The 72,089-nt window shown below is 41.9% G+C and overlaps 1 protein-coding gene across 1 annotated transcript; it reads left to right on the top strand.

The window, feature by feature from the left end:
• Positions 1–31,748: 31,748 nt before the first annotated feature.
• lingo3a (leucine rich repeat and Ig domain containing 3a) lies at positions 31,749–65,099 on the top strand. Its single transcript, XM_061683526.1, has 2 exons — positions 31,749–32,132; positions 63,201–65,099. The coding sequence occupies exon 2, from the start codon at positions 63,264–63,266 to the stop codon at positions 65,094–65,096; it is 1,833 nt and encodes a 610-aa protein (XP_061539510.1). The 5' UTR covers positions 31,749–32,132; positions 63,201–63,263; the 3' UTR covers positions 65,097–65,099.
• Positions 65,100–72,089: the final 6,990 nt, after the last annotated feature.

Raw genomic sequence — 72,089 nt, 5'->3', positions numbered from 1 at the left:
CTTTAACATGAAATGTCTGCCTTTGAGTGCCACAGCCAATTAGACGGCAGTTAAAGTGGAGAGGACTTTTCCCTAAGTAGGAAAAGCGAACTCTCAAATTGGCGCGAGATTGCTTTGATGTAGCAACAATTACGCTGTAAAAGTGCAATCCACGCAGCGCCATTCCAGTTTGAAATGTGAAAAAACATAAATATTTACTAAGTGGTGCATTGCTGCTCGAAATAAAGTCTGAAGTTTATTGCAGCATCCTGGATTCCTACAAGGAAAAGTCCAGAATTAGGGATCCAAATTTGAGTTTTGCAGAAACTTACCGCGTTTTGTAAATGAGGCGGCCAAAGTGCTCATTCTCTGTACTTAAATACTTAAATAGAAGTACAGATACTTGTTTAAAATTACTCGGATAAAAGTAGAAGTACTCATTTAACCCTTTCACTCAAGTAAAAGTAAAAAAAAAACGACAGACTCTGTGCATTCGCCACGACAATAGCCAACATCATCCAAAAAATATTTGAAAAAATGCCACGGGCCTCATCAGAAAAATAAATAGTCAAGTTTAGAGGCCTGAAAAATCGACTTAAATATTGTTACTTCCCTCCAATGACGATTTTACACGTACATTCAAGATTTCTACGCAAAACAGCGCCTACTGAAGCATGTAAATAAATGGAATAGAAATGTAGATGATCTTAGTTTATGTGGAAACGTCTTGAACGACGATTCCATTGGACTCTCGCGCGTGGTCGCTCCGCAATGTTGTCCGCGTCCATGTTTATGTTCCAGAGAGTGACATACAAAAACATCCATTTATTCTTAATCCGCACACTCGTGTGCTTCTCCTCGTTTTCAAAGACATCCTATATTTTTGCACTCTTCATCACACCGGAGTGTTTTTAGGCTAATTTGATATGATTAGCCGCCTTCCTAAAAATTCTCCCCAGGTTCCCGCAGCTGTCTTCCCGCTCTAATTACCAGCTGTCCAATTAACCCGCATGTTGTGGTTGTTTATTGCTCCGGAGACTGTTGATGATGATGTTGCACATTGTAGGCCAGAGACATGAAAGGATCGGAGGATGCGATGTTTAAGACTCGCCACCCACCACTCACAAGACGACTGGCGCATCCGCCGGATGTTTTTGGGCTCTTTTGGGATGTCGTGCTGTTGTTTTCTTTGCTCCTGCTTTGTTTTTCATTCTGTTTGGTTCCCCCGCAGCTCTGCGGCATCCGAGTCGGCTTTCTGACAATGTGCCAGCTACGGAACGAGTGTCAGCAGCAGAGGAATTGTTAGTTCTTTCAATTGTAATGTTGCATTTCCAACCTTTGGAAAGTGCTTAAACGTTAGATAAAAGCGTGGGAAGTTTGAAGAATTGTATACTTGTATTAGATCTTACACTGGATGAGAACCTTCAAAATGGAGCACAATGATGCTGGCTGACTTCCAAGTTGTTTTACTTTCAAAATTTCTGTGATTGGTCTATCATTAGTCATACGTAGTGCTTGGAGGGGATTGATGTGGCCAGCAGTTGGAGAACTCCTACTGTCAGAGCTCACTCACAAGAAGGTCAAAATTCAATTTGCAACAGTTTGGATTTTGGACCACCAAATGCAGTGAGACACGTACTGTACAACCACTGGTATGCATGTATGTCGAATCCCAAACTTGCATATTTCATGTGCCCAGTGGCAATACTAATATCCTTTCAGACTGCAGTGCTTGTTCAGCAATAATCTAAGTTGCATTTCACTCGAAGCGAACCAATTGATTCTTATTTATAAAGCGCCAGCTCACACCTAAGGAATAAACTGTCACCATCATACAAGTCAAGACAAGACAATTTAACTTGTATAGCTCCAATTTACAACAGAAGTTACCTCAAGGCATTTTACATATTGAGCATGTCAAGAACCGCACTCCTCATAAATGTAAGAAAACCAACCGAACTGCACATGAGCCAAGCGCTTGGCAATGGAGGCAAGGAAAAACAAAACAAAACAAAGAAATCTTCAAGGAATCAGAATCATCTTGATTTTCCAAGTATGTCAAAAACACACAAGGAATTTGTCTTTGGTAGTCGGAGCTGCTTTAGTACGACAACAGACGGCAAGTAATGTACTGAATAATGGACCCGATAGAGATGTGACTACAATCTGAAGACGAGACAGGAAACCTCGACCAGAACCAAGGCTCTGTAGGGTGACCGTGTGTCTCAACGGTTGGGTTGAGATGGAAAGACAGAGCGGAGTGACAGGAACTGGAGAGAGAGAGAAAAACTGATAGACAAACCGATGTAACGCCATGTGAACATGTCCCTGTCACAGCTTTTTATGGAACATTTTGCGCGCATCAAATTCAAACTGAGTGGATATTTTTTTGTCAGTTTGAACATTAAATATCTTGTATTTGTAGTGCATTCAATTAAATATAGGTTGAACATGATTTGCAAATCATTGTATTCTGTTTTCTTTTTTTTACGTTTTGTACAATGTCCCAAGTTCATTGGAATTGGGGTTTGTAGTTGGGTTCCCACTTCAGTCATGTCCCTGTGCTCAACATATGCGCAATATTTAACAGCGCAAAATGTGACTTGCTCAAACGTTACCGAATATTGCTCAAGTGATGTTGCAAGCAGTGACAAAGATATAATATTGAACAATACAACATGACATATACAAATACAGTTGCTTGAGATGGGCCAGTACTGAACACACTTTGAGTGATCAAATACGTGTATGTATTATCAGATTTAGTGTTAAAAAATGAGAAATGTAAGTTTATTTAGAGAGAATTACAACAAGCAAATGGCAGCAATTTAGTAGAATGGCCATGAGCATTTTTAGATGGTGGCGGAATGATTCAGGGCAATCCATAACTGTTGTTCAGCTCATTTCCTGCAATGTCCAATGTCGATGGCGTCTGAGGTTGGCAGGCAAACAGGAAATGAAACGAGAGAGAGGGCGTACCTCGCGGCTTGGTCGTCGTTTCCCGACGGCGGCGAGACCAATTCCGCCGTCGTCACATTTCCTACGGGTGTCTCGAGACATTTAATAGCTTTTCATTTTGTCCCGCCTCGGCCACGCGGACTGTGTACTCTCGCTTTTTCACCGGCAGTGTGATTGATTCGAGCGTGCGGGGCCGCAGAGGGCAGACGCTTTATTGAGCGACCACGTTGTCTGTGCGGGTCTGCAAAAGAAGAGCTTCAGCCGGGCCTTGTTGTGTTTATTATTTGGAGTTGACTCAGGAAAAAGATTTCAGTGGGCAGAAGCTTATTTGGAGCCGGCGACGTCGTCTTGAAACCGCGGTGAGCGAGGGAGGGCTTTGCAGCTTTGACTGAGCCTGGCTGACTGAGGCACAGCTTTATCCCAGCGTCCTTACATTACATTACATAACAAAGAGCACTGACCTCTGTCACGACTAACTTGTGTAAGTTGCTAAATCGATCAGGGGACGGATTCAATGTTAGATCTGAATAGCTGAATGGAGATAAAGTTTCATTCGAATTCAGAATTGTCTTACAAGCCAAGCAGCCGTGACATTAGTTGCTTGATGAGCAGCAACCCAGAAGGTTTAGCAGTCAGTATTCTTTCCAATGTGGATCTAATATTTGATGCAGAATAGAGATTCAACTGTGGAAATATCTGCAATAATTCCCCCGCTATTTGCATGGGATAGGGACCGAGCCCTACAGCGAAGTTCAAAACCACGAGTAAGTGACGACCCCCAAGAAATGAAGAGATCAAATGCAAAAGCAGACATATAAAGAAAATATAAATGCATATATATATCAAATAAAATTACATTTACTCAATCCACCAAAAAAATATTTTCAATTGAAAGGCGTTATTATGAGTCATAATTTTGTCCATGCCATTCATAACATTGCCGGTTGAAATGGTGTTAAAGACTAATGTGTTTGCCTGGTTTGTAGCCGACGTAAGTGGTCGGCACCCCACTATATTTTTGGTGACCGCCACTGGATTGAAGGCATGGAAATGTAAAGTATAATGTACAAAATTGCAAGCTGATCTGATTAGTTGTGACACAAATTTAAGCATCTGAAAGAAAATGTGAAATTCCATTTTCCATGTTAATATTAAAAGCCTGTCAAATATGGCAGGTCCTTGCTTTCATGTAACCGCGTCTGCGTACACAGCCGGCTTGATTAAAAACTGATTTGACAGACATGTGCGATAACATAATGTTTGACCCGTTATGAAAGCAAATAATGGTTGTCATTTTTGCTGGATTTTCACCATAATCCATGGAATGAAGAGCTACATAAAACATTCAAGGAGGAAATATCACTGGCTCAGACAGGAAGTTGTGCACAACAAAGGAAAACGAGCAAACCTATGCAGAAGACGAGGTAAAAATAGTAAGGAGAGTAGAGTAAGGAGAAGTGCTGCGAGAGGGAGGGCAATAGAAATTTGTCTTCATGCTCCAAATAATACTTGCTCCCACTAAATGTGCAGTGTGGTGTGGATAAATGAAGAGAATTAAGTATTCCAATGGCCATAATCAGTGTTTTAAAATAAATAAATAAATATATATATATATATATATATATGATGCAACATTCCAACAAATGTTGATCATATTCCAGGTGAGAAAATAACAAGACTAGCAGCCACACTCATGACTTCATGCCAATTAGCTTAGTAGTTTCTGTCATAGTGTTGTGCCGCTATTCTGCGCTCATGTTGTTCTCTTCTCCATGAGCCTCTTGGAGAAGTTGGAGACACTCGGTTGGAACCTTCCACATTTTAAGCAGGAATCTCAAATGGATTGCTTGCGCCGTGTTCGTGCCACCTCCAGTTGTGTGGCAAAGTGTAAAGTGCAAAGTGCAGCATCAGGTCATTCAAATTTCTGAAAGGTTATCTACGTCACTAGCGAAGATTTCCGCCTTCCCTTTCCGCTCCTGAGCCAGCGCTGTCAATATAACAAACACGTGCGCTCTCACAAGTCGGTCTTCTACATGGGGGCAACCAATCAGAGGGAAGGTCTTAGCCAAATATGGAAAAAGCGGATACAAAACTGGGTCAAACAGAACAAACTGACAGAGGGGCCTTTTCTGGACACTCTTGACAAAACCAAGGTGTTTTCATCCATCCATTTTCTGAGCCGCTTCTCCTCACTAGGGTCGCGGGCGTGCTGGAGCCTATCCCAGCTGTCATCGGGCAGGAGGCGGGGTACACCCTGAACTGGTTGCCAGCCAATCGCAGGGCACATACAAATAGACAACCATTCGCACTCACAGTCATGCCTACGGGCAATTTAGAGTCTCCAATTAATGCATGTTTTCGGGATGTGGGAGGAAACCGGAGTGCCTGGAGAAAACCCACGCAGGCACGGGGAGAACATGCAAACTCCACACAGTCGGGGCCGGGGATTGAACCCGGGTCCTCAGAACTGTGAGGCTGACGCTCTAACCAGTCGGCCACCGTGCCGCCCCAAGGTGTTTTTTGAAATGAAAAAAAAAAAAAAGACACTTTTATACTAAGTTCATGTGAGAGAGTCACTCTAAGGTCTAAATAGCCAAAATATGGCACCTTTAAAGGCATACACCACCAATCCTTTTCCACTCTGCCACCCCCCCCACCCCCTCTCCCCCCTCTCAGCCAGTCTCCCTTGGGCCTCCTGACATTTGCTCGGGATGTTTGTGTGCATCGCAGGCCACGCTCAGCTTAACTGGAGCGGCCACCCATCCAAATCGGCTCTCCTGGCCTGCGCTGTTAACGAGCTTACAGCAAAGTGGAGCATTGGTCAGCACCCCCCCCCCAAAAAAAAAAAAATATATTTTTAGGGATTCGTACTTTGTGTTACGTATATGCGGGGATGAACTGAATAGTTTCCTAATCTGCATATAAATAAAGCAGCCCCGCATGATACGCAGTTGTGCATTGTGCTGTGGAAGAACTTGAGCAGAGCCGTTCCAATTTCTCAGTGTGGCTCGGGCCACATAAAATGTCTTTGCTTTTGTGTGCAAGTTATTGCTTTTTATTGTACAGTGCTACCTCCCAGGTCTAACGCCTTATATCTCCTAAAAAAAAAAAAAAAGTTTATTTCAATAAAATTATTTTTTGCTGTTTATAATTATCTAACATTTACAAAACAAAAGATTAAATTAAATTTTTTTTACAGTTTTTTTTTTTTTTTGCTTATTTAAAAGAAACACAAAAACTAATGTTTAAGAAAAATAATAAAATATACAAAAATGAATGCATACATTTTAATTGACCAGTTTTAAGAGAAAATGGCTCAATTAATGCAACAAATCTTACAGGTTTTGTTGATAATGTGATGTAATGATACTGGATTTAAGAACAGAGTGGTTCATGTGTAGCACGTGCGCCGTACTTTGGCCACCCCTGCACTAAAACTTGTTTCTGCAGCATCATGGGATTAATTGCATGTGTTTTGTTTTTTTCATTTGCCTTTTGGTGACATGTTTGATTCTGTTTTGAGTGTCCAGGTACTTTTGTCCAGCATTAACGAGGTGATGTCGGACTTGTCGCAGTCGAAATCTGACAGGTTTTCGTGAAAAATATGAGGTGAGTCAGAAACGCTCCAGGACTGGTGTCACAAGAGATACACAGCGAGCATATCTTAAAAAATAAATACAAATAAATAAATAATATAAAGCGCCTTCAAGCTGTTTGTTGCTACTCCCAGTTGAGGTTTCATGTCAAACTAAATGTAAAACAAAGAAAATAATACATAATGTATTTAAAACAAACACAGCTTTGCTTTAGCTAAGTCCATTTAGTTAATGCTAATGCTAACAACAATGTGAAACCCCATTCACAGGCTAATCAATCGCATCAGTGTTGAAGGGTTATAGATGTATAACCCTTTAAGCTGCGGATATTTGAACACAAAACAGTAGAGCACCACATGAAGACAGATAATATAACAGTACTCACACGCATATAGTATATTCTTTACCCATTGTGAAACATGACTAATATTACAGCGTCTTACTGAGCAGTTTTGACTGTCTACATATATATCAGTACAGTATAACGGAATTATACTGCCCCCGCATGGCCAAGGTGCACGCAGCAAGGAGTAGCACAATGCCCATTGAATTGAACCAAAACATTTCAAAAACTGTTTACAATCTCTTTACAATCTATTTAGTTATGGCATTACAGTATGTTTTTATGAAGTACAATATTATGAACAAACATATTACTAGCATTTCGATTCATTTCAACTGGGAAAGATGATTTGAGAGGCAAGTGTTTTGAGTTACTGAAATACACTTGTATCTCAAGGCACCTATGCATGTTCCCTGCGATTGCTTGGCAGCCATTCCAGGGTGCGCCCCGTCCCAATGCCAGCTGGGTCGACCGTAGAAGTATCGCTGAATTTCCAATATTTGCTATGTAAAATCTCGCAGCAGTCTTATGGATTTTGCTAGTTTTTCTTTTTTTTTTATATATATATATATATAAAGTGAACACTAAAAAAGCGCTTCCTAATCCACCCACAGTGCTCTGCTCAGCCTCCGTCTGCATTCGACGTGGGAGGCTATTATGTGCACTCTCATCTGATAACACACAAGCACTTATCATTGAATAAAAGTAACCCCGAAGTGCTGTCAAAGCCTGGAATGAAGTGTGCAGGCAAAATGTTTTATCTACTTGCTGCATGCTAGCCTGCAGCATATCGTTCCCTCTGACAAAGAAGGAGGAGGGGGGGGGGGGGATTTTTTTTTTTTTTGATCAAAGCGTATGTTGTCTCCAATATAAACAAAAGCTGGGATGACACATGGAAGGGAAGCGTGCGATCCTTTATTTTGCGCATCATATTTTCTTTTGGGCGATCTTTTATTCCGACTTATCTGGAATGGGCCTGAATGGCAAATAGGAGTCCCGCTGAGCAGTTCGCAGCCTCCATCTGCGTGCTTGCATGCAAGCGCGCAAACGAACGGCCAATTTAATGTGTGCGCGTGCGGCACGCTTGACCTCACCCGCTCACATCGCCCCATAATAAAACCACTGAGAGGAAATTTGTGCTTCCTCTCCTCGAACTTTAAGCCCTCTGAAGCTTTCTGCGGCTGTATATGCACTGCAGGTCCAAGTCGCAAATTTCGATTGAATTGAAATCGCATGTAAATATCTACAAAAGCGTCCACACCCAGTAGTGAAGAATAATCTATAAATAAAACAAATTACAAAGGTTAAATTCAGTTTAGTTGGCCTGGGTTCACTCTTCCACCCCATTGATTTAAATGAGGGTAACCTCAGATTTCTTTAGTAAGTATTTGAGTGATTCAGTGGTGGACTCATCTCAAATGTAGCAAATTTAGATCATATATTCAGAAACAAATTTCAATGACATCAAGCTGGCATTGCCGATATCCGATCTGCACGTCTACGATTTTTATCCACGTTTGGAAGGGGCTTGATTGCAATATATTTGATCATTAGGGCCTCTTTTTCCTTACGCTGTCATAATTCACATGCCAATTGTCCCACTTGAGCGCCGAAAAAAGAAATTATTTTTGTCTCGACTCAGAAGTTGGAGAAAATGACATCACTGTGAGCTGCTGGAATCAGAACAACTCGCACCTCAGCCTTCCAAAAATAGCGTAAGTCTCTTCATAAGCCATATCTAGCTTTATTTTTAGACATGAAATTATATGGCATTGAACAACTGATTCTTTGAACTTCTTTTGTCTGAAGAGCTGTATGACATAAGACCGCTGACTGTCCATTTAACAATATGGTTACCTACGTTTCTAACTTGAGTCAAAAGTATTAGATATTAGACAAAATATTAGAAATAGCTTTCAGTGTGATGCGGTGTAGTTCCCACAGCACTGCAAACAACAACCGCAAAAATAAACTACAAATGCACTGTCAACTGCAGTGTATCCCGCCAGGCATAATGTCAGCTCAAGTATGCAACTGTTTTTAAAGCAATCAGTGTGTTTGGGGGGATATTAGAACGGCCTTTTCTTTCTTCCCTCCACTTCACTTATCAATGATCATCAAAGGATGTGAAGTTTTAATCAAGTTTTATTACATGGTAGTTATCTTCTTTTTCCACTTGTTGCCGTTCATCTGAGATCCAAATTTGGAATCGCAGCAAAACTAGTGGTTGACGGTCTGGCACTCATGAAAACTGGCAGAACCCTGCACGCTGTGTGACACTTCAGTCGCGTTCGGCCATGTTGCTCAGTATATGGCAGGCCTTTTTTAAAAAAAGTTTTTATTTTTTTTTAATTGAAGTGGCATGTGATTTATTTATTTTAAAATTTTTTTAGAGCCGCAGATAAAAACAGCAGCAGACAAAAACAGACATTGAGTCCACGGCAAAATGAGTTATACTGAGCAAAACCGATGGGCGGGTGGAACATACAAACGTTTAAAATATGTATAAATAATCCCCAAAATATGTGGTCGGTGGTCGCTACTTCGTGGATTTCAACTATGGCGGGGGTGGTCCTGAACCTAGCCCCTATGATAAACGAGGGATTTCTGTCCAATTTTCAAATGAAGAATTTTATGAAACAGCTCATGTATTGGATGTTTTCGGATTGCACAGGTGTGCCTAATGAAGTGTCCAGAGAGTTTATGTGTGTATTTGCGGGCTTAGCCTGACATTAAGCAGTTTAAAGTCACTCGCTCGTTGTGGTTGTGGTGCACGAAGGTGGAACTGAGCAGCCGAGCAGCATCAGCATCAGCATCAGCGGAGCTCGCTAATCCTCCCTCAATGCCTCGTGGCCGCGTCGTCTATATTTACTCCTGACGGCTTTCAAATTGAAACTGTGATCACGTTATCCACACCGTTCCTCATGCATGCTTGCTCAGTCAAGTGAGTGCTTCACCCCCCCCCCCCCCCCCCCCCGCCCACGCTGATGCTCACCATTGCTCAGTATCATCCCCCACTCACTCGCCTCGCCTTCAGAGAGTCATCAATAGCTAACCCCGCCGTTGTTTTGTTTTCTCTGTGGAGCCAACCGTCTATTTGTTGAGACGGAGGGCGCATTGAGAGATGGAGTGGATTTGAGATTGGATTAGGACAAGAGGTGGATTCATCAAAGCCACTGCTGGGTGACACACGGACAACTTGGCCATTCCCCTCTGATTCGTGCCCGGCAGATCAATATGACGTCTTTGTTCTCCCAAAGTTTGTAGTCTGAAACTAAAGCACGACTACAGAGGGAGTAGAAAGCTTACACACTTAAGAGTCAGTATGAATGGGTAAACCATTTTACTTATTTGGAAATAAAATCATAAGTCTACCGGTTAATGTAAAGTGCCTTAGGTGTCCATATCAGAATCACAGAGTCATCATGAAGATGTAGCAGAATGAAACTCTGAGCTTGTATTGTACTGTAAGTGGCACACATATCAGTACAATGATAAATCTCTTCCTTTAAGAAACCTTTTCTTTGTTTTCAGTTAAGTTACAACCAGTATTTTGTCTTTTTGAATGGAGGTTGAAACTGTGGTTTGTAGCAGAGAAAATATTTGCACTTTTTACACAACTTTCATTACGTTAAATTGGATGTTGTCAAGATTAAAATGTCCACTCTGGCATAGTGACATATCAATTGACATAAAAACCTTTCATGAATTTGAAATATATTCGTCAAACAGTGCGCATTCATCTTGTTAACTAAAGCATGTTGTTGTCCACTTGCTCATTAAATGCTAAAATGAGGCCAAATCTGTCATTGTCCACCCTGTCACCAAGCTCACATATTTTGTTGTTCTCTGTTTGCTGTTCATTTAAAAAAAAAAATAAAATAAAAAAAGGGTGAGAGCTTGACTAATGTGCATTCCTTAAAGCATAACTTCAACTTAATACAATACATATGAAGTTCAATCAAAAATTTCTACTTTTTGGGGGGGTAAAATGGAGATGTTACAAAAGGCACCTTATGGTGATATTGACTGCGATAATCGACGATAACAAGACAGTCTTAATTTTAACCCTCAAAATTAAACAAAAAAAATGTTTAAACTAGAATGACTATATATATACCTGAGAATAACGTGACACGAGAACATATAAATCTTAAAATGAAAAAGTCACAAAACTATGACTAAGTTGTAACTACACTAGAAAGCAAATAAAGGAGTCGTTTTTATAAAATAAAATGCAATAGAAAAAAAATACAAAGAAATTATGAAGTACAGATCGGTGCAAAGTCCATCATTTGATTTGATATTTTAGCAATGCTGTAATGACTTTATTCAGTAGAACTCCAGTGGCACTCATTAGATCAAATACCTTCGACAATGATAATAAAAGTGGAAAAAAAAAATTGTTTGTTTCTCCCAATATTGATTACAGCGGGCTACTTCCTGGTTTATGGAGCATTATGAACAGATGGGAAGCGTTATTATAACTCTGGGAGGTGGATGGGGTGCAATTGAGGCCATAGTGACAAAGTGTAATGCTATGAAAAAGGTACCTAATAAAAAAACAAAGTTACTTGTGGTCTAAGACGTTTGTACAGTGTACTGTATATTAGGAGTATTGTAATTATACTAACAAACATGGCAGTGAGAATATCATCATTTTGCAAGAAAAGGTAATGTAAAGAAAGGTATAATTATACTCGAAAGTGTTGCATACAGGTTTATGAAAACAAAGTCAGAATTTTCAAATAATCTTTCGAAAAAAATCCATTTTAAAATTGTGTAGTAGACGATATGATAATGAAATTTGAGAAGCCATTCCTGGAAAGTATCACAATGTACTAGAGAAAGTAGTTCTATTGTGGAAAAGTTTTATTTTGTTGGACAAATTCTAATATAATAACAAGTCATATCAATTGTATTTATATTACTATTCATTATTATTTTAAGATACAGCACGCCCGCGACCCTTGTGAGGATAAAGCGGTACGGAAAATGGATGAATGGATGAATGGATGGATTATGAGAATGATGTATTATGAGCAGCAATTACTAGAAAGTATCACAAGTGTGAGAATGTAATTTTACTCCAAAAAGTAATCCTATTGTGGAAAAAAATATATTTTGTAGGACAAGTTGTAATATAACACGTCATTAATTTTTATTAATATGACTATTAATTGTTATGGTTATTAAGTACAAGAGAACGATGTAGTATGAGCAGCAATTACTAGTATTACAATGTCATTTTTACTCGGAAGAATAATCATGTGGTTAAGGACAAGTTGTAGTAACAACAATGAAAATGATTTTGATTACTATTAAGTATCACAATATGAGAATGCAGAAATTTGGCAAAAGTTGCAATATTACAATAAGAGGCTGTCATATGGGAAGATTATTTCTCTGCTTTAGCGTAACGACTTATTCACTATTTTTAATATGATCGAATAATTATATTGTTTATATAGGCCTAAATTAGTGGGGTTTTTGCACATAAGTTAACTTTTCCGAAGCAGACACGCATGCCTTGCCAGTGAGAGGTAGTTCACAGAGAGGAACAGATGGATTCTTCTCAACGTGCACACATTTAAAGGTCACAGAGACCTAAATCCCAAAAATGAGGCCAAAATAAAATCAATACTTCCTGTAAATGCAGTAGTTAAATATACATCTGCTTCATTCCTTACAAAGACCGGCTTAGAGTGGAACATGTGCCAAATGTGCACGAGGGCATTCTTAAGGGGATAACACAAAGCCCACCTAAAGCCCACCGCAGCCAGGCGGAGTCACGGGGCGCGTGCCCGCTATGGCTTTGCGCTGCCGCTGTGGGCAGCACATCCAACGCTTGGCTGCACTTGCAAACGCTCATTAGCTGGCCCAGTTGTACACGGGGCGCCAAGCAGAGAGGATCATGGGAACCTAAACGGAAGCCAACGCGTACGACCACGCCAGCTCGGCCGCCGCATCCTTGGACCTTGTGTCCTTGGACCAAGTGTCCTTGACAAACAAGAACATGAGCAAAAAAAGGAGAGGACGCAGTGGCGGTTTTTGATATGGGCGATGCCATACAACACAGGTGTCAAACTCAAGGCCGGGGGCCAGATCTGTCCCGCCACCTCATTTTATGTGGACGTTGTCAAAAGTCAATAGTGCGCATTATACATAGGTATTGGGGAAAATGAAAACGCTTTCACATTTTATAAATGTATGCCGCCATCTAGTGGTTATGAGAAAGCTCCACACTTTCAATTCCAATGTCACCGCCACCTAGCGGTTATGAAAAAGGTGGAGCCTACACTTTCATTCCAATATGGCAGGGGTACGTATGACTATACTGTATGTACAATTGTGCTCATAAGTTTACATACCCTGGGAGAATTTGTGAAATATTGTTTTTTTTTTTTTTTTTTTTTTTAAATATGACTGAACAACAACCATTAATTGATTTATAGTTATGTTTTGTTTAATGATAATGCTTTTCTGAATGCTTACCAGTTTAATTTGAATCCTATTAAAATAAAATTAATTGTGTTTCGCCTATCCCTTCATGTTTTCTTTAAATAATTGTATTCATCTTACAAATTCTGCCTGGGTAATCAAACATATGAGCACAACTGTGTGTTTTCTCATTTACTAAATAAAAGTAAGGCTGTGAATTTCAAAATAAGGGCAAGTAAATAAAGTACTTAACTTCAGAATATTTCTTTGAAAAAAATACTTCATGTTTTGATCACAAAATCATGCATTGTAAAAATGCATTATACATAGGTAGAAGGGTTTTCCAGATTTTTGAGGTATATTTTGGGGGTGCGCATTATATGTGGGTGCGCATTATACACAATAAATTACGGTAATTACTTTAGGATATTTTTTTAAAAATTTTGTGACCAAAACCCTTTTTACAGTAACTTGAACAATAGTTGAACAAACTATTACCCTTGACTTCTGATTTCAAAACTAGTCATCCATCATGTATATGATGAGACCATCAAATAATTATATGGTTTTACAGTCACAACGGCCCTCTGAGGGTAACCGTAACTCGAATGTGGCCCGTGACAAAATGAATTTGACCTCCCTGAAAATGAATAAATTTTAATAAATAAAGCATTTATTTTACGCAAAAAAGTTTTTTAAAAAAATGCAGCGTACACTGAAATTCTCACTATAGGGCGAATTATGCGTGAAAAAAAAAAAAAATCTGCAATGCACTGAATCCGCAACAGGTATAGCGAGGGAACGCTATTCTCTTTGCTCAGTGAAATAATTACGACTGCTGTAGTTTACTGACCGTCTACCTCTTAACATCATCGAACAACTCTACCTGTGTTCCACGACTGCCACCAGCCGATTATGTATAATATGTGTGGCTTGCACACAAATGTTTAATTTAGTGAGTGCACAACCTCTGTAGACCACATTTTACAGTATTTATTTTTGGCTTCATTGACAACTGGTGGATTTCTGGTGGACTGGATGGTGGTTGTCCTTTTGATTGATTTCTAACAGTAAAGCAACAAACAAAGCTTCAAGTAATCCCTCATATACTGTATATATCTCTGCAGTATATTGTCGCGGTGCTCTTGTGAACTTTGAGTTTCTTTTGTTTTGATTGGAAGACCTCGGTGTGTCTCTTTGGACATACGTGTACTCCGAGTCTCCTTGGGGGGGTGAGAGGGTGGTGGAGAAGTGTAATCGTAGCGCGTCTCGGCCTTTGATGCGGTGTACATCCCCACGGAAGTCTTGTATGTTTCGTACACGGGCAAGAGCAGATGGTGCAAACAGCGATAGAGTGATGAGTTGTTGTAAGCGGGCAAGCTTTGCAGTTTCAGGTCATATGAAAAAATACATATTCACACTATATCCCACTTGAGGCCAGATTTTAAACTAAGTTGCAATGAGCAGAATACTAAACACGACAACAGGCTCGGGCCCAAAAAAATCATTGTGCATTCACAGCAAAATGCGCATGCCAATTGAGATATCATCTTAATTTAAATCCAATAAACTTCAGATTGTCTTTTTGCTCTTCGAGGAGAACGAGCCTCCTCGTGTTCGTGTGACAATCTCTAAAGATGGACGCTCCAACCTTGTGATTTTCAAGGCCTCAGGCTAGTCAACGTCGCTGGCCATGCTTTCTTTCACCGTGAAAAAAAGTAATGAAATGAGGAATATTTTACTTAATTTAAACAAAAAATGGATCTGCCAGTAGAACAGCACAATTTGGCCCGCCCTCTCTCCGTGTCTTACAACTAGTGTATTTATAATACCGACAAGATTTTATTGTTTGTTTGCCGACTTGCCAGACCGGTCGTCGCCAAGCTCAGCATTCCGATGCAGCAGAAAGAGTGTCCTTGGAGACCCGCTGGCGGAGTGACAATTTGGTGGCAGAAAGTCGATCTAAACTTACGCCTGCTTAGACCTCGTCCAGATCTTGGCGCAAGGTTGCTGGTCTCACGCGATTTTGGTGAATTTGATCGGGGCACAGGCAGATGGATTTCAAGCTCTGCCGACACATTTAAGCCGCTGGCGGTTGCCACCGCTATTTCATAACTAACTAATAGTACCCACTCACATTGTTTGTTTTGACAGTGCTGTGACAATGGTCCACTCACGCACAGATCGCTGCGATTACGCATCGTCATCTTATGCACAGAAAATGGTTAATGAGTCTCCTCTCTATATGCACTGGCTCAGTTTTTGTGTAATCAAATAATATGAAAACAGGCTAATATTAATACTATCAAATTTTTAAGTGTGATCATGAGGAGGATTCCGATGAATTCGGAGATATGCCGGCCTCCACGCTGCTAAATCCCTCTCGTTTTACGGTTGGGGATGGTAGAAGCCACTAGCGCGCTGCATTTAAAGGGAATGAGTGAAGTCGCTTTGATTGGCGGTGACTGAAGTCGTCCGTAAACACTCCCACAGCGGCGCTCTCAGATTCGCCGGCCTGCGCTCCTCCACGAAATTGCCAACAGTCTAACCCTCCTCTGGCGCAGAGTTGCGCCGCCCGCCCCTTGATTTGAAAAGCAACGTTGTCTTATGGAATGCGATTTAATTAGTACAGACGGACTCTTCTGAGATCCACAAGCTCACTTTGTGACGCGTCTCCCTCCCACACTTCCTCCCCTTCTGCCATCATGACGGATCTTTCACATTCCTCCTCGTGGGCCTGCCGGCTGTTTTTCTTCATGATGTGTGAGAGCCTTTTCATTTATAGTCACGCCGCCCACAGCCGCACCTTTTGTCAGGTCATTTCTTCTCGTTCTGGTTTTCATGTCGCTCCACTTCATCTTTCTGTAACACTTTCTCCTCTCTCACCATCTTGCATATGTGCTTCCCAAATAAAGCATAGTAAAATCCTCGGATGTGTAGACAGAGTTTTTGGGAGGGTGTTTGGCATAAGTAAAAAGTAAGGTGTAGTGGGGCGGCCTGCTATCTCGTTAAAGTGAACGTGTGGTGACCTCATATCTCTTAACTGTATTTAGTTCATGTAAAAGTGCAGTGACCTTGTGATTGGTGCTTCAAGATTCAAGATTAATTTGAAATTTCCATTGAAATGAATGGAAATGCCATTAATCCGTTCCAGCCTGCCCCAAAAAACAACCGAAATCTTTTTAATGTGATTATTTATTTATTTATTATTTTTTTTTAAGGAAAATATTACACCTTAACATTGTAGATTTCTAAAACAAATATTAATAACATAATTCAATATAATGTGAGTAATTTAATAGTTGCATCATGATTATTAATTCATTCCAATTGTTACTCCTCTTCTGGTGTTTTTAACTTGGCCACCTGGGGGCAGTGTCATAAAAATAATCACTATAATAATAATAATGCCACTTTTCAAGGCACTCAAAGAATTAATATACATGAAGATGGTCACAACTCCAGTAAACTGCAGTAATAATAGCCTTTTTTTTCCTTTTTTTTTTTTACAGACGATAAAGAATAAATGCTGGTTAGTATAGTCTACTTGTGTTGCTCCATACTGTTTGTGTTCAAATAGCCGTTGCTTAAAGGTTTATAATGCTGCGATTCCAATTCCCTTTGTTTGTTAGCATTAAGATAAGTGGACTTTTAAGCTACATATGTGTTTTTTTAAATACACAACTTTTAATTCTATTTGTTTGACCTATGCTTAATTTGACAGTAACTTTCAATTGGGAGTTGCAAATAACAGCTTGAACCATCGTTTTGAAGATTTTTTTATTTTTTTTTGTCATTATCTACCAAACTGCTGCTTGTTGTGAAGTGAGTTGAATTTACAGCCACCATAAAGGATTTATATTTCAAATGTTTGCTCGCATGTCAAAGCAAAAAAAAAAAAAAAAAAAAAAAAAATGGACTGAATGACAGCTTGTATCGCTTTCCAGATACTTTATTATTACACTCCATGAAGTGAAGTGGCGAAACTTTGCGGTTTGCTTATTATGTACAGTAAATGTGCCCCAGTGTTATGTAATAGTGGGAAGGGCGTGAAGCACGGCTCACTCACATTTTAAGAGCTGGGCAGGTAGTAAAGGTTTTACATGGTTGTTTAATTTCACACTTGATGGCTGGGCAGGCACTCCACAGTCTCAAATATTTGTATACAGGCGATTACAAAGTCAAATTTCCATAATATATCCCCTTGACTGTAAAAGTGCAATGGCCAAGTTGATATTAAATACAAAAGTGTGGCCAGTAGCTACCTAATACAGTTTTAGTTCATGTAAAAGTGTGCCAAGAGAATATCTCGTTAACATACAATGTAAAAGCATGCTGATATGTCACTGAGGGATTATCGTGGTGTTTTTAATTTTGTGCAACCATCTTGAATACGTCCATCATCAAATATAGTTTTGTAGTATCGACCGTGTTTCTAACATTTGGACTCTCTCATGTAGCATAATAAACTCCGTAAAATATTAGCACCTGCTTTCATCAAGCTACAACCGCAGTAATAAACGTTATTGACAATGTGAAAAAAGTAAGCATTATCATTGTATAGCCACAATTTTTGATTCAGCTCTTGTATTGACTCTAAGTAGATGGTGCGAGTGTACATTGCGTTGTGCCCTGTGTATTTATACTAAATATGGCAAAATATTAAAGCAGATGCAAAGCTTGTTTTCAAACCTCCTGCCATGACCAGGTATATTATTTCCTCGCCCACCCTTTTCTTCCAGTCTGCATGTCAACAATCAATTATTGATCATTTCATTGAAGTGCCGCGCCATCCGTCAAGCTCTCATCACCGCTGCGCTGTCGTCAAGGCAAGACGTTAAACGCAAAATTAGTCAGCCTTAATGGCAGACGTGTCCCGAGCGTGAGTGTTATGCCCGATCTGTGTGGCACTCCTGACATTGGCGGGACGCCACCGGGGGGTTTTGTTCTCGTTGACCTGCTGACGTGCCCCAAAAGACCCCCGGCCGTCTCTCGAGTGTCTCGGAGCTGGCGCTGACCCAGAAACATGCCGCTCGAGGTCACTTTTGTTCCACTCCTTTGTGCCTCGACAATGTTTGAGTCGTTTTTCACCCTACGTTGTTTATTACGTCGCTCTTGCATTCTGCGGCTATTCAGAAGTGCATGGACACGTCAAACACTACATTGCCTTGTTTGCGTTAGTACTGTACGCATTTCCTACATTACTGTAATGAACACTGGGAATTTAAAAGACACAATACAACTGTATATCAGTTTTCTTCTGCTTCTCCGGGGTCACGGCAGCAGTAGCTTAAATAGTGAAGCTCAGACTTCCCTCTCCCCAGCCTCTTCGTGCAGCTCTTCCGGGGGGGGTCCCCAAGGAAGATGTATAGTCTCTCCAGCGTGTCCTGGGTAGTCTGCAGGGCCTCCTCCTGGTGGGAAGACCTCACCAGGGAAGTGTCACCTCATCTGGCTCCTCTCGATGTGGAGGAGCAGCGGCACTACTCGGAGCCCCCTCCCGAACGATTGTATCTGCGACCTTGTTCTTTCGATCACAAACCATAGCTCGTGACCATAGGTGAGGGTCGGAACATACCGTAGATCAACCAGTAAATTGTGAGCATTGCCTTTCGACTCAGCTTCTTCTTCACCATGACAAACCGTTTCAGAATCCTGATCATTGCAGACCCTGCCCCAATCCACCTGTCGATCTCCCGCTCCATTCTCCCCTCACTCGTGAACAAGACCCCAAGATACTTGAACTCCTCTGCTGGGGGCAGGATCTCTTCCTCAACCCAGAGAGGGCAGTCCACCCTTTTCCAACTAAGGACCATTTCATCAGATTTGGAGATACTGAATCTCATCCCAACAGCTTCAGACTTGGCTGCGAACCGCTACAAGGAGAGTTGATCCCATCCCATTGAAACCCATTGAAATGAACTGACCATGAAATGCTATGTGTTCCTCTGCTATTCGCGGGGATGGCGACTGAGCCCTCAGCCCTGCTGCGAATAGAGAAAATCCCTGAGTAATTGGTGTAGTAATTAGAGATGTCACAAGATGACAGCAAGCACTATAATGAAGCTCCTCAACTTAATTCAACATAGTTCATGGGCACCAACTTGCCACAAGATGGCGCCAAAGCAAAAGAAACTCCAAATAGGCAAGTTTGTCCTGCCAAAAATGGCAAATAGGGGGAAAAAAATACTCACCGAATCACTGAGTGGCAAATATGCAGGGGGGAAACACTCCAATTATTCGTATTTTTTAAGTCCACTCCGGCGGTGGCATATGTGAAGCGACACCTCGTAACTTCAAAAACTAGTTAGAGCACTCATACGTTAAGGGACAAATGTACTTTATTCATCCAGTGAGGGAAATTTAATTGTCACAGCAGCAATATTTACACATAAACACTTGTATTCATACTACACAGCTAGTACAACAAAAATAGTACTACTAAAAACAAAAAGTAGCATTGAGGAGTTTTATTGTCATGAAAACAAGAAAAAATAAGATTAGGACATTGCATGTTTGTATACAGCGAACCCCAATTATTTGCAGTTTGCAATTTACAAATTTGTTGAAAGAAAAAGCAGAGAGGTCCGAATAATAAAACCTCCTAAGTCCTAATAAGACCGCTGCTGTTGCATGTTGAGTGACTTTTGATCATAAATATAACATTTATTTTTTTTACAGTTACCATAACGAGGTAGCACTGGGGCTAGTGGTACTGTATATTTAGCTTCTTTTTTTTTTCTACTATTATTTTTTTGAAAGGCAACTAGCAACAAATTTAGTGACTTTCTGTGTTATTATTGGACACTTCTGAAGACTCCGCGCCTCTCTGGAGAGCTGGAGATGTTCACCACTCTGCATCCAGTCTGCAAATGAGCGGTGCTTGCACAAATCCATAACTGGCTAAGTTGGTCATATTATATCATATCATTTATCACCTTTTCTTTTAACAACATTCAATAAACATTTGGGAACTGAGGACACTAATTGTTGAAGCTTTGTAGGTGGAGTTCTTTCCGATTCTTGCTTGATGTACAGCTTCAGCTGTTCAACAGTCCGGGGTCTCCGTTGTCGTATTTTACGCTTCCTAATGTGCCACACATTTTCAATGGGAGCCAGGTCTGGACTGCAGGCAGGCCAGTCTAGTACCCACACTGTTTTACTACGAAGCCATGCTGTTGTAACACAACTGCTGAAATAAGCAGCGGCGTCCATAAAAATGACGTTGCTTGGATGGCAGCATATGTTTCTCCAAAACCTGTATGTACCTTTCAGCATTAATGGTGCCTTCACAGATATGTAAGTTACCCATGCCATTGGCACTAACGCAGCCCCATACCATCACATATGCTGGCTTTTGAAATAATAATAATAATAATAATATGATTATTTGCTAAAAACAATGCAGTTGATCAGTTTGAACATTAAATATATTGTCTTTGTAGTGTATTCAATTAAATATAGCTTGAACATGATTTGCAAATCATTGTATTCTGTTTTTATTTATGTTTAACACAATGTCCCAACTTCATTGGAATTGGGGTTGTATATCATATCATATCATATATCTAGTTGCTGTTGCACCTATAGTATAATAATATTGACCAGCCTCATAGATCATAGCATCTGATTGATTGCTTACAATTACAATGGATGGATGGATGGAACACGTGTACAAGAATATACTTGTGTAATGAGCCACATGCTGCTCAAGTCTCAAGACAAATACATAATTATTTTTGCTCACAAGCTCGCTTCCTCTACTTCTAAGAGGAAAAGGTAAAAGTAAATAATGATGACAGAAAGTTGAGATGTGGGAGTCAGCTGGTATCGTGTGGTCGGGTTACGACAGCTTGTTGCTGATTGCCATAGCTTGTAACAGAATCCTCGTAAAAGTTGTTCAAGCAATTTATTGCCTCTCCCACTTGAAGTTACAGTCACTGCAAAACACGAAAGAAAGACAATTACACTAAAACACATGAGCTTTGTCTTGCAAAAGCTCGCTAGCTTAATGCTTACACACAATGCAAAACGCTAACGAAGCTAGCATCGGTTTCACTGCAATTATAAAATGAGCGGGAGCAACACATGAAGACAGAAAACATACAACAATACTCACATGCATATATTCTTTATCCTTTGCAAAAAAAACGACTGTTATTATTGCAGCTTTGTTGCGGTGGTCTTCTGTTTCATCATCAAATCTACGTGTAGAATGTCCGTGTGTACATCGTACCCCTGGTGGCCAAGGTGTGCACACCAGAAGGAGCAGCGCAATGCCCAATGAAATATCAAGAAGCACAAACTGTTTTGCTCTCTACATTCTCATAAATAGACATGCTTTTATTAAGTGTAATACTGTAGAATGCTATTTGTCTTATTAAAAAAAAAAAATTTGCGTTGGTGTTTTTGTGTTGCTGGAACAGATTAAAGGCCCTTCTATCCATTTCAAAGGGGCGTTTTGAGTAACGGGCGGTTACGGCAAGAATTAAACTCGTAAGTCAAGGCACATGTGGCCGGTTAGCTCAGTTGGACTGGAGCGTGGTGCTAATAACGCCAAGGTCACGGATTCGACCCCTGTAAGAGGCCATTTCTTTCAGTTTTCTCCGGGCACTCCGGTTTCCTCCCACATCCCCAAAAACATGCATTAATTGGAGACTCTAAATTGCCCGTAGGCATGACTGTGAGTGCGAATGGTTGTTTGTTCCTATGTGCCCTGCGATTGGCTGGCAACCAGTTCAGGGTGTACCCCGCCTCCTGCCCGGTGACAGCTGGGATAGGCTCCAGCACCCCCGCGACCCTAGTGAGGAGAAGCGGCTCAGAAAATGGATGGATGGAAGTCAAGCCGCCGTTGTATATGTATGTGTGTTGTCGTACAATTTGGAAGTCAACCACGATTTTCACAAAAAAAAAAAAAACAAGACCTCTGACGTTGCTTGGGAGCTCGAACCACTGTCTTGCAAGGCCTCAGCATACCTGCAGAAACATTTCCTGTTTGATTGGCTTTAAAAAATATATATATTATTTATTTTTTTTAAAATACTTTTTCCAAAAGAACGAGCAGCTTCAACAAGGCGTGGTTAGAGAATTTAGAGCTTGTAATGTAAATTTATCACCGATTAAAAAAAAAAAAAAAGTCTTACATTTGGTAAAGCAACATGGTTCATTACCCAAGGTCGTTTTTCTACTCTCTTTTTCGAGTAACCTGAAACAATCAGGTATGTTTAGTTTTTAGAATTTTATATATTTTTTTACTTGATCATCATCAAGGACAGTATGGTGATGAAGTGGTTAGCACATCTGTCGCACAGTCAAGAGGAATTGCACTCGCTCCCCTCCTGTGTCCAGTTTACACACAGTATGTTGTTCTTCCTGGTACCTTTCCTTCTTCCCACATGCCAAAATCATGCATGTTCGGGTCATTGAAGACTCAAAATTGTCCGTAGGTGCGAATGTGAGCGTGACTGCTTCGTTGTGTACTGTATATGTGCCCTGCGATTGGCTGGTGACCAGTACGCGTATACTCCGCCTCTCTCCCAAAGTCAGCTGGGATAGGCTCCAACTCACCTAAGAAAGCCTAATAGGAAAATGAATGGATAGATGATTTTTGTAGCGTAAAAGTTGCTAATTAACATTATTGCATCATGATGCTGGCTCCTTAACAAAATATCTCTCCTGGCACATATGCTATTGTGATGTCTCCATTTGCACTATTTACATCATCGTATCTCCATGAGTGATTGCTCACATGCTTGTCGCTTCTTTGTGTGTGCATTTGTGTACGTGTGTGTGCGTTGGTGCTGTGACAAAGGCTCTGGCCGAGGAAGACCTCTGCGGTGTTTGTGAAGTGCATGTTGCCACTTCTGAGCTCAGCTCGCCTCGCCCGCAGGCTGACGAGCGGAGTGGTGAGCAGACTACTCATGCGGCCTGACGATCTAACACGCACACATGAGCGCACGCACACACGAGCGCACGCACACACACTAGTCAGATGTTTGTTTGCGCTTTCTTTCAATGTGCCGTCACAGTGGTCGGGGCTCTGCAGCCAAAGCCCAGATGGGCAGCGCACGGCATGAGGCCGCCAGGCTCAAGGGCACACTCCTCAACACACACACACACACACACACACACAAATACACTTAAAACTAATGTGCATGCAAAGCAGGTAAGCACACATGAATGCTCCACAAGGCCTGAAAATGGACACCTGTCCGTCGACTGTCTCAAAGGCAAGCATTATAAGACTTCCTTCGTGCTCTGTTTTTAGACGCGTGATAGCAATGTTGGCTGCTATTTGATAGCTATTCAACACACTGACAGTTGAGACCTCAATTCAAGTCCCAAACATGCACGCACACGCGCGCTCACACGCACGCTCGCACACACACACACGCATGCACGCACACACACACATTATATTATTCACTCAAGATCATGTTTCGTTTATTGTCATTGCAGTTACATTACATAACAGAATGCAGTCATTAAATAATAACGAGCCAAAAGATGAATAACTGCTTAAGTTAATACATAAATATGCAAGAGGATGATTTAAAATATGTGGTCCCTTGAGATATTAGTGACCAGATTTAAGTTTATTTATTTATATATTTATTTTTATTAAAAAAATTATTATTATTTTTTTTAGATACGAGCCGTCGTTGGCAATGAACTCAACTCACGTCACAACATACAGCAGAATGAACAATTCAGAAAAGAGGCTTCAAGCTGTTTACAAGCTTCCAGTGGACGTTTACTGTCAAACTAAACCAAAAACAAGGAATTTCACGTGTATTTAAAACAACCATATAGCTTTGTCTTAGGAAATTCTGCTTAGGTAAATGCTAACAAACAATGAAAAATGCCATAGATGGGCTAACGAACATCATCTATGTGGCGGTGTTATAACCCTTTAAGCAAGAGACATTTGAGCACATACGGGGCATCAACACATGTAGACAGTATACGTAACATTACTGACCCTCATGATATTCTTTATCCTCTGCGAAAAACAACTAATATTACTGCTTGTTTGTTTGTGTTTCAATGACTGGATTTTACTACCCCTCGGTGGCCAAGTCGTACATACTAGAAGGAGCCGCAATGACTTAATCATGAGGCACAAACTGTTAAATTCCTTACATTATAACTAATTATGTTATCACTATGTTTTTTAAAAATGTTTTTTTATTATTATAATTTACAATTTTTACACTATTTCGTTATGAAAACACAATTTTTGTTATCCCTCCTGGACGCTTCCCTGGCGAGGTGGAGGAGGCCCTGGGTCAACCTAGGACACGCTGGAGAGACTATCTCTCCCAATCGGTCTGGGAACCCGAATAAGCGAAAGAAGATGGATGGATGGATGGATGGATAGTTTTATAATAATACTGTATATTTTATATATTATGATATAATAATAGTATTGGTGTTTCCCCAATGTATATTACATTAATATTGACACAAAAACACACATACTGTATGTACAAAATATTGCCATAGAACGAGTAGTTTCTGCTCACCAACAGTCAGAGTTAACACCTTTTACATCATAACTGTTTGAGACGATATTGACGAGTTATATGACGTGACGTTCAATACGGCTCTTTCACTGTATGGTGTAGCCGACGATTGTTTTTCTTTAACAAGCCTTTGTACCTCGACAGAAACTCATTGAAACAAACTTGCCCATTCCAAGAGAGTGTTATCTACAAACATGTCTGGAGGGGACATATTGTGAGACAACGGGCCACTGACTTCACAAAAAGTCATTATTTCACTCGCATCAAACATTCATCCACTCGCTCGCTTTTCAGGAATTGTTGTGTGGGAGTTTTTGACTCTTGCCGCTCTGGTTTGTTTCGTTTTATTCTGATGGAAGTGGGACCAACAACTTTCTTTACTTTGCCTTAGGCATAATAGGTTGTTGTTATCTGCAGAAGCTGAAGAGTTTTGCAGATTTAAAAAGTGGCCTTTGGTCACAGGGACATGTGGTTGTAGTGTAGTGTGCAGAAATGTTGTTATTGTTCTTAACTTGATCTGTTTTTATGGTCTGTATGATTGTGTCCCACCACGGAGATACATTGAATTCATAGTTGTTGTGTGTTTGTAACAGTACTTATAGGGTGAGTTTACAATAATTAAAAAAATAAAAAATAAAAAAAATCAAGTTGTTCATATTAACACTCGTGATTTGACGGTTTTGCATGGTGAAGCTGATCTGTAAAAAAATAAATAAATAATCACCCGTCTCTGGCGCCATTTTGTGTCTATAATTTGATATACAGTGGAACGAAAGGTTACAAACTTAATTGGTTCCATGACCCCATTTGTAACCCGAAATGTTCTTAACCCAATGTAATGCTTCCCATTGAAATGAATGAAAATGTAATTAATCTGTTCCAGCCCCAAAATTAAATTATACTTACCTTTTTTTTTTTTTTTCATCAGTGTGGTTAAAAAAATAAATATAGTGCAATACAGCAGAAGAGCCTTCTTCTACAATAACATGGGAAAATTCTGATCCAGATGTTTCTTCTTTTGTTTCTTTTCTAATTCATTGGTTGATTTTGAGGCGCATAGTGCGAAGAGGTCGCCAATTTTCCATCTGTCAATCGCGACAGAGCTCCAAACTTCATGTGGTCTACAGATTAGTTCAAGAACAGTGCGCAGAGGCCTTCATGGAATGGGTTTCCTTGGCCGAGCAGCTGCAGCCAAACCATATGTCACCAAGTACTATGCAAAACGTTTGATGCAGTAATGTAAAAGCACGCCTCCACTGGACTCGAGAGCAGTGGAGATGCGTTCTTTGGAATGATGAATCACGTTTTTCCATCTGGAAAGCTGATGGTTGAGTCTGGGTTCATTGCCAGGAGAACGGTACTTGTCTGACGGCATTGTGCCAAGTGTAAAGTTTGGTGGAGGGGGGGTGATGGTGTGGGGTTGTTTTTTTTAGGAGCTGGGGTTGGCCCCTTAGTTTCCAGTGAAATGAAAGAGATTTTGGCAATTCCATGCTTCCAACTTTGCGGGAACAGTTTGGAGCTGGCCCCTTCCTCTTCCAACATGACTGTACACCAGTGCACAAAGCAAGGTCCATAAAGACATGGATGACAGAGTCTGGTGTGGATAAACTTGACTGGCCTCCATAGAGTCCCGACCTCAACCCAATAGAACACCTTTGGGATGAATTAGAGTGGAGACTCAGAGCCGGGCCTTCTCATCCAACATCAGTATGTGACCGCACGAATGTGCTTCAGAAACAAGGGTCAAATGTTCCCATAAACACCCTCCTAAACCTTTTGGACAGCCTTCCCGGTAGAGCTGAAGCTGTTATAGCTGCAAAGGGTGTACCAATGTCATATTGAACCTTGCGGATTAGGAATGAGATGTCACTTAAATTCATGTGAGTTAAGGCAGGTGAACGAATACTTTTGGCAAGATAGTGTACATACTGTAAATACTATTTTGATGGAAATTTGTGATTGGATGATCGAGGCTGTGGAGGCGGAACTTCCGCCGAGAACAGATTTTCCGCCTTACGCCACGTAGCAGGCAACTAGTTTTCAGTTTACATCCAAGCATTATGCACAGATTCAATGATCGTCACGCACCGAAGCGCAACATAGATCTTTCCGTTCGTCCATACAAAGACCATTCGCAAACCGAAAATTATACGCAACAAGAGGTAAGTTTTCTTTGAAAATTTTGTACATAACCAGAATTGTTTCTAAACAGGCGTTCGTAACCCGAGATTCCACTCTACAAGAAACTACCTTGCCAGTGGAAAAACAACCAGAGACAAAGCACATGATTAAGGAGGTGTCAATCATTTGTTGCGCAGTTGCACACCCCCACGGCCTGGCGCTGACCTGTTACCTTGTTCCTCCAGAAAAGCACCTTATTCGCAATGGAGTGTTACTATAACACTAAATGTTATCGGTTTGAAGTTTTATTTTTTTGCGAGGCCGCGGGGGGTGTCCCTCTGTGTGCGAGTGTGCGCGCCTGCTGGTGGCTGCAACTCATTGTGAATCACTCAATACGCAGGCTGACTAATGGGTTGGCCCGTTAACAGCCAGCCAAATCTACACTCTCATTTGCTGACGCCCATGTCACTCACCAGGCCAGGACCAGCCTTTTAAAACCATACATACTCAAAGATGTGCGATAGTGGCTCTTGATAAATGTTTTTAAAAAATCTACACAATTAAAAATGCGACAAAAACACACACACACACGATGAGTGTGACCAATGGGGTGGCTAGGTTTCAGTCTAGGGTAGCCACGCCCCAGATCCACCACTGCCAAAAGGAAATGGTGCACAGGTCGCTGGCAAGTCATGGCTTTAGAAAAATCAATCAAATCAAATCAAACTTTATCATACAGTGATATGCTTCTCCAATGCTTTACATAGTTAAAAATCACGGGAAAAACATGGAGTGAGGGTATATTTTGGGTCACATCTCACCAGTTTTCTTAAAGAAATATTTTTTCACAAAAATCTGTTGGTGCATGGTGCCCTTGAGCAAGGCACTGATTACGGGTTTTAGTTGACAACATGCATTTTTCCAGGGGATATATGATTTTTCTAATAAAATGATACATACTATTGCTGTAGGTCGCCCTACTTAAGGTGTGACACATATTGCCTTGGGGAAGAAAAAGGTTATGGAGGTGCAAATGCAGCACAGTGTCTCCCTCGATTGTAGATGTGCACGATTTCTGCCCAGCAGCCCTCACACGGGGTGCAGGGAAAGTAATAAGACCACTTGCAAATTGATAAATGACTTTCGAGTTCAGAGTTAATTTACAGCCTTTTTCAACCTGTGCAGTTATCGAGCTGCATTGCCTTCATGTTTTATGTATATCATATTTATCAACATGCGCCAGCTCAATAATTTACTGCGGAATACTGCTGGTGCAATATGGAGCCTGGGGAAGCTCCTGGAAAGATGGGAGCATGCGTTAGACATGCATGCTTAGCGTGCACAGGGGATTATTAATACTGTAGGGAGCCTCCTTAGGAAAGAGCGGAGGACATTCATTAAGGTCAGCACACAACAAAGTAGTGCAGCGCACCTCTTTGGATGCTAAAAAAGAACAATAATGCTCAGAATCGGGTACAGAGTGACACTGTAGCGATAAGAGTTGAGGCAATAAAGGACAAAAGGTACATTTATGCTCTTTTGGGGGCAACATTAGACAGGGTGAAACATGGCACATCTCCAATTTTCACCTGAATGTGACTTTCCTGCACTGCCTCAGGCGCTGAGTTATGTTTGATCTGTTGTTAGGATGCCTGCAGAATAAGCAGCGCTCTTCTTCTCCTGCTTGGCGCTCGTTTAGGAGTCAACCAGACTACCAGAACTAAAGTAAACAATGAGCGGTAATTGGAAAAAAGTTTCAGTTTTTTATTTTCAAGCCATTTGTTACTGTGTCGAATGAATATTGGTCGAACTTGTGGAATGATACTCATTTTGAAACAAAGCTTCAAAAATACAACATTTGTTCTTAACAACAAATAATGTCCCACTGAAAAACATTGCAAATGACATTTAGGTCTCACATTTATTTGTACATAAACTAGGGACATATTTTAAGATTTAAATTGTGACTACTGGCTTTCAATTTTGTCCACCAGATGGCACCACCTTTTCCCCATTCAAAGCATGAAGCACATTTATTTATTTATTTTATTTTTGCACATTTTACTGTCTTCTGCAAGGGACCTTTGCTACTGAAATTATAATATTTGTGTCATTATTGCTTTTGTATAATGTTGGGTATGTGCGCAAATATTAAATAAATTAAAAATAATTTTTAAAACTTTTTTTTTTTTTTAAAGAACTGTGGTGTTATGGCAGTATACTGTTCTTTAAAGCAGAAATTCTAAACATGTAGCTCGGGACCCAAAACGGTCGTGGACAGGCAATAACAAAAAAACATCCTAAATTCAACTGTTCGGGTTTCTTTTTCCTGCTATTTTCTGGAAAAATAAATCACCTATTATTGTTTTTTTTGTGCTCATTCTATGATGCTTTTAAGATGCCACTGGATGGTGCCACAGCGCTCCCTCATAGGAAAGTAGTAATTGGTGTCAAGGAAGTACGTTGAAGTGATACATCTCGACTGAGAAATGTTTTTGTGTCAGGGAGGAGAGACATTTAGCCTGGGTTGTTAGTTGAAGATTAGAAAGTGTCTTCGGCACAAGTGCATGTAGACTTGTACTTCTGGGACATTTTTTATTTGTTTTAAATCAAATAATCTGTCAGTCTTTTATTTCTAAGGATAATGTAAAATGAATTTGAAATTAAATGTGTTTAGGGATCATAGTTCAGAATAAAAGTATTGTTTAAATGTCCCATGTCACAACTATTTTATTTATTTGTTTAATCATCTTTAATGTCCTTTATCGGATTTGCAAGATAACTTTGGGTTGGAAATGCGCAGGATGCCCTTTTCAAGCTTTTCTGGTGTTTTCTGTTCAAAATGCCTTGCCGATATGATGGCTGGATTTCCTATTAATATTCCATATGCAAATAAGCTTTGCTCTGCATTGATCGCTGTTCTACTTAATTGAAATCTGGAAGACAATTTTGCTCTGATTGGTAGTTGGCGATATCTCACCGTCTTGTGGCGACCAAGCGTTCCTAGCGTCGTCGCATTTTGATGGTGATGTGATGTAGGTAAATATTTAAATATATACTTTAAGCATATGAGTACTTAAAGTGCAGAGGGCACTATGCAAAATGAATACATAAGGTAAAGAAGACAAAGAAGAAATAAGAAACAAAGAAGAATGTAGAGTCGAGTCTATATACACATAGGGTGCCATCTTACCTCTGTGTATTAACTGCTACTTCACCTACCCATAAGTCATATGTCAGACTGGTGAAACGGTATTAATATGTAATATCGGAGCATTATTTTCATGTCAGAGTACAATTACAGATGGACAGTATTGCGAGTGTATCCCTAGTTATCAACTATGACAGGAAATAATCAGTGCAATTTGATAATGTTGAATATTTTCTGTATCCTTTGATGTGTTTTGTGTGTTTACAACCTCCCATGTTTTTCATAATGTGTACACCTTGACAACCTACTAACATGCATGGATGATTTATTAGGACACTTCATCTAAATGTGATATAAATATTTATTCATTTGAAAATAAGCCTCTAAAAGTCAGCACAAAAAAACTTTTTTTTTTGCAACATGTAGGTCATCAAATGGTGATTCTTTTTAATTATGTATACAGTGCTAACTTATTTGTACAGTTAGGAGTGTTAAAGAAAATCTTACAATATTGTCTCTACAGTACAGATAAGAGGTTTTATGATGGCCACAGTTTGGTACAGATTAATTCTGTTTTGAAAATGGATTCTAAAACACAAGAGGTTCCACTGTAGTCTGCAGCCTGCTGATAATGATTTTTCAATTCTGAGTTACAGCAACCCAAGCAAATCTACTGTAGCATGCTGCCCAAAAGTACAACAACAACAAAAAAATAAACCAAAAAAAACAATTAGACTGAACTAGAAAAGCACACAGGAGAATGCAGAGGCTGAAGCATCCCAATTCGGACCAGCACCAGGCTTTTTGGGGGGGGGGGGGGGGGGGGTCGTTTCCAAATGTAGTATCGAAACACACACAAATAAACGCTGTAGTGATGCATATTTTCACGTACAGTCAGTTACTGGACATTACACAATCTGTGATTCAAATACAATATTAAAAAAAAAAATCTTGATTTTTGATTCACTGTCAAAGAGGTATTCATTGAACATAATTGTTTATTGTGTTGTAGTGTACTGCATCATACTGAAAGACAGTTTCACATTTTGCTTTCCTCGTAAATATATATAAATATAAATAAATAAAAATGCCAGTGATTCTCTGGTGTTACATTTCCCACTCTGGTCGTGACTTCCCATTATCCCCTTACATGCTGTTGTGCCTCTGATCTTACATTAAAGGCACACTACAGCCCACCCCAAAAACACACACACACACACACCCCTCCACGCCATTCGTACCTTACAATGAGATGTAACATGACATGACAATGTACACCTTTACATGAGCCCAGGCACATATTTTACATTCGAAAAACAATTCATGGCACACCACTAAACAAAAACTTTAAGTTGAGACACGAGTTAATTATGTTACTTCTGCCATCTAATGGAAGAGCATTTCATTGCTCTGCCTGTCAGTATATGCCACTGGCATAGAGAAATTATAAACATTATTTGTTGTACATACTCACTCACTCACTCACTCACTCACCCAGGTGTAAATGCAGACCATCTCCACACAGAAGGCAAGAGTGAGATGAATATGTAAGACCGAAGCATTGTTTTCCCTTTTCCCTCGTAGGACTTGAATGCAGCACAGAGAGAGAGAGAGAGAGAGAGAGAGAGAGAGGGGGGGGGGGGGGAGAGAGACCAGATGAGCCTCACCGAACAGCAGCAGGGTCCTATTTCAAAAACACACACACACTCCTACACACACATGCAACCCAGCGTTGGTCCGAGCCGCCGGTGGCGCCCCCTCACCACTTCGCCAAGGGACGAAGCCTGCCGAGAGACGACGACGACCAGGAGAAGCCCCCCGCTGCCTTCGCGGCACCAAGAGGAGCAGCAGACGATAGGAGGAGAAGGAGAGTTGGGGGCTTCTTTTGGGAGGTGCTAGAGGAGGGAGAGAGCAGGGGAGCGAGGGCTGCTGCTGGAGGAAGAAGAGATTGAGAACAACATCACACAGCATCGGAACCACTTGCAGATGTGGAAGCACCGCCGTTCAAGTTCCCGTCCTGGGTGAGCCTCGTTCCTGTATTTCCCTCGCCACACACTTTTTACACGCACTCACTCGGATGCTGTTATAGACAAGTGTCATCCACTTTGTTGCGCTTCCTCGACCATCTCACAGCACTTCATCTCGATGCTCTCCTCTTAGCGCCTTGAAAATGTGTGCCTGCATCTGAGTGTGTGTGTTGGCCGAGCAGCTCTCAATCATCTGAAGGTGCTGCAGTTTTTTTTAATCGATCCCCGCACTGACTGTGATACATCTAAGGCTGCCCTCATCCCATTTCTCTTCACATCCCTTGGAAAAGCTTCAGGACAGTTTACTCTCACCTGCCAAAGTAACATAACAATGCAATTTGCCTCAAAGGGAATTATAATGCAGATTGCTTGTTTCGTAACCTTAATGAGCCCCCCCCCACCCCCACACACATACACACCAACAGAAAAGAGCAACACTTCTATGTGTACTGCATCTGTGCCCAAGCCCCCCTGTGAGGGTTTAACTCATGTCCCACTCGATGCACTGATGTGCTGCTTAAACTGATCAACACCACCGACGGAGCAGTCATCAGTACACTGGGAGCAGGAGTAAACAAATACTGCCCACCTTTTCTTAATTTGAGAAGTTGTAGTTTGATTCTTCAGAGCAGCAAATGACACTCACGACTCGGGGCGCACTTGAGCAAGGCCTCCGATGTCCCAGAAAGAAAAGAGACTGTGCCAGCCACGCTCATGACTCAATGCCAATTGGCTGACTGCTGATGTCATGACGTTGTGCAACACTCTCTCCAATATTCTTCTAAAAAAATGTTGCCCTCTTATCACTCTGTTCTTCTTTTTTAGGCTTTTGTGTGCCACACTGCTGTCACGTTTTGTCATGCTAACCGAAGTGGAACACACATGGCGCAAATAATCCATTTGGAAGCCTGAACAAGAAGCACAGTGTAAGAGGAGTGACAAACATGAAAGCAGTGTTCTACACAAAAACCTGAAGAAGCACAAAGGGAAAGTCGTAACAAAGTGTTAAAAGCAGTGTGTTGCACTGTAGCCTGAAATTGCAATTAATTGGAATTAAACCTACGATTTAAGAGCACAAACATGACTGTGACAACGGGTTGTTCCACTGAACCATGAAAAAGAACGTGATGAATTGTGACAGCAGTGTTCTACACAAAAGCCTGAAAAAGGAAGCACATGCTGAGGCAAGTGACAAAATGTGAACATGATATTCTACCGTAGTGCTGAAACAAAACCCAGCAAGAGCATGATGAGGCATGAAAGCATTATGCTATACAGAAACCTGAAAAAGAAGCACAGGGAGCGGGAAAGCAACGTGCTACAGGAAAGCCTGCAAAAGAAGCAGCGAGCGAGCCCATGAAGCATGAGAGTTGTGTGTTACACAAAAGCCTGAAAAACAAGCATCAAGTTCAAGAACTAAAACAAAAAACCTGACAACCTTGTGCTACACAGAAACTTGAAAAAGAAGCACATAATCAGAGAGTGAAGAATCGTGAGCGTAACAAATTGTAAAGGTACACCTCACTACAGCCTGAAAAAAAAGCACAGAGTGAAAAGTGATAATGTGTTGACAGCAGTTTGCTGCTTAAAAGCCTAAAAAGAAGCAACAAATTAGCGTGACAGAACGTGACAGTAGTGTGGCAGAAAAAAGCCTGAAAAAGAAGCACAAAGTGAGAACATAACAAATTGTGACAACAGTGTTTTGAGTTACAAGCGAGGCCACGGAGCAAATTCAACTCGTATCTCAAGGCACCACCGTATTACAGCCGAGGAGTGGCTAGATGTTGCGCAACACTGTGACGCAAGTCGGTTAGCATGGCGTCATCAGCTTGGCTTCCGCAGTCTCGTTTCTTTCACAGCTTGTATGTCGCCGGTGTTGTGTTCATGCTCTGTGCACTGTTTTGAAGGCTCAAGACCAATATAGTATTAATCTGACTTTAAATGGTGCTTCTCGCAACCCTTGTGAGGATAAGCGGCTCAGAAAATGGATGGATGGATGGATAAATGGTGCTTCTGTTTTGGTTAGCGACAGAGTACAAATGGGACCTTCAAGCCAAGTCCTGATTGATTGAGCCACTGCCACCTCTCATTTGGATTGAAGATGTCCCAGACAGCTCCGGGATGTCATTATAAGCACCACTTTGTTGTAGCGTGACGTTATGGATCGCTAACCGCTTGTCAGAAGCTACGGGTGCTGCTTTGTCGCGTCGACGGGAGAAAGTCGCTATTGGAACGACTGTAATTGGAGAAGCGGCGCGAGGTGCGCTGATGATGTCAGTAATAAAATGTCTGCTGACAGGTCAATTAGTCCTTCAGAGTGCATTGTTGAACCGCGGGCCCCCATCATCCATTTCTTCGGCCCGCTCTTCTCATTCTGATCCCCTCGGCTGCACATAAAGCTGTCAGCGGTGCTCAAGAGCCACATTAAGTCTACTTAACGATATCGCTGCCAAGCTGCATTGTTTTCCGCTTTTCGGCGGCAGTAAAACACACACGTGGGTGCGCCGTCGTTGCTGTTCTCGGTGAAATTAGATCCTCCGAGTGACTTCCCCGTGGCTGCATTGCGGTGGTAAGACGGCCAGCTGGCTGACTCCATCGCCGTTAAACAGGTCTGATGGTGCTAGAACCTGAATGCAAAGCTCGGGCGGCATCAGGGACTTTTTATGCTGCAACATTTGTTGTGACGATAGCAAGCGCACAAAACTAGAAGTTAGATAATTCATGGCAAAAAAAACCCAAAAACAACTCCACGCTAAGACCAATACTATTTTTATTTAAATTAAATAGCGACTCACTAATATTACAATGGAGCGTACTCGCGCTAAGCCATTTGAGCCCACTAGACAATTTGGAGTTAGTAAGAGTCTACCCGCTGTGAGTCTGCTCCTTGGAACGTATTGTCAGTGATGGGGATTTTCTCTGTTCTGTCCTCGAGGGTTCTGATAACTAGCTTGAGAGTCAAATAGAAGATACTGGTCCGTGTGGATAGGTTTTCTGTAGACCTCAATATTGAGGCGTCCGTGCTTCCCCCCCCTTGCAGTCCAAAAATTGCAACGTGTCCTCTTTGATATCTGTGGAAGAAAACATTTGTTTGTGCCCATGGCACAGCCGTGTTTTTGCTTGTAGAAAGATGTATTGTATTGGAAGTATGTGGCGCAAAGGCAAATTTGAAGTAGATCATATACGTGTCTTGGGTAGAGGTTGGTTCTGTCCTGTAGGTTGGAGTCTTGTTGTAGCAAGACTACAGCCTGTGCGATGCAGTCGAACCTGCCTGGACTGGACCATCGCAAAAAAAATAAAATAAATGACAGTTGGTGACTCACACCAGCACATTGAGCAATTGGAGATATGGACTCCTGCGAGCCTGTACAGGCTTTTGATGCTGCACATGCAGTGTATTGTATGTCATATATCACATTTACTAAACCATAAAAAGATAGCGTAATAGTTCAGGAATAAGTGGGTGACAAAAGAGAGACAACGTGGCAAGAATAAAAGTGAGAGTGTGGATATTTTAAATGAGGCTCACTGGTGCAGTACGTACTCCTCGTGTACATTTTTGCCTCCACGGGTGCATTATGGATTAGAAATATAGTCAGGTATTGTTGAAAAACGATATTTGTATGGCTTGGGGGCGGCACGGCGGTCATTCTGTGTCTCGCTCTCTTAAAAAAAGTGAAAGCTTATGTACATTTTCATCGGTTGTAATCTGTGATATTGCAACGCCGCACACAGGCAATTCCAATTTTGAATCACCGCAAGACCCGTGGCTGACTGACGGGCCACTCATGAAAATAGTTGTGAAATCCCGCACACTGTGTGAAAGCTCAGCCGGATTCGACCACTTGGTGTGCGGTAGCCTTAAAACCTGGTGGAGGTATGGCATATGCACAAATGAAGACCCTATTATATTTTGGTGAAGATCTGGACAAAGGATAAGCCTGCAGTCACTGTAGGATTTCCCCCTCCCTTCAGCAGAACTAAAATGATACAATCCCATCCACCCATTCACTTCATTTTATTTATTTATTTTTGTAACCATAGTAAATAAACCTTATTGAGTTGTGTTTATGCTTTTTTTGCGATTTAGTTTTAATGGACTCTTCTTATTCAAGCATGCATAGGAATTATTTTATCGCATTTGTTTCGATTTTCCTACATTTTCCCAAGCGCTAGTCTACCCCTGGGGTCGGATCCAAGAGTTGAATGAAAAAAATGCAAATAATCAAGGGAGTCTTTATTTGGCAAAGTACTGCATTGGCATTGGAAACATTGTATTTAATTACACGTGTGGCGAATACCGCGGCGTTCTGTGATGTCAAGGAGTCCTAATGTGTGCTCATTATGTTGCGATGATGCAATTTATACTTCGGCCTGCATAATTCATAACTATCTTAGCCTACATGAATAATGAATATAATAGCAGCTTGTTTTTGATTAACCAACGCGGTGCCGAAACGTCCAGCGGCACCTACGTTCACGCTTAAAGGTCTGTTTTGAAGTAAATGGCTGACAGGCTTGAATGGAGACTGTCAGGTGTTGATTGTAATGACCTGACCGGTTTTGAAGCTGCCGGTCATCTATAGAGAGGAGGCCGCTCAGTTGAGGGATAAGTCCTACTGGTCCTGCAAGCTGCATATTTCATGTTCCCCTCAGTTCAAAGAATATGTGATATTTGTGGCGTTATGTAATGACTCAAATGGAAAGCAGGCAGACTTACTGTTGCTACTCCTAAGTTCTGTTTCCACCAACATAAACCACTTACTGTTGGTCACTCGTTGGTTGGGCAGATTTGTTCTCAACACGGCTGCTGTAGCAGTATTTTTTTACTCTTATTATAATGAACTCTCTTCATTGTTTCAATCTTGCAAAAAGAGGAGAGGTTGTACAGAGCAGACACGCAATGCAGTATACTTTGAGTGTTTAATTTGTTCCATGACCCTGTGCTTAACTCAAGTGTGACTGTAGCTGCCATGTTAGTCAGACCTTCCTGACTACAGTGGTGCCTTGTGATACCAGTCACCCAATGTGCGAATTTTTCCAGATACGAGTAGTCGTTCGGCCAATGCTTTGACTTGCAAGCAACAATTTGAGATAAGAGTGCTATAAGTTCGCACTGAGGTCAACTTAACTCACTTCACAAACACCAGCAGTTTGACAGGTAGTGAACAATTCTTCAAAAAAGGCTTCAAGCTGTTTATTGCCACCCCAGTTGAAGATTACCGTCAACCGAAACATAAAATAAATAGAATTACACGTCAATTTAAAACAACCACATAGCTTTGCTTTAGATATGTCAGTTCAGCTGAATGCTCACACCCAATGCAAAATGTCATAGATGGGCTAACAAATAGTTTCGGGGTAGCAGTGTTATATCCTTTTCAGCAAAAGATATTTGAACACAAACGCTGAAGCAACACATATAGACTGATAATTTAACAATATTCACCAGCATATGTTCTTATGCGAAGAACAACTATCACTCTAAACTATTATCTGTTCACAGAGCAGCCTGTTCTGCTACATTTCCATTACCCTGTTCTGTTGTGTTGTGTACCATAGAGAATGAAAGTGTACCGTACCCCTTGGTTAAAACTATAGGCTATACCGGACCACCTTTTAGCACTCTTCTACTGGAGTACTAACCAGTGGTTTGCACGGCGTCATGCTGCTGTGCTGTCATATTACTTACATGCATGCTGAACTGAACTCTCCTGCCAGGAGCTTATAAAACAATAGGTGGTCCAGTTTTCCTACGGTTCCAGTGAGACACACTTGTTGTTCTTGCTGTCTCCAGTTAATTTCACCTCATGTTCTTCCAAGGCTCCTGGCACATTGAAATGCTGTGACAAAGCAGCCGTAAAACAATACATAGCGAGGATGCACCACCATGGCGGGAATGTGAGGCTCCTGCCCGCGTCGCCATCTGGATGTTGCTATTCCCGACACTTGTCTTTCAACAGCCTGGCTCTAAGCCAGTCCAAATCCATACTTGAAAGTCATCTTCCTCCATCCCATAAGCGCAACATTTGATCCATGCTTAGCGAATCAAATCTATGAATAAAACTAAATTACATCAAAGCGGCATTCTCTCTTTTACCTTCTCAGAAACAGTTTGTGAAACATGATATTGGAGACAGCAGCTTCCTGACTACATTTAAAACAGCAAAACAACTTGAGCAGTGTATGGTTTTATCAGCAGTGTGGAATGACCTCTACAGATTTGTTTGTTTTTTTGTCATGTCTTTCAACTTGGTGAAGCAGCATGTGGCTCGTTGCCCAAGTTTGCTTTTGTGCTTTTTGTTCCAATTGTTTACAGTTGGAGCTGTCAACAACAATTGCATGTTTGTGTTGATGAGGAGACTCATGTTGCGTATAAGTGTGACAGTTGTGTTCGTCTGAAGACCTTGTATAATATGTTCTCTGATTTGCTCATGACAGTTTTTCTTCTTTCTTGAAGAGAAAGACATAAGAAATGACTTAAAAAGATGACTTGGCGTTTTCCAGTATTATAGTATTGAAATAGAAAATATCCCAAAATATTGCCACAATAAGAGCCAATCCTTGAAGGTTAGGTGGTGCATTAACCTTTCCCTAAGCCACACCCTTGAAATGCTTACTGGCCAATCACAGCACACGTAGTACAGAATAAGCTCGGACAGAGGTCTGATAGTTTCTCCATTGAATTCAATGATAGATTTTGGAAGTTTGAGGGGGGGAGGGGGGGGGGTATATTTTTTCTCCCTTAAAAGGTAATTATGATTAAACAGTAACAAGTGTTATTGATGGTGTAGTGGTTCACTCACCTGACTTCAGTGCAGAATGCGCGGGTTCAGTTCCCACTCGGTGATGCTGTGAGTATGAAAAGTTGCCTTGCTATATGTGCCCTGTAACTGAATGGCGATCAGTCCAGAGTCTAGTCAGCTGGGATAAGCTCTATGTTCTTACAACCCTGAAATGGGAACATGGTATAGATAAATGGATGGATAAAACAAGTGACACATGTTCCCTTTCCAAAACCTCAAAAAGGTTTCTGGATACATTTTTTATATGGAAGTCCGCATAGTCATTTCAGTCCCTCACGAATTGTAAACCCAATAGGAAAACCTTTGTCTGCTCTAAGGTAAGTAACATACAGTATTTGTATTATCTGTAAAATAATATTAATTATGCTGTTCTTTGCTATAATACCAGCAGGTTCCTGACCGCAGATCAAACCCACGGGACCATAGTCCTCACAAGCTTCAATGTTTAGTAGCACTAACTGCAAGGCTAAACACCCGAGACGGCAAATCACTGGCCAGCACCGCTCTTAAGCGTGAGGTCTGACTACGTACTTCTATTGCAATGAAGACGAGCTACTGCGCATTGTAGACTTTTAACGACAGTCAATCACCGGGCACAGAATGAGAAAGAAACCATTCACGCTCACATCCCCGAGTGGGAACTGATCCTGCACTGCCTACAAGCCTACCAAGTCAGGCGAGCGTAGTACAAAATCATCACTGACTTTGTTTAGGCCTTTTGCTTTTCGATGTTATCACTTGCAACTGGAAGAGCACTGACGTGAATGTTTTACAGAATATCTCTGTGGAATATACCGTCAGGAAACACCGTATGTACTTAGCTTTTACAAACAAATATCAGATGTTGGAGATAAAATGAATCAATGCTCAAAGGCTTCAGTCCTTCCAGTTGGTTTACCAACCGCATTTGCGACAGCTGAGCCCGGCAACCATGACATACTGTCCCCAATGCAACCCAATCGTGAACCAGCTGTGTGTGTGGGCTGACTCGAGTTTCGCTCATCGCTCATGGCGCATATACATTCAATTATGTAATTACAACCCAGATTAGACTCATGTTGTCAAAAACACTGTAAAGATTTATCAGCTCATTTTGCCTTCGCCTCGACTATGAAATACAATCATCCCAATGTCATCCTATGGAGCACAAAACAAATCCGATAATGGTGCTTTAATCAATATGAATATGGTTAGCGTCATGTGACAGTGCATACAGCTCATGATGACAGTTGAGTATAGGGACTCAAGAATCACTTGCGAATCCCTTCTAATGCAAAATGTTCTCATGGGAATTCAGTTGTGCTAAAACAAAAAAATTCCCCACAAATTGGGGGGAATTATTCCCAATGTCCTTTATAGTTGGACTTTGGTCAAAACCCAGACCAGGACCTACAGTTAAATTAGAACTCGAATTTGCTGCACAAGAAATCATGGAAATATGGTAGAACCTGTCTGTTCTCGACTTTTCAGTCCATATTATGGAAAATTGACTTTAATTGCTGGGATATCTGTGCACGTACGAGGTGTCTCAGAAAGGTACCAGGACTGGTGTTTTAAACCCAAACTATAGAGTCTGAATAACCTTCCCAGCCTTCTCCTTCACGCCTTCATACAGAGGTCAAATCATTCTTTCAGGATCCTCTGTAGATCCGTGGTCACGGCCATTTTAATTCCGTCCATGTCTAAGAAAGGGGTCCCCTAGATGAACCCCTTGAGCTTGGGAAAGAGAAAATAATTGCACGGCATGAGGTTGGGTGAGTACGGAGGTTGCTCCAGCACAGCGGTGTCCTTCTCAGCCAGGAACTTTTGGATGCTCAGGGCATTGTGAGCAAGGGCGTTGTCATAGTGAAGCAGCAATGAGTTGTCCTGCGACAACTCTCACCTCTTCACGCACACTCAGGATCTCATTATAGATGTGCTGGTTGATTGTCTGGCCAACATTGAAGGCAAGACAATCAAACGATGGCCAAACATCAGTCCTACAACTTTTCCGACACACCTCAGATACGGTTTCCAAAAATGTGTCTGCCAGCTAGCCGTAACAGTGACGCTGATTTACATAATACTGCCCTCCCACACTGGGTGTCTCCGCTCATGACTTGGCAGCTAGCCATTTCCAGGCGACGGTCGGACTTCAGTGAAGCACTATCAAGTAAAAAAAAAACAAAAAAAACAAGACGCTAAGTAGTGCAACAGTGTTGTCGAATGGACAGATTAGTTTTCAATAATCGTCATTATATTCAAATAATCTGTGAGATTGTCCACAGGTGTACACGTATTTGGAACTAGTCGACAAGTACAATGCAGTGACGTGATGATGGAAATGCTGCCGACACAAGTGAAAATTGATGCTTTTGTAGTTTTCCTTCGCACTTTGGGGCGGCAGTAGTAACAGCCCGGCTTGTTGCATCCCTCTCACGCTGTTCCTGTCATCATGGTAACGAAAGCTGCACTTTTGGGGTAGTAGGGGGGAGCAGTAGCTCGTTTTCATGAGACAGGGCTGCCCCCTCAAAACAGGCTGATTTCAGTCTTATAGAAAATGTAAACTTCTGGAATTCGTGATCCTTTGAGTATTATGATGAAAGAATGTCTCACACATTTCATTAAGACGCCTCAGAACTGTTATGCTTATAACGTCTTCCTTAAATCATAGGTTTAATTCCAAGTTGTTGGATGACTCGACATTGTTTGCATTATTCCTCTCTAATTTCTCTTAAAAAACACTCCACCGAGCGATGCGCACTCGTTCAAAGTGTGCTGTATATTCATGAGATTCTGCTGACTACGAGGGATTTGAAATGTTAGTCCTCCTCCGTGTTCAGCTTAATGATACGGAGGTCAGGCGGCGGCCACAATGTCCTGTTGGACTTATTGTCTTCATTACCGCTTTTTTGAACGGCGAGCTTAAAAGCTTACGAAGACCAGCTGACAGCCGACCCAAAAGATGTCGCATTTGACTTCGTTAGGGAAATGTTAATTGGCGCTGGGCTGCTATTTTCCTCTGACCTTTTGGTTGTTTTTCACTTGGGGTAACTCATTTTAGGAATAATTTGGTGACTTTGGGCTCATATGGACATAAGTGGATAGTTCAGAAGTACTTGCTATTCTCTGCCATGTAAATTCGTTATTTTCTGGCTTGGTGTATGAATGTGTGTGTGAGTGAGTGGATGTGAGGCACTTTGGGCACTGCGATGGTGTTGATAAAGCACTACATAAGTCCAGTCCATTTACCATTTACCATTTGATATGATGACACCCTAAAACTAAACTGCTATGAGAGGAAGGATGATATTTTTCCCAAGCTGTCATTTGAACGAGACGTCAAAGCCTTGACTCTCTCCCTTGTTTTTTTTCTGCATCGTTGAAACTAATAAATCAGCAGTTGTGTGCGTGCTCGTGTGTGCGGCTGCTGTGATGCGATTGTGCCTAACGGACACCCAGATGCACACACTCGCCTCGTCCTCCTTCATCGGGGTTGCCTGTCAAAAGTGTTTGATTAGAAGAAGTCTGCTGAGATTCTTTTGTCAACTTTCCCTTCTTGCTTTGTTATTTTAGGATGCTTATGAAACTGCTGCATGTGTGTGTGTGTGTGTGCGCCTGTGTGGGTGCATGGGCATACACTCACGGCCACAAAGAAAATTATTCCTTACATAGGAATCCACAGTACAGTTGCATCTACTAGAGTGCAGACCTCCGCCAAGGCTTACTCGTTTGTTTGAAAATATATGTCCCACTCCAGTCCTGGTGGCGGTAATGTCTGTTACAGACACACAACAACAACACACTTTTTTCACCACTCCAACAGCTCCTAGAAGTGGTGGGACACTGTCCCACTTGGAAAAGTAGGTTGAGTTAATTGTTTAAAATATAGTTTTTTTTTGTCTACTCTCTAAAAATCGATCTATGTTGGCTTTAAAGTGTAGTTGAAATAGGCTTTGCAGGTGAGAAATGTGATTTTCTCTAGCTCTCAACTTGCTGCGCCTCCCTTGGCTCACAACTAACTTGGCCCCAATGCAAGTGGACAGGAATGGTGACAAGTGTGTGTGTGTGTGTGTGGGGGGGGGGGGGGGGGTTCAGACCACTTTTATCCAGATCTATACCAAAATTTGATTGGTTTGTGATTAGCCCAAGCACTATTCATCTAATGTAGAACTCGAGTGTGTTGTTTTTGCATAATTGTACTAACAGATTCACTCGTCCATAATAGACTATAACAGCGAAAAGTGATGTAATGGCAATTTACCCATATTGGATCATTTTGTAAAACAGCATGTGGCTCATTGCCCGAGGTTATAGTTGACTTAGCTGTACCTAATGAATTGTCTGCTATAGTTCTATATATTTGCCTATATAGCATGCAGTGTCATGGATGTTATAAATAGCAAGTTTGCGAGCAAACACGTCAGTGAGGCTTTGATGGCGTGCTGTCGTGTAGCTGGCGCGTGACAGGTGAGCTGAAGAGCACGTGGAGTGGACGTGAAGACAACATTGTAAATTGATGACAGGAGGCACAAGCGCTGCAGCCAGACATTGCCGAAATGCCGCTTGGCTCCTCTCACGCACGCTGTCATCACGTTTTCATTTAGAAGAAACACATTGATCCAGTGACGGGTCCGCTGTCATTGCTCACCCGCGGCCTCACGCTCAAATCAGAGTCACTTTGGTTATTTTATGGAGTCCCTCGCTCTGTCTGATGTTGTCGTAGCGTATTGTCCCAAAGAAGCTCCTGAATAATTTGCTCAACGCGGGCTGCCGTTGCTCTTTCCGTTTGCTCTTTCTCTGGCTTTCTCTGTGGGGTTTTCTGACTTGGAGTTCCTGTTGTGTCAGAACAGATCTGCTTCACGCACAAGCTCGGGCCCAATTACTTAATGCCCTCAGCTGTACCTAGACGGAGGCTCTTTGCATCGCCGCCATCTTGTCATGTGCTTCTAAGTGCCACAGTGAAACAGATTGGTCATCCCACTGGCATTTCCTTTTTTAGTTTGGGCTAAATTTCTGGAGCTACTTGATGCGCCTTCCTCCTTCTCTTCTTTTTTTCCCCCACCTTTTCCTCCTTGCTACCGAAATGTAATACTAGTTAAAGTAAGCATGTATACAGTGGAACCCCAATTTTCGTGATTAATCTGTTCCGGAAAGTCTGACTAAAACTGAACCATACAAAATCCAAAGCAATATTTTCCATATGAAATAATGTAAATCCAATTAATCCATTCCAAACACCCCCCAAAAATATGTACCAAAAAAACCCTTCATTTTATAGAGAATAATTATACATACAAAAAAAAAACAGTAAAAGAAGTACAAATTTATCATCAGCTTTACCTTTATGGAAGACAGGAGGAAGGGATTTCTTGTTTCGTGTTTGTCGCCTTCTTTATCAAATGGCTTGTGCTCAAAACTTTTGTCCTGTTGTGTAAAAAGGGTTCAACAGACAAGAAGGCATATTCCACAAAGGAAGCTTTTATCAAAAACTCAAGGCACTAACAAGCCTACTGGTCTGCTCAGCAGTATCGGTGTAAAATCCTGTAGAAAATCAGCTTGACAGTATAATAACACACTTTATTTAACCCCATGGTGTCTTATTTAGTAGTGGTTCTATTTTGTGCTTGTTTATTGAGTGCAACTATTAAATAAGCCAACTTGTGGCCCAAGAAAGCGTGGTGAAGCTGTTATTATAATGCATGCTTTTGTTAAGGTCTGAATTACGACAGGTTGTGTTAAGTAGATGTTGCCTGAGTGTTGCAGAACAGACCGGGAGGGTTATTGCTTAGAGTTGGGGGTGTTGTAAGATGACTTACAAACTGTGTGGAATATTTACTTTAAACTATTATTATAGGCAATTGTAAACATTTTGGGGCGTGTCAATGACTTTCGCAACTCGCGGCAGGGCTCGGTCCCTACTCCTCTGTACAGTGGGGATTTTACTGTACTACCATATCACTCTGTCAAAATTGTAATGCATTACATCACTATTGCGTAACTTTCCATAAAAAAAAAACAAACGCTGAATGTAAAAGTAGGATATGAAACTCACGCACAGATGGCTTTTAGCAAGACAACAATGCTAAAATAACATGACGGGCCCCACACTCAAATTACCATCTGGCTCAAAATAAACAAAATTATAATAGCATTATCTATGATTGGCTGGTGAGCAGTCCAGGGTGTTTCCTGCCTCTTGCCCAAAGTCCGCTGGGATAGACTTCAGCTCAATAATGACTCTCACGAGGACAAGCTGTACTGGAGAAAACAGATGGATAAAAAGCTCCGTGGGCAGACACGCTTGAAGCCATTTTCACACTGAGGTAGGTACAGTCTCGTCATCAACAAGCGTTACCGCGATTGGTCAGTAGAGTCCAAATCTATAGCGTAGGCAAACAATGCTTAGATTTGACTTCGACATGAGAGCTGTTGTACCTAGTTTGGTTGTTGCTTGTGGGAAACGAAGATGACAGATCTTTGCCCAGATACATCCATCCATCCATCCATTTTCTGAGACGCTTCTCCTCACTAGGGTCGCGGACGTGCTGGAGCCTATTCCAGCTATCATTGGGCAGGAGGCGGGGTACACCCTGAACTGGTTGCCAGCCAATCGCAGGGCACAAGCAAACAACCGTTCTCACTCACAGCCACACCTACGGGTAATTTAGAGTTTCCAATTAATGCATGTTTTTGGGATGTGGGAGCTGTGAGGCTGACGCTCTAGCCAGTCATCCACCGTGCCGCTGCCCAAATACAGTAGCTGACAAATCATGGGTAGAGAAACTCTGTGTTAGGGTGTTATTAATCAAATTTGCCCAAATCTGAACTTCTTTATGTCACATATCCCAAATCAGGCAGCTCACAAAAGATTGACTTGGTTGTGTAATTTCACACTTGATTAGTAGGCAGTGATTCCTGAGACCCAAATGTGTACACAAGCAATTAAAGAGGCTTTGCCATAATCTGTCAAACGCAGTCTCCCCAAGTTGCTAAGCTTGTAACGGGTATAATAATAAAGATTTTTTTAAGCCATCCTCCCATTACTGAGCTGTCACCCCATCTCCCCCTTCTCCTTGTCAATCTGCTTCCTCCTGCGTCCTTCTGTTTTCTATCACCGAAGAAGCCTCATCTTAGACGCTGACAACTGCTGTCACACGCCAAGATTCGCTTTTAGCTCCGATGTTAGGGTGTTGCTGTTTTTGCATTAGAATACCCCCCCCCCCCCACCTCCCATATAATGGGCTCTTCTATTAATCAGACAGCCATGACACATCTCGCCAGTTCTTAAAGATGACAGGTTGCAACTGTCAGCCACCCAAACCAAAGTGTGCACGCATGGCTGCCGTTTTTCCTGGCTCAAAATGCCTCGCAACCCATTTCCTAGGCTCTCCTCCCCGCATGTTTCTGTCAGGATGTGTAATCCCTCATCGCCTCCTCCTAAAGCATTTCACATCTCTGCTTCCAGCTGTCACAAAGACGCGACATCCCTCGTCCTTGCACTTCCGTCTATTGTTGTTCCTTTATTTTTCCTTTTCTTTGTTTTTAATGTGTCAATGGTCAGCGCCTCCACTCACCGCTATCGTTCCAATCCCATGGCTTTTATCTCGCTTTGAACACGCCGAAGCTCCTTGTTGCATGAGCTAATCTCTCCGAAGACGTGGCACAGATACAGTCTCGTAGCTCCGAAAACACGCCGCTTTCCAGATAAACATCCCCTCATTAGTCAAGCAGACAAAATGCCTCGATCACGATTACGCCGGGAGTGACGAGCATGTGATGCTTGAAGATGAAGCATCGGCAGCAGCTGTGATCTTCTCCGTGCCAGTGACGCGGCCTTTAATTGCCGAGCCATTCATCCTGTAATCAACACTCTGAAATGAACATTCCTGAATTTGAAAATTTTAATATCCCCACCTTATTGTAATGTGCAGGAAAGCAACAACATTTAATGAGATCAGTGCAAGAGCTTCGTCAGAACATTTTGCTGTAGACAGTAAATATTTGGATTTTGAGACAGGAGATCGCCATCTCAACTTTTATTTCTAGGTCATTTCTGCATCTGATACACACTCTTAAGCAGAGTACACACATACACAATCAGGTCGAGTTTGAGGATTTTTCACCCATTCTGATTAAAGTGGACAAAGGCTAGATTCTCTGATGTCTCTAACAGATTCTCCTGAGCGATGTTCCTGTTGTGTCATGTGCCTTAAAAGTGTTATTTCCTTAATGGTCTGCCCGGACAACAGTCGGGGTTGACAATTGTTAATGTAAACCTGTTCAAAAAGTTCAAAACCTGTTTTAAGTTTGTCTCTACTTGAATCAGTTTAAACAAGGTCCACACATACAATTAAGTATATAACATCTTATTCGAGAATTCCCACCCCCCCCAATCAAAGTCAGCATAGCCCCGATTATCAAATGTCTCTAAAATATTATCCTGCTTTAGATTTGTTTGAAAACCTCCCATTTTTAATGTGAGCAAAAGTATTGGAACATGCGATCGACAGGTGTTTTGTTGCCCAGGTGTCTCCTTTTACACTGATTAGTCAAACACTGAATAGTGTCAAATGTCGATGGACAATTTCAGATTTGGGTTTTGCCTGCGAACACTACATTTGTACTAGTTTCAGGTGTAACCAGCGAACACCGGGGACCTCACTAAACATACTGATAAATTAACACCTGAATCTTGTCAATCTTTTTTTAAAGACAGCCATTTATAATGGTTCTTCTATTGTATCTTGTACATCCAGTAATACCTGGAAAACGGAATAATAAATGGTTCTGGAAATGCATCTACAGCCAATAATAGTTCTGTTGGATGAACTGTACACCAGCACAAAACAAGCCAATTTCCTTATGGGCTCCCCTGCTCTGCTCTGTAATGAGTTCTTCGTATCCTAGCTGAAATTGCCGGTCACCCCTAATGTCGCACTTCCGATCTCAGCAGAAATGAGATTAAAAATGAGAAAAGCGTGATGGAAGCCGGGCCGGGTGTCGTTGGCAGCCCCCGTCGGCGCGGGATTAGGGGGCGGGGCGGTGAAGTAGGCCAGCGAAAATATGGAAAGCAGACCACGAAAGACAGACGGAGCCGGACGGCCTGGCACATTTCATCAGGGCGTCATTATGCGCTAATCCCGCAATCCATGCTGGCGGTGTGCGTGTAAAACGGGATAATTAATGGCCAGGGACACTTGTGGATATTGTTTTTCACCTCAAGGCAGCATCCCACGATTACTAATATGCAAAGTCTTGTCAGTATTTTGGAAACTCTAAAGACTAAGAAAAACTAGAAGAGCCTCCATGACTGAATGTACAGTATGTGCCCAATGCTAACAAAGCTCATTAGCACTATACCAACATGTGTTACGTTTGTTTAAGCACTTTCCACAATCCTAGAACAGTAACTGAAATTCTGTTCGAGGTGTCCTTTTCCACCAATTTTGTACATGACATAACTTGATGATCCAGCGTTGCTAGGTCAATTCCAGTTATGCTGTGTGTACCATCAAAATGATTTTGACTTTTAGTGGAAAAGCAAAAAGTAACTTGACACCAAAAGGCGCCTCGATGTTGAGTTTAAGTGTGACAGCAGAAGAATTTACGTACTGCAACCCATTCTCTTCTTGGCTATTTCTTGCAAGGAAAGAAAACTGTTGGTGTTTCCCACTGTTGATTGCATTACTGTAGAAAATGCGACTAAAACGTTATGTAACGAGACTCACTCAATGGAGCGCATGGAGTTTGACTAACAGATGGGCGATACGATTATGATTCTGGAGAGGCTCACGCATCCATCGACAGTGCAAAAATTCCTGCTTCCGCACCTTTGTCCAGATGAGAATGAAGAGATTAAAGGGTATCGTGTTACGGCTGATGGAAGCCTGCATCAAATTTCACATATCTGCCCAGAGTGAGGGGCGGCTTTCGTGTCTCCTTCCACGCTGCGACATTCGAGCTAAAGTGTAAGCGCTATGTCGGTGGCGAGCTGACGCGTAAAGATGTTCTCTGCGCCGGCGGTAACACAACTCCTCGGTATCGCTTTTTGTCCGTCTGCCAGCCCGTCTCGCACCCTTCAAATTGCCTTCTCCTACATCTCACCTTGCGCCTCCTGATGCATCTTCACAGACGTCCTCCCCCGCCTCACTTTCACTGCTTAACTCCCTCCTGGCTCACTGGATGCTGACCAGCACCATTAAAGTCATGCTATTGAGTGAGCCTGCAGCAAAATAAAATAAATAAAAGTAGAGTGTTCCCCTGCTACATCGGGGTTCATTGAGCCTAGCCCCATTAAATTGCGGATTTTTCAAGCGACCGTTTTATATATGGGTTTTTACAGTAAACAGCCAAGTCCAAATTTCGAGTTGTGCGCCTTCTGTAGTACCACGTTGTGCTGCGATATGCCAGGCAGCACCGAGGTCTTTTGGAAGCGATCCAGCGTAAGTCAGAGCAAAAAGAAGCCGAAGTAAAAGTAAGAGTTGTTCAGTGTAATACACTCAATAAAAATAATGTTTCCTCGTTTTGATATTTTAATATTCATTGTTCCCACAGAGCAGAGAAAATATATGCCTGTGAATATTGCGTTAGTAAACTGTGTTAACGTTGCTGTTATTTGAGGGTTTAGAATTACCATAACATTTACAGCATGCTAATTTTTGTCAGCCCGTCTGTGACAGAGCTTGGTTAGACGAAATTATAACATGTATAAACATGTTGGTGTTTAAATATATAATTAAGTTTGTCTTGTTTTATCTTTCCGTTTTACAGTAAAAAAGTAGTAGTGACTAATAAACAGCCTGAAGCAAGCACACTGTGCTTCTTATTTGGAGAACTGTGCAAGCGAGATAGTGAGAACAGGGACGAAGGAATACTTTCAAATGTGTTTTTAATTAGTTTAAATGTTCATTTTATTTCCTCATTAATGTACACAAAGCATCCCATATTCAAAGAAAAAAAATGGAATTGTTGAAATATTTGCACATTTATTAAAAAAAAAAGAAAAACTGAAATATCACACAGCCATAAGTAGTCAAATCCTTTGCTGAGTATTTAGTAGATGCACCCTTTTGAGCTAATACAGCCATGAGTCTTTTTGGGAATGATGCAACAGCACTGGGTCCATTAAGGCAAGTCTAATTTTTGAAAAGAAAAAAAAATGCCCCAGGATGGGACCAGCTCATTAAAGAGAAACCAGACCAAGGCTTCCACTAAGTACAATAATTACATTCACTTTTTCACACCTGGATTTGGGGATCGTCTGCCATTCTTCCTTGCAGATTCTCTCCAGCTCTGTCAGGTTGGATGGTGAACGTTGGTGGAAAGCCATTTTCAGGTCTGTCCAGAGATGCTCAATTGGGTTTAAGTCAGGGCTATGGCTGGGCCATTCAAGAACAGTCACTGAGTTGTTCTGAAGCCACTTCTTCGTTATTTTAGCTGTGTGCTTAGGGTCATGGTCTTGTTGGAAGGTGAACCTTCCGCCCAGTCTGAGGTCCTGAGCACTCTGGAGAAGGTTTTCTTGGCCGCATTCATCTTTTCTTCGATTGCAACCAGTCTCCCTGTCCCTGCAGCTGAAAAACACACCCAGAGCATGAAGCTGCCACCACCATGCTTCACTGTTAGGACTGTATTCGACAGGTGATGACAGCAGTGCCTGGTTTTCTCCACACATACCGCTTAGAATTAAGGCCAAAAAAATTATATCTTGGTCTCATCAGACCAGAGTATCTTATTTCTCACCATCTTGGAGTCCTTCAGGTGTTTTTTTTAGCCAACTCCATGCGGGCTTTCTTGTGTCTTGCACTGAGGAGAGGCTTCCGTCGGGCCACTCTGCCATATAGCCCCGACTGGTGGAGGGCTGCAGTGATGGTTGACTTTCTAGAACTTTCTCTCATCTCCCGACTGCATCTCTGGAGCTCTGGAGCTGGGTTCTTCTTTACCTCTCTCACCAAGGCTCTTCTCCCCCGAATGCTCAGTTTGGTCGGACGGCCAGCTCTAGGAAGCGTTCTGGTCGTCCCAAACGTCATCCATTTAAGGATTATGGAGGCCACTGTGCTCTTAGAAACCTTAAGTGCAGCAGAATGTTTTTTGTAACCTTGGCCAAATCTGTGCCTTGACTCAATTCTGTCTCTGAGCTATTCGGGCAGTTCCTTTGACCTCATGATTCACATTTGCTCTGACATGCACTGTGAGCTGTAAGGTCTCATATAGACAGGTGTTTGGCTTTCGTAATCAAGTCCAATCATTATAATCAAACACAGCTGGACTCCAATGGTGTCGAACCATTTTAAGGATGATCAGAAGAAATGCACAGCATCCGAGTTAAATATCTGAATGTCACAGCAAAGGATCTGAATACTTATGTGTGTGTGATAGTTCAGTTTTTCTTTTTTAATAAATCTGCAAATATTTCAACTATTCAGTTTTTTTCTGTCAATATGGGGTGCTGTGTGTAAAACCCCAATTCCAATGAAGTTGGGACGTTGTGTTAAACATAAATAAAAACAGAATACAATGATTTGCAAATCATGTTGAACATATATTTAACTGAATACACTGCAAAGATATTTCATGTTCAAACTGATAAACTGTTTTTATTTATGTTTAACACAACTTCATTGGAATTGGGGTTGTACATTAATGAGGAAAAAATGAACTTAAATGATTTTAGCAAATGGCTGCAATATAACAAAGAGTGGAAAATATTAAGGGAGTCTGAATACGTTCCGTACCCAGTGTATAGTGACAGGCAGAACAATTAAGTGATCTTTCACTAAATGGCAGACGGCCAATTAACCTGTGTACCCATCTGTTTTCACACTGAGAAAGTAAATGTATGATTAAATTGAGACTAGATCACCATTATTTCAGTATGCAGCATGTCCCAAAAGTTACAGTATACTTCCTTTATTTCGTTTCATGTGTCAGATGTGAGGCCATCAGTATTGGACAGCTTTGGCCTTGCAGTTTCTGTAACCGACATTGGTTTTTATTGCGTTACAAAATTGCCGGCTGGCAAGACGTTTTTCTGTCCTTGTCTGCCATTCAGCACCAGTTTGAGAAGCTTTATGGCTGACACTGGAACTCTGTATCAACAAAAGGTCAATTTAGCGGATGCTTTGGAGAGTGATGAAGCTTTACCCGTAATGACTCAAGTTGTTCAAAGGCTTCAAGCAGAAGATTATGACACTCAACAAACAGAAGTCGGTGCGTGTAGTGCGTCATCGGTCTCCGAAACATCCACTGAATCAAGCTTTTCTTGATGCTGAATTCCAATTGAGCCCTCCGCATAGGCTTTCCGCGACTTTCCACGAACGCCTGCCCTAGATGTTGGGTGTTTTCATCAGTGGTGGGAGTAGCAAGCATTCCGCTGCGTGGTTTGTCAAGAACAAATTGTATTTCGAGAAACTTGCCGTCGATTGTAAATTGTACTACGCATCGGAGCCAGTGTGACAACCATGAAGCTTCTCAAACTGGCACTGCATTGAACTGCAGTCAGGGAAATGGAAAAACCTGCCAGGTGGCAATTTTGCAAGACTGCTCCAATGTCAATTGGTGAGCCATGACCAAGCAAATGAATATTCTTATAAAAACTGCAAAACCCTACTGTCAAATGCTGATGGCCTCACATCTGTCTGAATGATACCTTAAACAAAATACCTGTAGTAAAAGGACGTGTATAGAGACACCCTGTACATACTTTTTGTGACATTTTTGTTTGGTGGATTGCCAAGAGATTTTTCGAATGTAAAATATGTGCCTTGGCGAAACCAAGGTTGAGAAACACTGCTCTAGGAAATGAATGGAGGTAATGTAATTCCGTCGCAATGAGTTGTGAGAAAATAATATTTTTGGTGACGGAGTATTGCGTCCTTCTCCTCATCCCTGTCTGTCTGTCAGTCTGTCGGTCAGTTTGACTTGACAGTGACTGTCAGCCAATCGACTTCAGGCACACCGCTGCTCGACACCATGTGAAATAGTCTTTCTGTATGGCCTCGTTCAACAGACGCCCCCATCACACCTGGGACCTTCAGCGATTCCATCAGTGCTGCTTTATTACACAGGCGCAACTTTCCCTCCTCGCCGCTGTCGAGCCATGAATTATGGATGGATGGATGCCGCTCGGGCAGCACCGCCAGCGGCCGACGCCACAGGATTACTTTCAATTTGCGCACCGCTTCCCGCACTCCTTCGCCGGACTTGTAGGGGCCGCTTCCTCGTGGGACCTCTGGGGTTCTTATTTAGATTAGCGCCTGAAACTCGACGCTAGGCAATCATATAGTAATGTTTGGGAAGGAATTACCAAGGAACCGAGTGTGTGAAGTAAGAACAGACACACGCTCTTATAAACATTCTTTGGCATTGGTACCAATCCATCCATCCATTTTTCTTATTCTCTTCAGGATCGTATCGCTTGATCTATATTTTTGTTTTGACAGTTTTGTTTGGTGGCTTGCTGTAAGAATTTTCGTATGTAAAATATCTGCCTTGATCCAATTGTGGTTGGCATACAACCGCTGTTACATAAAATTGTTTCACAATACAAACTGACTCGGTTTCTAAGCAGAAATGACTCTCAGTGTTTCAGTGTCCTACTATTTGGAGATGATCACCAGTAGTCATGTGGTTGACTGGGATGTTTCATCTTTGCTTGTTCCCCGTTCTTGTCGATTCCATGACTGGTTTTGCGCGTTTTGAGTCGGTTTGTGCTGTTTGACAAGATGGAGCACTGAGTGATGATACATTGTAGACTCCTATGTTAGCGTCTTTGTTATGTTATGTTTGAACATACTACATTACATTAGTGGTTGATTTCATTTTATAGTAATTTTGAAATGTAAAAATTAAGGACTGACTGGAGGAGAGCACAATGCAGTAGTGGTTAGCACATACACCTCACAGTTCTGGGCATGAATATCTACTCCAGTTCAGTCTTGCCCGAAGTTGGCTGGGATAGGCTCCCCAAGAAAGCTATAGAAATGTTAAAATTGTACTTTTGCATATACTCTACAGCTAATTAAGGTTTTATGATGGCAACAGCTCTAGAATGAACTATTGCAGCATTCTGAACAAATTCTGGCCGCACTATATTTATTTTAGTAGCAAGAGGAAGTTGCCCTGTCTTGCACCATTGCTGTCCCTTGATAACTGCTTCTAATTGGCAGCCAGTTTGGTAACAAGCTTCAGGAAAGTAGAAAAGGACAGGCGTCCTGTTAATAAAGCCAACCAGAAAGGACAGCCAGTGCCTGGAGGCTTCAAGAAGGATTAGAGCGCGCTCTCGGGCTTATGATGCTCAACCTTGAGTGTGCGGAAAGGACAAGAAAAAAGTGAGAATGCGGAGGGTTGATTGCTGTTGACAGAGTGCGCGTGCATGTGTGTCTTTGTGTTTGTTTCATAAACAGCTTCCCTGCAGGTGTGTCTGCGGGTTTCAAGTAAGTGTAAACAATTGTATGTTTGTCATCACAAGGTGGTGCCTTGTTTAGTATAAAGTACAATGCCTGTGAATATCCTCATTCATCCAAGTAATTTTATTCTCAGGGCATTGAATCGATCGTAACTGGACTGTTCTGGTTGTCTTAGAAGATGCTGAGTTGTTAGAATACCTAACTAAACCTTGTTGCGTGAACTGATGAAGCCTGCTGGGGTGAGAGGGGAAACTTCTTCTAAGACAAGCAAAACAGTCCAGTTGTGATCGATATGATGCCCTGAGAATACAGTACCGGTGCAACACTTTTTACTTTTACTTGAGTATTTTTTGATAAGAACAAATGCTAATTTTACTCTGTTACGCTGAGCTACATTCTGCTCGTTACTTTCATTTTCATCAATATCACTTGCATGACATATTTGTTCTCGTTCGTCAGAGAGACTTCGGCCTCAGGAGGAGTGACATGGCATTGCAAGAGTCAACCAAGAAAGAGTCGACCAAGAAAGTCAACTTAAGACTTCTTGTGGCTGAATTTGCCTTAAGTTAGTTATTTTATAAGGATTTGCGTTATTATTTGAGTTAAGGTTATATTTTTCGGCAATATGTGAAGTTGCACATTCCTATTTAATTCGAGTTGACGTTCATGCTTTGATTAAAGAAAAGAAAAAATATAAAAATAAAAATCTGAAGTTACTCACTAGCTACTCAATCACTACTTGTGTATTTTCTTCACTGAGTACTTACGATTACTCAAGTAATTATTTGGAGGACTGCTTTTTACTTATGCTTCAGTCAAATTATTTTAAAGAAAGCAGTCATTTCTGGCTACTTTACCCACCTCTGCCAGCCAGCCTGTGGCATCCTTTTTGTCGACTTCCATTTTAAAAGAAAGATTTTACCTCTGATTAATGAGTGGACTTCTAATTACCATTAGTCTGTTAAAATAAAGACGCCCAAGACTATTAAGTCCGCCAACCGTGTAATTGTCCTCAGTTGATGGGGCGTGGCCGTGTATTAGTGCTACAAAGGGGGCTGCTAATGAAAGTCAGTGTTTAAGGTCAGGTTGTGTTACTAATACTACTAATAGTGCTACTACAACAACAACACTGCAGAGTGCAGAAGGTTGTATTTGTTCTTCTAGGCGGGCCAAGTGGTGTCAGTGTGTGTTACGGTGAAGCTCGGCGCTCCCTCAGCAAAGCGCTGCCGAGCTTCACGTTTCTTCCTCGCCTCCCTTTGTGTTAACTCGCAGTGACTTTGCTTGAAGCGATGGGGTTCGATGGAAACGTTTGCGTTAGATGTTTGTTATGTAGTGAGTAATATGTCTGTATGTCTCTACAAGCAGTGCCTTCAAATACAAGTTGAATTTGTTCCATGACCACGCTTTTAACTCAAAGAACGCTTATCGGAAATCATCGTTCCCCGTTGAAATTAAAGGGAATGCCATTAACCCGTTTCAGCCTACCCCAAAAAAACAACAAAGGTTTTGTTTTCTCATGTTTAGTATACATGTGACAGCAGCTGCCGTGTTAGTCAGAAGAACCTTGTACCGTAAAATGCATTCTGTCAACGTGCATCTGCTCTGTACAACGTCTCTTCTTCCCGCAGGAAAAAAAAAACAAAAAACTCTTGGTGTTCCCCAGTCATATATACTGTAAATGTTTCCACAACTTTTTTTTTCAAGTTCAACTTATTAGCATAAGATTCTATCAAAAGAAGGTCATTTGAGTTCAGGTACATTCTCAAGGCAATAATAGAACACGCTCAGACATTTGCGGCACAATCCATCACTGGCGTTTTTGATAATCTGATTTCAATTTGGGAGAGCGTGTTGCAGAATGTAATGTCATTTACAAGAAGAATAGGAGAACTGTATAATACAAAGTACCACTGAAGCTTTACTCCATTGTAAAACGACCATGTTATCATGGGTGCGCTGGATGGATGTGACCAAATATCCTTGATCAATTACGGTAAAATTCTATTTAATCGATGAATTATTGTGGGAATTGTAATTTTCAACACAACAGGGTCGGAAAAGTGTGTAAACTTTGTAGACGAATGCTCTTCAGCAGTCTTGTGCCATGTAACATGTAACGAGTAATAGAAAGTTTTAATTAGTTAGGTAAGAGACATTTGAAAACTGCTTGTTTACGTGGTGTTGTTAATTTGCTTCTAATTAAATAGGCAAGGTCAGAGTGTGCACGTTATTGGGTCACAACCGCACCATGTAACAGCCTCCATTATTGAACTGGTGCTGGTCGGAGATTTGAGCCTCCAATTAAAGAGTCATGGCTGCTTGTCAAGACAGGTTCGTGGTCACCCCTTTGTGTCCTCTGGTTTCACTCTCATGTGTTGCATGTTGGACACTGGATCAATTTTAAGGCTCCGTTATGATAATGAAAACGCCACTTGGGACATTTAGGAGTGGTGTTTCATATTAATTTGCATACAGTGCCCCAATCAGTCTGCTTTTTAATATGAACACAAGATAGGATGGGGAACCAATTACTTGGGTACGATGAAATCTACATACTGTAGTATATTTTTTGTGCCCCTTTTTACAAAGTATGACGGTGCACAACTTTACTCGCTGATGAATTGTTTCCAGCCAGCCATTTGATGGTACACAACTGACAACATAACCATTATACTAACATTGGCTCATCCCTGTTGCTGGGTCTTGCCACGCTCCACTGCAGTATTATACTCCACAGTCTCCACTTGGCTGTAGTGCCCTTTTTTTTTTTTTTTTTTTTTGCTGCCCACAATCTCCTCTTGAATAACACACATTAACATGAGCTTACCCTGTTAGTGTACCTTCGTCCTGGGCTCTGCAATACTATATTATACTTAAAAATCTCCACTTGGCTGTCACAGAACTCTCTGGAACAACACGCATGCTAACATACGCTTACCATGTTGCTGTGCATTAGCGCTGTACGATGCAGTTTAATAGTCTCTAGGTAGCCCCCAAGGACCCACAGGCCTGTTCTAAAAATAGCTTACCAGTGAGAAGCTTCTGATTTTTTTGTTGCCATTTAAAAAAATTTAATAAATAGTGCCACTTAGCAGTGCATCTACGTTAACGTTTTTTGGAGCTATCCTTTTTTATTATTATTATTTTACAGTAAATCGCACTTGCATTGGTGTAAATTTGGAGATGACAATTTTTTTTTTAAACAGCTTTCGTGGAAACAATGATTTACCCCCCAAATAATTTGAGGAAATGTGTGATTTTCAGAAGTGTGTATTGATTTTGTAACCTTTTGCATTCATCTATACCCAAGTAGTAGCTCTCAGTTTCAAAATGGTTGGTGACCCCTGCTCTACATTCTACACTTGAGTATAGCACCCTGTTTTTTGCTGCCCACAGTCTCCTCTTGAATCACACTTCCTTTCTCCAAAGTGATCATTGACTTCACAATAATAATAAAATAATGGGTCATTTTCACACAATGCACCTCATCTATTTTCCATCCCCTCCATGTCCAAATCTGCAGGAAGGAGCGAGATATTGTTTTCTAATGTCAGTGAGTGTGTGATAGTGTGCATGTACAGTATATGTGTATTGTGCGTGTACTCTGTCAGTGGCTGCCGGGCCTCCCTCAACAGATTGATGGACATGGCCGATGACCCCCCCCCATGTAAATGACTAATGTGTTCCTCTCAGGGAATCGTCAGCACATAATAACACACACACACACACGCACACACACTGTACAGTAGTTTTGTCATTGTGCAAGTGTAGCGAGTAATGGGCATGCAAGAGCGAAATACTCGCCAACACCTACGCACACTCCCGAGTAAGCTTCCTGCTCATTTGTCAGCTGTGTCGTGCACCTGCAGCAGCGTTAGCAGCCTGCCACTCTCATCAGACCTTCTAACAACCGCCGCGCACTCGCTTGCGAAATATCACATGGCAAATCTCAGTTTGTTACAATGTACAGAGTGAACGTGGATAGAAACTGTACACGTGCGAGGACCTTACAATACACACCACATTAGGTACACTTGCACAATCCAATAAGATCCCGTAGAAGAGCTGTACCTTTATATATCCTAACTCATTAAATATTACATACAGTGTATACAGTAGCGATATTGCAACGCCTCTGGGGAAGTAGTAGCACCTCAGATATTGTCCCGGTCGAATCCATACAGCAACTGCCTCAGATTTGATCATCGCTATCTAACCCTCTGTCTGGTAGGGGGGGGCGAGCGGCAGTAAAATAGGCCTAATGGTGGTTTACAAGCTGAGTTTGAATGCAAACAAGCAACTTTAGTTTTCTAACAGTCAATAGATCGTCCTTTGGTGAGTAACACGCAGAGAAGGAATGGTTCAATTCTCATGTCCCATTTAATCTTCTCTCTCGCTTCACTTTACTTTATCGCCGGCTCTCGTCTCCCAACCATATCTCATACTGGCCTTCCATTTTTAACATTCATATTTGACTCTCACATGGCGTCACATTTTCCCATTCAAAGCATGCAACAACATTTGACACCTTTGAGTGTTTTCTGCAACGGTGCCTTGCTGCTGAAATGATAAGTGTAAACTTCAGTAATTTTGTAAACTTCATTTCTCTAGCACTTTCTACAGTACAAACCACAAAGTGCTTTACAATTTAGTGTAGTATAGTGCAAAACAGTAGTTGAAGTGTATATATAGGTACACACGCACACATACATTCACGCACACATCCACACTGTGTAAGAAAGTAAGTCAATAATAAATCCCCCTACAATAAGATTAATATTTGATGTGTATAGTTCAAGGTGAAATATTGTTTCAGTGGGAGGTCTGAAAAATGAATGCTCCGGGGTTTTGTTTTGTTTTTTTTGTTCCTCGGCAGAAAAAAAGAAAGTAGAAAACAATGTACGCTTGTGTTACTTGACTACGTTGTTAACTGTTGCAAGCAGGAGGACACTGGTGTCATTAGAACACGTCTGTTTACTTCGACACTACAGTATAGAGTACAGTGGTGGGCGGATAGGGACAGGAATGTCTTATCTGCTGCCCTCACACAGCATGTATGTATGTATCTGCTATTTAACGGCGCAAGGACGTGTTTAGTGCCCCGTTTAGCATAAGCAAGTGCCCTCCTGTCAAACGCATCTCAGTTGACGATGGTGACTATCTGCTGAGGACTGTGTTTGAGCCTAATGTGTTGACTTAGTGTTTGCATGCAGAGGATGTGGAGGCTGGAGCACATGTTGAGATGCAAATAAATTATGCGCTGCGGGTGGAGGGAGGAAGGACCATAGACCATAGCCCCCCTCACCCCCCCCCCCAGCCCCCCCTCCACTGCAGCTTCACTGCCCACTCTACTGTCTAAATGTGTCTCTGTTGCTGTTCAACTTGTACTTGAAAGACACTCCTCCCTCCCGTTCACTCTTTCCCCAGCCCTCACTGCAGTGTTTGAATGATGATTGAGGCTGCGGTTAAAAAAACTGCCCACTTTGCCATCTGGATGTGGTTCCATTGGGATACTTGTAAGTCATGTACTATGCCATTTAAAAAAAAAAAAAAAAAGCATAGCAGTATTATAAGTAGTATAAGGTAAATCCGCCTAATCGTGTCATTTCATGATCACCGACAAGTCAACGCCGATCCTAAGGCTGTATGCTAATGACCGCTGTGGTCATTTAAACACTGTATGACGTTCAAAAGGACACGCATACAGGTAGACACTTTGATCAAGGCTTTACTTGACTGTAAATTTTACAGGGTAATTACACCCTGCGATGAAATCCCAATTAACCATTTCTTTAATTAGTGTTTTAAATATGCACCCGCAAGGCACTTCCCTAGGTACAGGTTCACATGCTAATGAGATCCAAGACAAAAATAGACAGATTACATACTGTAGATAGATAGATAGATTTGCACAGCTCACAGTGCAAATGACATCCACAATAATAAACCAAATCAAAACCAAGCATTGCTTTTTTGTTTGTTTGTTTGTTTATTGCAACTCAGTTTAGATAAAGCTTTTGTACTGGATCACATGAGATGGTGCAGGTATGCCTAATATTGTGGCCAGTGAGTGTATGTACAGCTGGGAGGGAATTATGTTGAATTCACTTAATATCCCTCAAAATGTGATAAAGACGATACCATCTGTCTGTACCGTTTTTGCATGTGCATAGTGCAGGTAAATAGTCCTAAATGCACTGAGGAGGTGAGCTCTTAGAGTAAACGCCCCGTCTCTGCGCCTTTAAGCTGTTTGGCAAACACGACTGTGAAATGAAAGAGGAAGAATATATGGAAGAAGAAAAATCTGTGAAAAACAAATGAACAGCAGGTGGGTTGGCAGGTGGTTGGCGGCCAAGACGTTCAGGTGGAGACGGTGCACAGATGCAGGAGGGCTGTGTGTGTGTGTGTGCGTGTGTGTGTATGTCTGTGTGGTGTGTTAGTGAGTGTAAGTGTGTCTGTATATGCGTGTATGTGTGTGTGTGTGTGTGTGTCTGAGAGAGAAAGAGAAAGCATGACTAACGGAAATTTACCAGAGCAGACTGCCACATGTGGTTTCTTGTGGGGAATGTCCTGCTGTGGTCCAATTTTAATTAAGGAACATATGGCCTCAACAGTGAAGAACAGGCAGATATGAACACGTTGCTACGACAACGTCACTCGTAGCTGTCGACTCCTCGATGTAAATCTTCCATAAGTGAACTTCACGTGTGTTCATTATTATTCCGAGATATGAGATGAGCATTTTAAATGTCAGCGTGCCGTGTTCTTCTTCAAACATACAGTGTGCGCAGGTTTGGATCCCACGGCGCCATAGACCTCGCCGGACACAGTTCATCACATGATTAGGAACACGTGATTGTCAGAATCTTATTACATGGCCAAGATATTCGCTCAAAAAACAAATGTCAGACTGCCGTTTGCGTCAAAGCAAAGGTATGATGAAGCAGAAGTAAAAATCCACTTTTGGTGGTGCAAATATTGGAGAAAAATGTCACGGGTAATTAATGTGATGTCTACGACAAATCTAACTGAGAAGCACAACCATTCAAGGGAGGGGCACTAACAACTACTCTAGATCTGTTCAAATCTGGTGCTCCAAGGTCAGCCCAGGTTCCTCGCATGCTGAGCTGATACCATATGGTTGACATAGACCACTGCTGGTCTCCTATTGGTTAAAGCAGATTCATCATCGCCCAATCATTGCACCATTTGAGAAGTAAAAACAAAACTAACTAACTGAAGTAAAAACACATTCTGACTTGTTGCTGGGCTGTAGCTCTGGATTCTGCAGTATTTAACTCCGCAGTGTCTATTTTGCTGCAGCTGTCCATTTTCTTGCTGACCTCCGTCTCCTCTTGAATAACACACATGCTAACATTAGCTTACCCTGTTGCTCTGCCCTTAACTCTTGATGCTGCAGTGTTATTTTTTCTGCCCTCATTCCCCACTTGAATAATCATGTTCTTTTTTTCACAGTTAACAGCCACATGTCAAAATAAATACAGGATACGCTCGTTCTTGTTATTAGTGTTGAGGTTGACGCGCTGAGGTTTTTGCAGTTTCCCAGTGTAATGGTGAAAATCTGACTGTGCCATTACGCGGTGGAAAACATGCTTTTTTGTCAATACAGTTTGCCTGCACAGTGTTGGATTAACTTGGAATCTTGCTCTACTAAAACCATGCATCAGTTGCACTTAGTACTCTTTGGTTCCGTCACTCCGTGACCAGTATTTGAGTGACCGCTGCTGTAACCTAATGTGTCAGCCACTCTGTCCTCTTCTCGGGACTGGGCTCCAGGCGCCCTGTGACCAGTCTCTCTGTCTTTCATGTGCTTCATAAGGCAGGCCAGTGCTTTTTATGTTTCAATATTGATTTTAGTTAAGTCAATATGAAAGACGGTTGAGCCCCAAAAGTAGTAGCTTCCCGATGGGGGGAGGAAAAAAAAAAAAAAAAAACATTCACTGTTCCTTAAATCTACTTTTGTTTCTCTATGCTGCCCACTTCTATCAGACAGCTCTGCTTGCATTTTCAGTCACTTAATTTCATTCCAGGCTGACTAATATTAATCTCTGATTCAGGATGAATTGCAAATTACCGCCTGAGGTGAAGGACGTTAAAGGAGTTATTAAGCACCCTGTAACGGGAGCAGGTGATCATTTTAATCGGCTATAAAGACTCATCTGCTTGTTAAATGCGTTTGTTTCTAGTTTTTGTCCCTCGACTCAGAGGCAGAATGAGATTTTGACAGCCATTCGACTGCTTTGATCACATGCCTTTCAAAGTGTCTGGTGGTCTTTTGGGAGGGTTGTACATATAAAGAGATGTGCAAACATCAATGCGCCGTCCAAAAGATATAAAAGGAAGATTTTCGTATTGGGTGTGCCTCAGCTGGGATGGACTGCGGTATATCGAGCCTGATGTGCTTTGATCGGTGGCCTTTTGCCCTTTAGCAGTTTGCAAGGACTAAACGGCCAACTTCACACTCGTGCTGTGATAGGTCGGTTTGTATACCAAAGCGAGTGATGTTTTGATCGCCATGTGTAAGCAGGATTAAGATCAAATGTATATGAAACTGCGGCATATCTGGATAAAATGTGTATGTATATATATGTGTACAGCACATTTGTCTAATCAAAGTAAGCAGAAGGCTGATTATCACACTACAATGGATCCTTCTCCAACCCCAGAATCAAAAGTGTTACGATATTTTTGTCATACGTTATCATTCGTATACCAGGAAGTAGCAAACAAATTTGCCGTTATGCAAGTTTTTTCCCCCACGTTTCCTTAACAGGTAAACCTTAGCAGAGGCTAGGCTCTTTTTGTTTTACTGGTTAACTAATCTAATTTTCTCCATTTAATCTTGTCAGGTGTTTGGCCCAGTGATTGTAGCCCAGAGAGGAGGAGGAGGAGGAGGAAGCAGAAGTGGCGCCATGGGGTTCTGCCTCAGCAAGGATGTGTGGTGGCTCCTGCCGTTCTTCAGTCTGATGGTGACGGTCAATGTGTGGCCCACCCGGGGTCAAGTATGCCCTCAGCGGTGCGAGTGCATCGCGAAACTCAAAACCGTCTCCTGCCACGGTAAGCGACTGTCTGCGCTGCCCGACGGTATCCCACTGGACACCAGGATCCTGGACCTAAGTGGGAATAAGCTTCGCTGGGTGGAGCATGCCGACTTGCTACCCTTTCCGCACGTGGAGAAGCTGGATCTCGGTGAGAACATGATCAGCGTCCTGGAACCGAATGCTTTTTCTAGTCTCCAGAGCCTGCAGGCGCTTTCGCTGAGGGGTAACCAATTAAAACTGATACCCATGGGGGCTTTCTCACACCTTTCCAACCTCACATCTCTGGACCTTAGTGGGAATAATCTTGTGATTCTTTTAGACTTCACTTTTCAAGACCTGAAGAGCCTGAGGAACCTGGAAGTTGGAGACAACGATCTTGTGTATATCTCTAACAAGGCCTTTTTGGGTCTGGTGGCATTGAGAGAGTTGACAATCGAGAGGTGCAACCTGACTTCTGTATCCAGTCAGTCTTTGTCATACCTTCACAACCTGGCAACCCTGCGGCTCCGCTACCTCAGCATCTCCACTTTAGAGGACCAGAACTTCCGTAAACTGGGAAATTTGAGGGGCCTGGAGATTGATTACTGGCCCTTTTTAGTATACATCACCCCCCACAGCCTGCAGGGTCTCAACTTATCATGGCTGTCCATCACACACACCAACATCACCTCCGTGCCCACCTCGGCCCTACGAAGCCTCTCCCACCTCACTAGGCTCAACCTATCCTTCAACCCTATTTCGGTCCTGGAATCCTGGTCACTGCGAGACTTGCTCCGGCTGAAGGAGCTTCATCTGGTCAACACCAGGTTGCTGACAGTGCAGCCCTATGCCCTTGGCGGTCTCCGACAAATCCGCCTACTCAACCTCTCCACCAACAACTTGGTTACCCTGGAGGAGGGAGCCTTCCAGTCGGTCAACACACTGGAGACACTCCGTTTGGACGGAAACCCTCTGGCCTGCGACTGCCGCTTGCTGTGGATCCTTCAGCGCAGGAAGACATTGAATTTTGACGGAGCTTCCCCTGTGTGCATGACGCCCGTGGAGGTACAAGGGCGGGCTTTGGGCGCCTTCTCGGACTCAGCCCTCTTTGACCATTTCACCTGCCAGAAGCCCAAAATCCGCAACAGGAAACTGCAGCAAATATCGGCTCGCGAGGGCCAGGTGGTGTCATTTGTTTGCAGAGCGGAGGGCGAACCCACGCCGGTGATCTTTTGGATATCTCCGCAGCGGCGTCGCATCACTACAAAGAGCAACGGCCGCTTGACGGTCTTAAAGGAAGGTACATTAGAGATAAGGTATGCCCAGGTGATGGACACCGGAACGTACATCTGCATTGCCAGTAACGCTGGAGGGAATGACACATACTTTGCCACACTCACAGTCAGTGGGCTACCACTAGATGCCGCCCTAATGGCCAACCGCACCTACTACGCCGGGGACCTCAATGACACGAACCTGAATGACACCAGAGTTTTCCTGAAGTTCACTCTGGACCTGAAGACCATCCTCATCTCCACAGCGATGGGCTGTATCATGTTCCTGGGGGTTGTCCTCTTCTGTTTCATTCTGCTCTTTGTGTGGAGTCGTGGGAGAGGACAGCACAAAAACAATTTCTCTGTCGAATACTCTTTCAGAAAGGTGGACGGGCCAGCCACCAGTGGAGGGCAGGGGGGTGCCCGCAAGTTCAACATGAAGATGATTTGATCCTCCAGGAGAGCGTTTACTTTTTGTTTTGTGTTTTTTTTTTTTACCTCTACTTTGCTTAACCCTGACAGGAGATTAGGACACATGAAGGATGGCTACCTTGCTTGAGATCACTTCAGACATGAATGTTGAGAGGACACGAGTCCCCCACCCCCCCTACACACACACACACACACGCACACACACACTTAATTGTATGGTGTTCTTTCCCTAATGCTGTTTTTAAATGTCAAGGACATTAATCAGTTGCTTTTTGTGCTTGCAACATTTAACACATTGCTATGACATTTTGGGAGAAAAACAGACTTGACTCATGAGAAACAATGAAGAAGGTAACATAACATCCAAGTGTGCTTCTATGAGAATGTAATTTAATTTCTGACGAGAAGTAATGATGATGATTCAAAGCACCCTGTTAAGCCCACCAGATATTGATGATTGAGTTTTTGAACATGCTATTCTCAGTGGCAAGTGTCTCCGTTCGCTCCCAGGACTGATCTCCCACTTAAGACCATGAGACATCGAAGACAACAACCAATCGCTGTTACAGAGGTCCTCTGTTTATGACATGGAATATATGTTTCCAGGATATGAATGGTGCACAATGAACTAGTTTGCGCAGCGGCCTAAGGAAAAGCTATCACACTGTTCCCACTGTACTTACTGTTTTTCATTTTATCGTTTTGTATCTATGGCCTAGAATTATTTGACGTACCGTAATTGTGACTTTAATATTGCATTCACGTAGCTTATTGATACAGTACAGCGCATTCCGACTTGCATACAAAAGTCAGGTTATTTTGCCACCGTAAGAACCAAAATTTTGTGAACTGAGCAACCCCGAATGTTGTTTTAAAAAGATGAGAGTTGCTAACCAAGGATGTTTTGTAAGGTTTTGAGCACATGATGACAGTAAAGAATGGAAGTGGCTAAATATGGCCATAAACAATGAATGATGGAAATGACACTGATTTCAGGAGGTCCTTGGTTTAATTTCCGGGACATAACCCTAACATGTACATAAGTTAGAATGCAACGTTTACCACTCAAGTACCTTTGGCTCATAAATTAAGTGAAAAGTATGGCGGTAAATGACCTTGCCTTCTGAGGACATCGGCCAACATATTTTTACATCGCTGCGCAAACTAATTCATTGCGCACTGTTTGTAACCTTGGAACCTTGTAATGCCCAGACAGTTGTAAACAGAGGAACCCCAGTAGCGTGCATAATCACTGAATCGCTCTTTTCCAAAACAAGATAAAAGCCACATTTTGAACGTGTTCTATCTTGTCGTGCCATCATTGCATTAAGGAGTCTATTTGAACTTTTTTGGAACATGTTCACACTGAGCCAAGTAATTGTTTGAACAGGATTTTCAGATCGAGGTAACTAAATGCCATTCTATCAGAATAATCCAAATGGACTAGAATTGGAAAAGAGCCTCCAAATATATTAGACCAATGGGAAGAGAGCATCCAGCATCATTATCATGATTTAATATGGAGTCTAGTAATTTCAGTAAGCTTGTGACGTTTTACCATTTTAAAGAGACATGACAAATTTCAAACGCAATTAACTTTTTAGACTAAAATTTGAAGCGGTTTGCTGGGCTTTTCTGAGTCTAAGTCAGAACATCACACCGATGTAATTTGTGACGCTTTGGCTCCTGGTTGTTTTCACACAGCATCCATAAATTTGGAAGTGTGCTTTCTTCTTTTTTTAAATGAATGAACGTTAGCACAATAATAACCCCTACAAACTTAAGAATATTATTTTCAGTGCAGCACGTCCGTCATATTTGTGGAGTGCAAGTGTGCGAAAACCAATTTAAAAAGAACAGTCCAGTGCACACACAAACACAGTGCTTAATGTTTCGTAGGAGAAATGCGGACAGGGTAGTAGTGGTCAATAAATGCCAAAGAATTGCCAAATGTTGATTATTTCTACTCCAAGTCACTTCCTATCAGGTTAATAAGTGAGGGACTATTTTGTTGATGGTACCATTTAATTACAACTTAGCCATGCACACCTTACAATTAAACAAGGACACGTTACGCTTAGTGTGTGTAGCATTATGCGTGCTGCAACTGCTTCCTGTTGTGTGTTTAATACAGAGAGCTGCGTTCACAAACAGGGCTTATTATGAAAGTGAAATGTGTCATTTTGTTTTCACAATTTAAACAGTTTCCAGGTGTGGTAATAAAAGGTCTTCGGTTAAAAACTCCGAGGATAAAGAATTACAGAACTCTTAACGCTCGGTTTTGGAGGGCAGTTCCGTTTCATGCAAATGCAGTTTAAGACATTTGTTAGCACGACGACTGGGGTGGAACTAGGTTGCTCAGTTTTGCCGACCTCGTGACTCTTTCAGTATATTTAATACATTTTTTGAACCCCGTTTTTGAAAAAAAGTAAATAGTAACACATCTAGTGACTTTTTGCGGCATTATTGGAGAATTTGGGAAACTGTTAGACTCCGTCCTTACTCCAAATTAATGGTGCCTGCGCAAAGCCACAACTGGCTAATTTATCTCTATCCCGTGGTGTGATTTTCAAAACGTTATGCCATCAAAGTAATTCGGGGGATTGGTCTTTAGTTTTAGTTTGATTCGGAATTAAAGGAGGCATAATATCACTTGGGCAGGTATTCCAGACACACAACTATTCGTATACAAGCAATATAATGTCATTTTCCCATTATGTTTCCTCTGTAAGGCTCAAGCCTTGCCTGTGAAAGTAGCCCTTAATGTACTGACGAAGAGAAGATATCAGAGAATTTAATTGGGACTATATTGTATAAATATGCTTAGCATTCTTTTGCGTCCTCATTGCTTGGTTTCTACAACTGTTGTGCAATTGCAATCCCATTTTACCCTTCATTTAGCTGTGACTTTTTTTCCAAAGCAGTGCTATATCCCATACTTTTTTTTTTTTTGGTTTTGTTTTTTTTCTCCCTTCTTCTTCCTCATCAAACTGATCACTCTCGACACAACACAGAGAGAGCGTGACCTCGGGCACCGGGACACAATGTTGTGATGAAAAGATGAACAAGAGCTCAGTGGGCCGTAATCTTGTTTGGATAGGAATGCAGTTGCAAGAGAAAATTGCTGGTACTTTCCCAGAAACGAAAGAATATGTTGGACCCTTTTCATGAGAATGAATAGAAATTGGCTTCCACACTGAAGAGCAGATATAAAAAGTCTACACACCCCTGTTCAAAATCTAGGTTTTTGTGGTAAAAAAACCCCAAACATTTCAAATCTTTTTCCACCATTAATGTAACCTAAATCAGTACAACATTTTTGGGGGGGAAATATTTTTGAGAGTGGAAGTAAAAATCAGCAATTGGCATCTTGTGGTTGCACAGGTGTGCACGTGGAATTCAGCACACACCTGTCACCATTTAAAATGCCTTCGATTAACGCCAAATAAATTCAGATGTTCTAGTAGGCTTTTTCTGGCAGTATTTTTGCTTTCTCGCAGAAGCCTGAAGGTTTTGTGCTAACGCTGTCTGCTACTGTTAAGCTTCACTTTATTTATGGTGTTCTTTTGGTGATGAGGAGTGTTGCGTTTGCAACAAACATAGCTCTTTGAATTATGGCCAAAAAGTTCAACCTTATCGGTTTCGTCGGCCCTTAACCCATTTTTGTTTGGGAGATTTTGCTAGAAAGGGGGGAAAAAATTGGAAAAGCAAGCCTGCTAGATTATTTATAATCTAGCAGTTAATTTATTTCCAGTTAATCAGAGGCACGTTAAATGGTGGCAGGTTTGTGCTGACTCCCATTTAACGAGTTACAATGTTATTGTTTCATTCTGAACTCGGCCACATCCCAGGTCAAAGAGGGTGTGCACACTTGTACAACCACATTATCTCAGGTCTCCCCCTTTGAAATTATTACTTTTTTTCAAATGTGCTGTACTAGTTATCGTTCACATTAACTGTGGAAACAGTTTTGAAATTCTTTAGCTTTGTTTGATTTTTTATATCACAAAAACCTCGCTTTTGAACAGCGGTCGGTAGACTTTATATATCCTCTGGATTGTCATAAGCAGTCACATAATACAAGACAGATGAGTAATTATTGTCGATTCCCGTCTTTTCCCATGGATTCCACCTTTGTAATATCCCCGGAATCTTGCAACAATATTAGTATACAAACGCCAGACTGTTCAGGATTACAGTTTAAAAAAAAAACAGTCAGACATTAATGGGCTCATTATTTTATACACTAAATTTAGTGTGAGAGGGGCCTACCCCGAAGGCCGAACTCTCTCAACCCTGCGCTTTCCATTGGCTCACCACGCTTCAAATTCAATTCAGACTTGATTGCACTGCTCCCCTCTGCTGCATTATATTGTACTGCTTTGGTCCAAGTTTTAAATTACAAATGATTGCATTTTTGTCATTATTGTCTTTTGTTGAAATCATGATGTAAATATTGAAACCATTGTCACTGGAAATTGTGCTGCTGTTTTATATAGTGGTGTTTTATATATATATATATATATATATATATATATAAATATTTTAAAAACACACACACACAAAAGAGGAAGCAGAGTGTTCATAAAGCATGCAATGTGATGGAACCATTTTAACTGAAGCTGTTTTTATTTTATTTTTAAATGTTCATGATACCTGCAACACTGTGAGATTTTTTTAATTTGTCTTGGTCCAGTTTTATGAGTTCAACTGTATAAGAAGGGTCATCATTTACAGTGCATTTAATATAAACAGACATTTTAGATTTGTTCACACAATGAGATTGGGTCTTTTTTGTTCATTTGTTAGGAAAAAAAGTATAAAATACATTTTGTGGCCAGCTCAAAACAAAAATGGTTTACATTTGTTTCTTTGTCATTTAAGGAGGACACATTAGCTTGTCCTGCCTGTGATAATCTACTTTTAAAACAAAGTTGTTCTTTTGTTTTTTTTTAAAATCAAAACTACCCAAGGTTTCAACCTTTGTCACATTGAAATGAATGGGCGTAAGCGACAACAGCAAGAGTCCTAAGATTTTAAGGACTTCATCAAGTTCACACTTTATAGTTGATGATAAACATTAATATTTAAAATCTTAGCAGTACACAAATGTGGAGGGCCCTGTGAGGGGGTTTGCTTTGAGCCCCAAAATGAGTAAATACACCCATGGAGACTTCAGAGATTCCGACAGCTGTAGTCTCTGTGAGGAGACGTTTTGTGGTGAATCTTAGCGGCAAGTGACGCAGATTAGGGTCTGCTGCTCTTGCCCTCAAGCAGGAGCGAACCGAGAGGAGGGGCTGGGAGTTGGCTGTGATAAGTGGCCACTGGCATGTGCAAAAAGCCAGTCATGCTGTTGAAGGCATGCATTGGGATGACGAGACCAGGGTGGAAGCAGTATCCCTGCTGGTTGGCGGTGTAGAGGAGGCCGTAGTGGTCTTTGATGGCCGACAGTTCAGCACGCAGCCTGATGTTTTCCTCTCTCAGGGCCGTGACGTGTTGCTCCAGCATGAAGTTGTGCAGCTTCCTCTTGTCGCGGGAACGCTTGGCCGCCTTGTTGTTCTTGCGGCGCTTCTGCCAGTAGACCGCGTCCTTCTCGCCCTCGGGCGTGAACTTCCCCGTACGGCGGCGTCCTCTCTTTAGGACCGCCTCGGCCAACCGGAACACGGGGCTCGCAGGGAGTGACATGAGGAATACACAAGGAACTTGAATGAAAGAGATGAAGAATTTTTAAGTGCTGTGCCAGGGGGCCCACAGAACATTTACATTATCAAGTGACCTTTGACATTTAGAGTATTAATCTAGCTGTTTTTATCCTGATTCTTATCCTTATTCATTTTTTATTAATGGCTTTATTAATGTATTTAAATAATAAAATACAAAATAGTAGTAAAATAAATACTTGTATATATACCCTACATGTATTTTTTAATTTACTCTATTAAATCATTATTAATTAACTAAAATTGCTGAATCAAAATGTGTACTTATTATTAATTTATCTCATGAAATAATTGTCTAGTTGATTTATTGCAAATAATAAAAGTCAAAGTATTCATAAAATGAACATTTTTGTACCCTACAGTTAACATTTTTTGTTTCTTGTTCTAAATTAATTGTTAATTAAAATTGCTCAAATCGATCAGAACCCGAGCGGTGTTCTGCTATTGGACCTCTGTGCTCATCACGAGTTCGATGATCGACTTTGTGGTCGTGTCATCGGACTTGCGGCCGCATGTCTTGGACACTCGGGCGAAGAGAGGGACGGAGCTGTCAACTGATCACCACCTGGTGGTGAGTTGGCTCCGATGGTGGGGGAAGATGCCAGTCCGACCTGGGAGGCCCAAACGTATTGTGAGGGTCTGCTGGGAACGTCTGACAAAATCCCCTGTCAGAAGGAGTTTCAACTCCCACCTCCGATAGAACTTTGCTCATATTCCGGGGGAGGCGGAGGACATCAAGTTCAAGTGGACCATGTTCAGCACCTCCATTGCTGAGGGTTTGGTGGTCGCTGAGGCAAAAATCCGCCGTGGGAGGAGTTCGGTGAGGCCACGGAAAACGACTTCCGGACGGCTTTTAGGAAATTCTGGTCCACTATCCGGCGTCTCAGGAGGGGGAAGCAGTGTACCATCAGCACTGTGTATAGTGGGGATGGGGCGCTGCTGACCTCGACTTGGGACGTTGTGTGTTTGGTGGGGAGAATACTTCGAAGACCTCCTCAATTCCACCAACACGCCTTCCCATGAGGAATCAGAGTCTGGGTTCTCTGAGGCGGGCTCTCCTAGCTCTGCGGTTGAGGTGGTTAAAAAGCTCCTCAGTGGCAAGGCCCCAGGGGTGGATGAGATTCGCCCGGAGTTCCTAAAGGCTCTGGATGTTGTGGGGCTGTCCTGGTTGACACGCCTCTGCAACATCTTGTGGACATCGGGGACAGCGCTCCTGGATTGGCAGACTGGGGTGGTAGTCACCCTTTTCAATAAGGGGGACCGGAGGGTGTGTTCCAACTACAGGGGGATCA

This window comes from Phycodurus eques, chromosome 8, assembly GCF_024500275.1.
Source record: "Phycodurus eques isolate BA_2022a chromosome 8, UOR_Pequ_1.1, whole genome shotgun sequence".
Taxonomy (NCBI): domain Eukaryota; kingdom Metazoa; phylum Chordata; class Actinopteri; order Syngnathiformes; family Syngnathidae; genus Phycodurus; species Phycodurus eques.
The sequence above is the reverse complement of the archived record's forward strand: the minus strand, read 5'-3'. Positions and strand labels throughout refer to the sequence as shown.

Excerpts from the sequence above, each read along its gene's own strand:
- lingo3a (XM_061683526.1), top strand. The coding sequence starts at position 63,264 with ATGGGGTTCTGCCTCAGCAAGGATGTGTGGTGGCTCCTGCCGTTCTTC.